At 39.4% G+C, this 72089-nt stretch overlaps 2 long non-coding RNA genes across 2 annotated transcripts in view; both read right to left on the reverse strand.

Annotated features, from left to right (window-relative positions):
• Window positions 1-34450: 34450 nt before the first annotated feature.
• LOC124178391 lies at window positions 34451-41858 on the reverse strand. Its single transcript, XR_006869800.1, has 3 exons — window positions 41847-41858; window positions 34703-34705; window positions 34451-34571 (listed from the first exon to the last, which is right to left on the reverse strand). It is a non-coding gene; the product is annotated as an uncharacterized LOC124178391 (long non-coding RNA).
• Window positions 41859-63681: 21823 nt separating this feature from the next.
• The window catches only part of LOC124178392, a 13834-nt gene continuing 5426 nt past the window's right edge, over window positions 63682-72089 (reverse strand). The window contains exons 2-3 of the long non-coding RNA XR_006869801.1: window positions 68357-68360; window positions 63682-63748 (exon numbers count right to left, since the gene is read on the reverse strand). This is a non-coding gene — a long non-coding RNA (uncharacterized LOC124178392). The remainder of the gene's footprint in view (window positions 63749-68356; window positions 68361-72089) is intronic.

Genomic DNA, 72089 nt, shown 5'->3' on the forward strand with positions numbered 1-72089 from the left:
CCGCGTAGTGCGATCAGCTCCCAGAGTTCGTTATTAGTGTAACGTGGGTAATATAATTACTGGAAAATTATGAAATAATGAGTTTTTACGTAGTTCGAATGTTGACGCGCTACTGTTTCTATTCGGTTCGAGCTCACTCTAACCTAACCGCAAACAATAATAGTAAGACGTGCCGGAACATGCAACGAAGTAGAAGAGTAGTAATCAACGCTTTGGCAAACTGGTGGATTTTTATTTCACATTGGCAGAATTTTATGTTATTTCGTTAACCTCTATTCAAACAATGATTGCTGAACTTTGAGCTAAGCTGTGATTGCTTAACATATCAACCACTTGTAAACGTAGTTGTTCGTATGGTGGGTTCGTATTATTGATGTATAGATCTTGGTGCTGTTACACCAGAATAATTTCCATAAACGTGAATTTGTGGTTTGCTTCAGGACGAGATCTTGCAGCGTTGCTCGCCTATCGCTCGGTTCATTGTTGACAGGGATCTAAGATAGATTCATGAATAGATTTTATTTTATTCCAAGTATATTTTATTGGGATAATTTTCCACAAACGGGAATCACCGCATTGTTCTAGGGTGAGGATTTCCATCTTCGCACATGATTGACGTTTTTCATTTTTTTTCCTATTTATATGAATCATCTGGGAGAATTTGTTTTCTGGACCACGACGCTCAAGAGCGAAGGACGAAAGTTACTCAATTGTGTGGAAAATCCATACCACTTTTCAATCTCTGTATTGATTCATTGATTTGATGCCTTGTCGTAGATAACAGATAAGAGGGTGAAGTAAGTTACTTTACACCAGTAAGCACCGCTCTGCCCAAGAGCGAGAGACGAAAGTTATTCGTCCGTTGTGTGGGAGATCCATACCACTTTTCAATCTCTGTATTGATTCATAGATTTTATGCTTTGTTATACATATGAGCAGAGTGAAATAAGTTATTTTTCACTTTAAAATTTACTGTGTTTGCTTTTTGTACTTATTTACACCCAAGAGAGTGTACAGAAATCATTTATTTATTGATGTCAGTGAGCATCTGGATTTTCCACATATGTAACCTGACAGATGTAGCTTTAATTAATTAGGTTTGCACGAAAACGTCACTCAGCGATGAGGTATGTCCAAGTACGGCTCCTACCTCAGCATTCATTGCAGAATGAAAATCAGTCGGAAGCACAAAGTTATAAGCAAATCGTAGGTTGGACATCGATGACTGACAAAGGCGGAGCGTCAATAAAGACTGTAGAATGTCACAAGTGTGCGGTGGCAGCAGCTATGTTCAAAGTAATACGTTTTGGCATAAAATACGTGTGAAGTACCATCAATCCAGCGTCTTTTTTAACAGATGCATACAAGCATGATCTTGCTTCTCTTATGTGGGTGCAACGAAGAAGCGTAGATCTGCCACCTACAAAAGTAAGCTGATATTGCAAAAAATCGAAGAACTACGGTTGAAATATGCAAAAAGTTTTCTCTAGGCTCTCATTAAACAACGCAAGTCGTAAATATTTCGTCTGCTCCGTGACATATAATACAAATGAACGGATGGAAAGAATATTAGAGCTAGCGTTGAAAAGTTTCTATCTGTCAAAAATAATCAATAGGTATCATTTGCATCGATTGATCTCATCTATAATGATATTGCGGCATGAAAACCACATCAAGTACGGTTTTTCTTTTGTAACCAACGACGCCTTCGCTTTTAAGGTCATTAGACCCAAGTTGTCGTAATAATCGAAATATGAATAAGAAAGCATTTGAACGTGCTCCGAAATGTATGGGCGAAAAACGTATGACCTAGATTTTACATGAAAGTAGAGTTGCATGTGAGATAATAATCACAAAAATTATTCTACTATTGAGTACGACTGCCTAGCGATTCTTTTCAGCTTGATATTAGAAAATTTATATAACATAGAACAGCGTACTTTGTGGGACACATCTTTATTCAAAATGTAAATTATTATTAGTTCGCTTATGAATGACTCGAATTAAGACTACACTACACACGTAATAGAATATAAGCTACAGATCCATTTGCGGTAGCACGGTTATTTTCCATGTAGTTCAAAAAGTAGTATCATTACGGCAACCTAACTTCGATGCCTAATGGTGAATGTATTCAGAGCGCGGTCATAAAAATATTCTAATACTGAAACATGAGTGTGGAAAATTTGACAGCTTACTCGGATTGTAATTTTTATAAAGTCTTTAACCTCATTGACGTTGACTGAAGAAAAACATGTTAAATATATAGAATCTGCTCACTCTGGTATGATATTGCTGAGCACGTAATCACATATGTATATCATGTGGCGAATGTATTAGACTGTCTGACTGTGGTTTGGCATGGTTGTGAAATCTAACTCGGCAATGAGTGTGCTGCTTGAAAAAAGTATATGATATAGACAAGAGATCGTACAATCATATTTAATGTTCCCATCAGTTTTCAGACAGATATGTACATCGCCCTTGCTCACTAATTGGCAAGCAAGTGTTGCATCTGGCCCTGTTATTGCTTCAATTTCTATTTATTCTATTATGATCTTATGGTTGCTATTTTTTTTTTTCATCTAAACAATGCAAGCTATAAGGTTGGCAAATAATTACTTGAACAGTATTCATGGTTTCATATATTCTTCCAATTAGAGTCTTAACTTTAAGTATGAGCATGTAGAAAATGTACAGTGCTCTGTTTTGCGTAATCTGTTTTACTGTCTATCCTGAACATTAATATATTTATTCTATATTTCAGACACCGAACTGATTCAGAATTGGTGTGACGTATACACGGACAGCTAGTTCTTCAAATATGAACGACCAAACGTAGGATCAAACACCAGCATCACCAGAATCGAGGGGCCATTTACTTGGGGAATTAGTTGAAAATCACTGAACTTCGAGCTGTACTTTCGTGTTGAAAATCACTTGGAAGTCAACAATATGCTGAACATCTTCAGATGTTTAGGAATCACTTGGAAATTAGTTGAATTCACGCTACATGTTTCCTAATGTTGGAAATCATGAGGAAACGAAACGATTGCGAAACGTTGATGATGTCAAAGCGAGTGGCGCCTCCCACTATCATCCTCGAATATGCCCACAGATTTTTTCTTACAACTTTATGTTGCATCAAAAGTAGTTTTATAATATCGCTTCAGGAAAATTTCAAATTTTTACACATTCAGAATATAAAGTAGAGCCTCAGCAAAATTATAATAATATTAATTTAAAGTCAATGGTTCTCGCGTCTTAATTTTCATGTAATTAAATGTTGGTCACTTCGAAGTAAAAGTTCGCAAGATGAAAAATAATTCTTACATGTTTACTCTTGATGTTGTGAAGCTTTCAACGATCAAGTCTTGTGCTATGTGACGTTTCATGACCAAGTTTCTTATTTCATAGTGTCAGATTCAGAAACGAGATTTACTTGGAATTCATTTGAAGAATTACAGAAACTTGGGTAGCCTGAAACTTTATAAATAAACTCGATCGATCGAAATTTCGGGTATATGAAGCGACTAAACGAGATACGTTGAACTGAGTGCTTAGTGTATCGAACATAGTTAGGTGGATAAAATCGAACTAACAGAGCATATATTGGCAACTGTAATCGATCTTCCAGGACACAAGGCACATAAAGCTTCAAACAAGCCAAGTTAGCAATATGAATCACAGCACAAATTTATGAAATCTATAAAAAAAGAACCGTTCTGATACAGTATAAGCAATATAACTGGCCACAGTGCTAATGTCTTTTTTAGACACTGAATCAATTCGTATAATATAATTAAAGAATGTTCATGTGTTTTATGGTTGTAGGTTTAGAAGTAAGTAAAAATATGCAAACGAGTCATAATTATTAGACCACTTGAAATTGGTTTGATGAACAACGGATCTCTCGATACGGCTAGATGAAGAGCTAGTAATCTTGCAAAGCCAAAGTTCATGCTCATGTAATCACGTTAATTTGGTTTGACAGTTTATAGCACCAAAATAATTCATCTGTTGATTCACAGTAGACGCATGATTGAAACTTGAAATGATAATTCAGTATGAGTATGAAACAAAATTTCTCATACATTGCTGAAAATCCAGAAAAAAATGACATCAGTAAGTGGTACTTGGTGAGCCTCTCTTGAAAAATATCTTCAGAAGTTAAATATTAATATAATAATAACATTATAAATCAAACTCTATCATCGTTTCATGTAAGTATCATGCCTTGAAAGAGGTCCGCCAAGTATCACGTACTGATTTAATTTTTTTCTGGATTTTCATCGATGTATGAGTTATTTTATTTTTTATTCATACTTCTTCTCATTTCAAAATTCAGTCATGCGTGTATTGTGAACATCGTCCATAATTTTGTCATTTGAATCTTTTTTAGTATGAGGTTATTATATGAATCTTTTTTAGTATGAGGTTATTATATGAATCTTTTTTAGTATGAGGTTATTATATGCATACATGTTTGATCAGAGCAGGTATTTTTGGGGGCAATTACCATATTGTTAATGATAGATAGAATAGGTTAGAGAGTGAAGTAAGTTACTTTTCACCAATAAGCACCGCTCTGCCCGAGACTGAGAGACGAAAGTTACTCGTCACTTGTATGGAAAATCCATACCACTTTTCAACCTCTGTATTGGTGTATAGATTCTAGGCTTGTCATAAGTAATCAAGTATGAAATAAATTTTTCACCAGTAATCCCCGGTTTGTCCAAGAGCGAGAGACGAAAATTTCGTCAATTGTGCAGGAAACGTTCTCCTACAATAAAGTTGATATTTTACTAATGGAATTGAAGTTTGGTTTCTCGTCAACTTGACATTCGTCGAATACAGAATTAACGTACATTTATGTACGTAAATAATTTCCGAAGTAATCGGATCATGATTTTATGCAATCGATTGCATATATTGCGATGCTGATGAACATTGTTGTGAAAGATTCACGAATTTTCATAATGCAGCGGGCGTCTTCTACGCAGGTTTCTACTAGTTAACCTGGTTAGAAGATGCGCGCTGCGCCATCAAGCGATGTGCGGAGGTACGTTGGTACTCTGCTATGTATGACCGCGTAGGAAGGGGGCCGCATCGGAGTTTTGAAGCATCTTTAAAAGGACCTTAAGTAGAGTAATAAAAATTGTTTCACCCATATCTTTTGAAAACTAGAAAACCCTGTTTGACTGATTGAATTTTGGTGAGATCATCATCATTCATTTCATTTTCTACGGGTTGCGTTTTCTACACATTGCTTTTCAAAATATATTTTCATGCCTTATTATGACACTCACTATATGGTAATTATATATTTTGCTGGTTATATCGCAAAAGCTCATTTAGAGGTGATATATATTGGACTATTAGAATGCAGCTTTAAATACCACTTTGGCTTAATTAGACGCACCTGGGTGTCCATGAAGTAATATAAAGACGATATATCAATTATCAGCGAAGAAATGCATACAGAGATGAAATTTGAATGTCTCTGGGGATGTGAAAAATTAACGACTGAACCAGGAGCCGAACCTGGCATCTAGAGATGCTTTGCCCGAAGAGTTACACCACTAGACCACCTAGCAGACTCTATTATCAGGGTGGATACAATTTATTTCCTCGTGAATAGGGCTCAGATAAACAGGTATTCAAAATTAAAAAATATGTACACGTAATAAAGACTTGAACAATCATAATGTTGGAAGAATATGGAATAAAAAATAACAACTATTTTTGAGAAGAACACATTTTTAAATAAATAAATCAAGTCAAAATAAAGTCTGTTTTAATCTAAAATAGTTGTTACTGTTAATTCCATATTTTTTTCAAAAATCTATATGTATGTACTGACTTTGTAATTTTCAATACACATCCGGACTCTACTCATAACCCTCGAATAATTCTCAGGAAATAAGAATTCGAATAATGTGGTTCACGACTAAGTCGCTCCACGAGGAAATGACACGTATACACGTGAAAAAATACAACCGTTTTAGGTTGGAAATGGATTTGAAATCATATACTTCATAGGGATACTATACCTCACGAGAAATATCAGCGCAAAGTTCACGGAGACCTTCAGGCAATTGATAAATCTGTCGAGCCCCATGTTTCTGGAGTGTAGCGTCCATCATCTCGTTGTTTACTGATTATAAATGATTATGTTACTTTGCTTGACTTTATGAAGATTTGTGAAAACGGAGTAAATAAAATTCCTAAAACCCGGAGTATCACTGGAATTGTATTATATTTTAATATATTTATTAGGAAGATTGATAATATTTTACGCCACTACACTCATATTTTACACAAATCAATTGATAATCGAAACAAAGACAATACTTGGCCTTGTCACTCAATGTTTCTTATAGTTTACCCTCACGAACGACATGACGTACGCCATGTGTTGGGTTCTATATCCACAAAGAAAGGTCCCGCAACCCCCCCCCCCCCCCCCCCCCCGCTCCGCCCCCGCCGATTTCATTCATTTTTGAATACTTTATTTACCATCTAAGTACAAGCGATGCGTATTTCTTTTATAGGCGGAAAAACGGTTCTGTCTAATTACGACAGGGTTAAATAGTAAAAAATTATCGCGTGTAATGTGGGCGGTATTCTCCAAGTCCAATACTCGTGAGAAAACCACGTTATTGTGGATATCTTTACCTTCAGGCTAAATAAGCAAAGATCTTGTTAAATTTATAGGACTTCCTCGCGAATAAAAACTAGTACATAAATAACTAACTGCATCGAGAACCTATGAGTAGGTAGGTATTTCACAAACTCGGGCAAAGCCAGAGCTACATTGACGATGACAAGGATTATTACACCGCTGCACCCTTTTTCACAGACGATGATTTTGCTCAGTGCTTCATTCTAGTCCACGGATTCGGTTTGTTTTAATACCTGAACTGCATTCCTTTTCAAACTAGGATCATGAAGCATGTCGCTGATGTGCTGATCTTAATTTGTGTTTGACAGATAAACCTACAGACTATGGCGGAAAACCGTGGCTGTCTATCGGGATAAGTTCACCAAGTATTGTTCCTGATTCTGGAGAGTATACTGCCGTACACCGTTACGAGGTTTACTGTATACCATCTTTTATCCCTTTACGATGTCAAAGTTTGACGATGACAACTAAGCAAAAAGATGCAGTTTGAACAAAGGTTTGATCACTGCATAACTCAAATGTATTTGATCAAGGTTTACAAAAATTAACTTAGAAGGTAAAATTATATGACAGCAAAAAAACTGTTGAATTTATAGTTTTTGTGCCTAGTCGTTTCGTAAATAAGTTTAAACTGTTTTATTATTCGACTCTATTTCACTCTTTTAATTTCCAACATTTCACTATATCCCTGCTGTAGTGAATATGTCGTGAAATTCTTGTTTTTAATTCACAGCGCTGTGCTTATTGAATTTCTCTTCGTCGTCATTCCAAGTTCTGAGTCAGACTTCAGATGACCTCCGCTCAGTGACAATGTAAGTGACTCGGTCTCTGTGCCACGGTTCTCGGAAAATCTGTCCGAGGACCCTATATTTATATCTGGAACATCTGTAACAGCGAGTGCTGCTACTCATTAAGGCCGTTGCCTAGCTAGAAAGCGCGGGCTACTCCGCTTCCCGCGTTGACCGTGGCGAGAGAGAAGGTAAAGAAACAAGTGAGACGGAGCAGCCGAGCTGTCGCTGGAGTGGGGCGGGTGACGCGGCTAGCCTCTTCCACCCCTCACGGGCATTCGGTTTCAAATACTTTTAAACAGCCCAGTGTATCGCGCACCTGATGAATAATAGAAAAAAAATGTAGACTCCTTTCAGATTCCACTTGAAAAATTTACTAGTAATACAGAATTTAATAAGGAACCCGAAACTATTTTTTTTATAATTCGAAACCTTGTCATCGATGAGGTGAAAATCGTCAAACATTTGAATTGTTTATAAAAATTGGGATTTTCAATAATGTTCAACATTGCATTTTTTTTTATGAAAGCTTATTCGTTCACCTTCCGAATGCACTGTAAATGATATCTTTACGTCGAATAGAACCGGATACATGCTAACTCCTTTTACATCAAAATTGAATGATTGTCCTGTAACTTTCGAAAACAAACATAATTCGGACGAACACCAAAATGCGTATCGATTCTTTTTACCTTTATTTCATGTGAAAAAAAGGATGAATAGATTGAAAAAATTCGAGGTCATTTTTTGATTGACGTGACGTAGAATTCTTTATACGTATGTTGATATAGATATACATTCTTAATATTTCAACGAAAATTATATTCACCGGCGTCCGTATTTCTACGCAATGCGATCACGTGACTGGTAATAGTCTAATAGCCGGTATTCATAGTCAGGTATCGATTTGCAGGACTGTCTTGAGTCAGCTCAAAGCACAGCGTGATCGGCTGAGAGCTGTTCCTAATACAGTCTCGAAAATAATACGTAACTATTTACGACTACCGGCCAGACGTCGTCACAGGTCATTTTAAATTGAAAATGCAACGAATAGCTGTGAGCAAATTCATGATATAACCACGAATATATCATCAATCTCCCAGGTCTCACCATGTGGAGGTCGCTATCAAATAGAGACCCGTCTAACCCGTCCCTACCTCCAAACCATGATCGGGTTTGCACCAAACAAATACAAAATGATAAAAAATAATATAAAATGGTAGAAGTAAAATTAAACTCGTTTAAACTTAATAAACATAATCACGAAATCTGTATGAGAAGGATCTCAGAGAAATTAAATTGAAACAGTATAAGTGAAACATGACAGTAATCTTGATAGAGAAAATTGATATAACAAGGCATCGAGCATTGTATACATTATATGGCTAAATAAATTCTATAGAAAGCGCAAACTGTGGAAAGTAGTACGTCGCAAGTGCAGGTCACAGATAGTAATGAAAAAATAGGCTATAGAATATTTACATAATATATAGGTATACACGCAGTCTGGTCCGACTGCAGAAAGTATTCCTGGAATGAATAATCAGATATATAATTATAACGATATGACTAGCAAATTTTTAGCACAGTAATACATATAATTAACTAAACATAAATCACAGAAATATTGCACGTAAGCTATATACAAAGCTATTATATTTGTGTACATATGTACATATATTTATATTACAGTTTTTTGTCGTCTGTCGGTCGTGAATTTACTGTTTTTTACGCGCGGCCTTATCTGGGCTTCGATGATTTGAGGGGGTTCGCGGATTTAGAGTTGCCGGGCGCGTCTAGAATCTACGATCTCGGGTAACAAACAAAAGTAAAAGAAATCTGCCATTTTATTCTCCATTTTTTCGGTCCAGAATTTATCGTCACGTTTTATTTTATCAAAAATCAATCCCCTTGGCGTCCAAACTATAAAATAGCACCACGTCCTATTCGTAATGTGTAGAAGACCTTGGACTTGATACATGTAATGGTGAGAAATCTCTAACTTGGCTTTTCCACCGATTATTTTCGTCTCAAATATTAATTCTGTATCCCAAAAATCTATCGAGCGAGCGCAACGAGCGAGCAAAATTTTTAAATGTTCAAGCGAAATCCCACAAAAAGTACTGATATCCCTAAAAAGCACCTCTGGTGCAAAAACCTTTCGCCAAGTATATTAATGTGACAGCCACCCACAAAACAGCCACCTACAAAACTGTCATCAAATCAGATACTACTGCCAAGTATAATTTATTTAGAAACTAATGATGATTTTGATATACTATAACTAATGACGACAGAAGAAAAAAAATTGAAATCAAAATTGAAATTAAAAAAAAAAAAATTATTTTTATTGAAAAGAAAAAGTTGCAGATAGTGGTACATGGCGGGCTTTTTTAAAACAAGCACAAGAAAATACAAGTCGAGCTATATCAATGTTGTAATGGCAATATAAACATGGGTCCGCCAAGTACCACGTACTCCAATTTTTTTTTTTTTTTTATCAAAATTTTTGTTTTTTTTCGTTCAATTTCAATTTTGATTTCAATTTTTTTTTTTTCACCATTAGTTATAGTATATCAAAATCATCATTAGTTTCTCAATAAATTATACTTGGCAGTAGTATCTGATTTGATGACAGTTTTGTAGGTAGCTGTTTTGTAGGTAATGTAAAATGACCTCAAAAACATTCTCTCCAAGTATGAGCTCTTAATTTTAATAGGAAAGTCCTCCGCCTAGCAGTTTTTAATTTTTTTCTTATGGTGAGGAAGAAAAATACACATCTCGGTATCTACTATTCATAAAAAAAAAATATCATATTTTCGTAGGAAATTGAATTCTCTACATAAAAGGTTTCCTACAATTTTTTTGTATACCTCACTGTTCAAAAGTTATTGAAGGTTAAAGATTTATCATTTTAAGGTAGATGTCTTTTTATTTATGAATTTTATAACTCTTCAACAAAAAGTCATTATAATACGCACAACTCATATTTACATAGGAAATTAAATTCTTTACAAAAAAGGTCTCTTACAATTTTTTTGTATACCTCACTGTTCAGAAGATATTCACTGTCAAACTTCAATGCACACTATTTTTAACAGTTTTTTGTTAATAATTCAAACAATTTCAATTTAATTCGTGAGTTTCGGGAAAATTTGTACAAATTTCAGTTTCTATCGTCAAAGTAACTACTATAGAAGTTCTTTGTTCCAAAAACTTTTCGTAATTTATATTTTTTTTTACTATCTTTACAAATTTTTTTTTAAATATTTTGAAATCCCAATCATGCTCTTAATTATTTTTATGGCGTTTGTTCAGAGAACATTTTAGAACTTTTTTTCACAAATTACACATAAAATGTATTGCTCGAGAGGATTTTTGTGTTAAATCCTATCGCTTCGTCTGTTTGTCTTGTGCAACTAACGCCACTGTTAAAAATAGTGTGCATTGAAGTTTGACGGTGAATATGTTCTGAACAGTGAGGTATACAAAAAAATTGTAAGAGACCTTTTCTATGGAGAATTCAATTTCCTACGAAAATGTGGTACACATTTTTTTTTTATAAATAGTAGATACTGAGATGTGTATTTTTCTTCCTCACCATAAGAAAAAAATAGAAAACTGCGAGGCGGAGGACCTTCCTATTAAAATTGAGAGCTCATACTTGGAGAGAATATTTTTGAGGTCTCTACCAACCAAGTTTTCGAAGTACCAAGTAAAAAAAAAAATAGTCGATTTTTTTGGCCCACCCTAGTATGCATGTATGATTACCCCAGAATTAGGTCAAGTTTATTTCTAAAAACAAAACGCGCGTATTTTAGTAGCCTAATACGTACGCGCCGTATTCACTTCGTATGGAACATTCTGCCAGATACCTTGTAATTTTACCTTGGACACTTAGGTAGTCACAATAAGTGATGAGAATATTCTTTATGATCGACAAAGTGTAAACACTAATCCAAATTGCCGAATAGTGATTTCGATCATTTAACCTGAACACGTAACAAATTTATGACATATTTTAGCGACTAATGCAAACCGGGCTAGTACCATACGTCACAATGCATTCTAGTTTATATTTTCGTATGTATAAAAAACTTGACAATGAATTCATATCGCTTTTATGAACAGCAATATCGGCTCTTGAAAGTACCTTCTTGGATTAAAGCCCTGCAATTGTTCGTACTCAAGTGATTGAATCTCGAAGTCGGAGAGGATGCGACATCAATCATATAAATAATTCGATTTACCTAATTTTTTCTTGAAATTTGCCAAAATCTTTATGCTGGGTCGTTTCTCCTTCTTCAAAGACAGGTTCCTTCTCTTCTTAGCCATCGCGGGAATAAATACTGACTCGAAATAATAAAAAACACGGTAGAAAAACACAAGCAAAAATGAAAGCGCGGAACACTATCCACGTGCCAAGCGACGAGGGTTCGAACGAGGGGAATTGTAGTGGGGGGGTTTGAGTCTACTCTCCTCGCCTGTAATTCGCATGGTCGCCGGCCAACGCGATCGTGGCGCTAGCAGCCGCCCGCCTTTGACGCGAAAAATTTACTGTTTTATGCTTCGTGATTTTCCTTCTCATTTCCTCATTTTTGAAGATAATTTGGTTCTTAGAGAGTCATTTTAAAGATAAAGAATAGATCTGTGTCGCCTCTTTCGCCGAATTCCGAAATAAAATTCACTGTCCGCTGTGTCTCACTTCAAAGATAACGTACTTTCAAGTACGTTTTTCGCAAATCTGAAAGCGAAATCGAAAATTCGGCAAAAGAGGCGACACAGATCTATTTTTTATCTTCAAAATGACCCCCTCAGAATCTAATTATCTTCAAAAATGAGGAAATAAGAAGGAAAATCGTGAGTCTCTGTTCGCGCGCGCTCGTCGAGGCATAGGCAACGCCCTTAAAGCGTGAAACGCGGTTGGTGGGTAATGCACATATGTGCGCGGCTGCTGTGATGTCCATATCTGTCGATCATTGGTCGATTCTGTCATCGGCAAATGTCTAACGTTGGTCGTGGTCTTTCGTCTTCGTCCTCGGCGATGTTAGTCGTCGTCGCATTTGTTCATGTATGGCGTAAGCTGTCCATCGCTATGGCATCGATAAGCCGACCATTACAGCTGATTGAAAGAAACAAATTATATGTAACCAAAAAACTTTTGTCCATATTTGAATGCAATTAATTGCAGATGGAAAGGCAGAAAAAAGGAGGGGGTATATGTTCTTGCGTTTCTCGAAATAAAATCACATAGAGGATGAACTCACCCCTATACACGTACAGCTGAGTTCCCGATGAATTGGTTCTATTTTTTCTTCAGTTAGTCTTATGTAATATAACAAAGCTCTTTCTGAGCAACAATGGAGGAGCTAATTCGTTGAGATGACATTTGGTTAGATAAATAACATAAACTACACGCTCGAATTCCCGACCACCCTCTTGCAGAGTTAATTTCGCGAAATCTTGCAGAACCGAGTATTTCAGGGTTTGTGAGATCACTTTAATCGGTTCTGACCGTGAAATTTTGGAATTCAACATGGCTAATGCTGTAAGTGTCGAAGGAGAAAAGAGGGTGAGATGTCTAGTGTAGTCGATTCCTTCTACTACACACAGTTCCATAATTCAGTTAACTGTATCAGCTAAAAATAAACTTCCCCACTTCTTTTGGCTTTCAAAAAATCAAGTGGTATATTTGATCCAATTGTGCAACAGACAATATTTCGAACATATTATGTGTACATAGGACTACTAAAGTCAGGTGAACTTGCTTTAGATAAAAACGGTTCATGAATTCCGTAATTATTCGCTAATAGGAATGAGAGAGTCGAACCTATGCTGTAACATTTACCGCAGTTTTGAGAACGCTTGCTCGTAAAAGCCGTACTAGTCACTGATAAGAAAACTGCCTGAGGTATCCACGCCCGATTTCGCCAATTTAAGGATATGTTATTCTTCATCGAAATCTAAGCGACACGTATTTTTTTTATCGGCGGATAAACGATTTAAAGTGGTGAAATCAACCCCCAAAGTTGGGCATCCCCAGTAGTAGTTTCATAGTTTCGCATACTTCCAGTTGAGATATTTGAATGAAACCAATTGAAGAATAATTCTTATAGCGAATGATGAAAACTGCGTTCTGCCCGGTTACGACTGGGTTAAAAAGTCAGAAATTATACACGTTAAAAGTTAAAAAAAATTTACAACTAAAAAACTGTTCGGATTTCAATGAAATTAATTGCTGAATAATATTTTTTTGGCCTCGATAATGTTGACATAAATCGTTTTTCTTGGATATGAAGGTCAGTAACGGAACATCCATAAAAATTGTTGACGTTTCGGCTCGAGTGAGGGCCCTCCGTAGAACGATTATTTATTTAAAACAAACATCTTTGACGAGAAAAGAATAATTGGTAAAAGGAATGGAAAAACTTAAATTTCAATTTCTAAAGTAGCAATATGAGAGTAAAGGCGATGTGCAAGCATAACATTTTTCAATGAGGATTACCTGATAATGACGTAGAATATTACACATTTCATGAATGAAAAAACGAACAACAAATTACAAATAAAACAAAACAGGGTAAAAGCCATTATAGTGGTAAAAAGCACGATATATATCTCCCAAGCGTTCATCCTAGTTTATTAAAAATTATTTTAACAAACAGCAGAAAATTTTGAAACTAAAAAGCATTTTCCACAAATATATCCTCCAGCGTGAAAGCGGAAAGAGCGCGAAATCAGCAAAGTAGTAAGAAACAAAGGCAATCACACAACGAATTAAATAGATACGTAAATATGATATAAGATAAGGTAGAAAGCAAGCTCAATCGATAATTAGTGGTTTTGGTATATGTATCACCAGAGTGTAATTTCCACTGAGATGTTCAATATCCTGTCTTAGAGTGACAGCATTGGGATCTGCAACGACGTAACATATTTCTAACAACCGTTTGTAATAAAAAGGCTCAACAGGCATGATCAAATTTAATAGAATGTCTCGTTAGAGCTTGTGACGTGTATTTTTCCGTACCTCGACCACTTGGAGAAAATGACCGAGAACTTACCACGTACACAATAATTTGGCGGCCCACGATGTGACCTAGATCTAAAAACAATATCGCGAAATTCTGTTGGGCGCCTGGCGTGATTGACACACCTCGAAATCATTAAATCGCTATACCTCGACAATTAACTCGGTAGCTCAGTACCGCAGAGAGGGGAGGGGTAATTCTTGAGGAGAAAGTGCGAGACACTCGACAACCACGTTATTTAACAAAATAAAAGAAAATAAAATAATATGTTTCACGCCCACGATGATGCAAAACAAAAGAAAGAATAATTCGAAATAAAATACTTAGATCTCAAAAAAAAGGACGGGTTGCACTCCGGGAGTGCCGGCAGAAGTGAAAAATCAAACATCAACGGTGTGCATTTTTAAATATGTTGGAATGGTTAGGGAATAATTTCGCACGAATTGTTTTATTTATCAGTATAAAAGTACTATCATTTATGTGGTAAAATACAATATTTATTTATTGCGCAATCGTAGACAAACATGACAATTGATATTACATAAATAATATGCCCTTTGATTTTCACGATGTGTTTTTCTTTTTTCTTCTTCTTTTTCTTCCTCCGAATCTTTTTTTTGTCGAATTTTTTCGACGCTGACGCCATGCACATTGATATTTCCGATTTTTATTCCTTTTTTCTTTTGTTTTTCTGAACAATGAAGATTATTTATTATTATTTTATTTCATTTATTTTCATTTGAAATTATTTGTTTGGTATCGTATTTTTTATGATTTTATACGTAATACACGTTTTCACACTCGATTAGCAAAGCACTGCGTAAGCCAATGTGGTCAGTATCACAATTGATACTCCTAATATCAAGAACCAATGAGTCACGCGCGCATTGCTTTAATTTATTATTAAAAAAGAAACGATTTCCCTCAAATATGTCGCTAAAATTTGTCGCGCGTACATATAGGTTAACGCTATAACCTATCAACATATTACAAATATTACATCTATAATGTGTAGGTACATATGTATATTTTTATAAAGTACTCACTTATTTTCTTTCGATATTTCTTCGTCCCTTTTTTCGTTAATTAATGCACTTTCTTCCATTTCTATCTTATAAGCACTTTATATACACGAATTTCACAAGTATACAAACGATTGACCCATCAGCAGTCACCATCTGTAGATGTGCGTAGCAGGCTGTAGTACAAATACACACGTGCAGGCGCCCAGCGCCACTTAAACGAGACAGACGGAGCAGGCATACATTTTCCCCGTACGGTAGAAAGAGAGGGGGATATTACCCCCTCGCCTTCCGTCTTACGCTTTTTCGATCAGGCTACGGATCTGACGCGCTACGAATTTGACGCGTTACGAATCTGACGCGAATTTAACATTTTGTACCCATCTCCAAAGTGCCAAGCGCCGCTAAAGAAGTTTTCACTTCAAAAACCTAATTTAAAAGAAACTTAAGGCTACGTGCGCTAGTCGTTGCCTTTAATAATAAACAATAAAACCAAAAACAAAATCTGACCCGACGCGCTAACCACGATCGTCCTCTACTAAGTGCAGCATTAATCGCCAACTACAATGATAGCCCACAAGGGCAACAACTAAAACTAAGCCTTATTCGACGCGCTAATCGCACCTCTAATTATTATTCGCAATTACGCGTTTCTCAACGATAATCGTATCACGCTTATCGCAACGTATCCGACTCAATCTCTAATCGCAATTTCCTCCACGTTTATCTATTATAGAATCTTGGTGAACGGTCAATTAAGAAAACGTATTTTTAGTTAACGTTTCGACCCGGATATGGGCCCTCCTCAGAACGATTTATTTTTAACGGTCAAGAATAACAAAAAGATTTTTTATAAAATAAATAATAGTACTAGAAGTAATCAGACTTAAATATTGTAGATGTAATACTCTTAGAGCTATTATATATTGTTGATTAGTAAGAACCTTATGATTAATTGAAATAAGGATGTCTTTAAGTGTTATTTACCTTTTGAATTAAGTAAGTGGACTAAGATGTAGTCGAATTCACAATTACAATTGGTGGAGACAGTGATCTTTTAAGTGAAGGTAGACAATGTCAATCTTCAAGTTATTTTATATGTGGAAGTTAATGGTTGGAAGTCATTAATTAAAAAGATTAAAGAACTATGTTTCTTCACAGTCAGTATGTCATTGTGTTAAAAGGTTATTAAAGAAGGTCTTTTGAGCAATAAAATTAATTCACAGGGGTCAAAGAAGTGGAGGTAAGCTCTTTATAATTAAGTTCCACATGTCTAACGAAATATTGTTGGTTGAAACAATTGAGTCAGCAGGTGAATAACGACTGATGGGAGAAAATAATGTAATCCAGAGTGAAGGTGAACCTATTATAAACAATTATACAGAAAAAAAATAAATATTTTGTAAGAAAAGTTATGTATAAAGGACTGTATAATGGGGAAAAAAAATTTTCTTTTATATGTAGTTAAGGTTAAACAATATTTGTTGTGTGGGCGGAGATTAGAGGTTTGTAAATATTACTTAAATGTTCAACATCTTGTCTAAGATTAACAGAATTGGTGTGACCTACAATGTTGCACATTTCTAATAACAGTCTTCTATAATAATTGTGTTCTTCACAAAGGATGTTTGTGTTGTCGTAATTAAAAGTGTGTTGTTTATCGATACTATGTTTCGTTAGAGCTGTGTGACGTTCTTCAATCTCATGTACGTTGCCTTGGTGTTCCTTAATTCTAGTGTTGAGATGTTGACCAGTTTGACCTACGTAGACTTGATTGCAATGATTGCATGGTATTTTATACACGACATTAGATCGTTTTCCCAAAGTACCCCAAAAACAACATCAATAATTATGTCACTGATCAAAAAATCCGGGACACCGTGAATTTAAAAAAAAATAACCCTGAAATTATGTTTTTAAAAGCTGACAAAGGCAATACGTCGGTTGCTATGTATAGAGACTCGTATAACAAAAAAATGAGACAGCAGCTTTCTGACACCAGTACTTATAGAATTGCTAGATATGATTTGTGTAACTCCCTACAAACTAGGGTGAATAAGCTCACTTTTAATTGGTTCACCTCCAAACTAATAACCAAAAACCTACATAGAAGCATTTCTACGTACAACAGTGTCCCTCCACGCGCATATGGGCTTCCAAAAATTCACAAAGAGGATGTCCCTTTAAGAATAATCATCTCATTTGTCAATAGCCCGACCTATACCTTAGCCAAGATAATCAATTCATGGCTCACCACCAACATCACACCTCCCATCTCGAGAGTTAAAGATAGCTTTTTCTTAGTTGATACAATTAAAACATTGATTATCCCGAACAACTATACGTTAATATCGCTAGATGTAATTTCACTCTTTACCAACGTTCCTACAGATCTCGCATTGCGTGCAGTAAAAAACCGGTGGGCTTCTCTGGAAAATAAGATCCCAGTTCCCCTTATTGAACTTGATAAAGCCTTAAAAATATGTTTTGACTCCGCAATATTTAAATTTAATAACGATACTTATGCACGACAGTTTGGTTTGCCTATGGGATCTCCTCTCTCCCCAATCCTGTCAGACCTGGTCATGGAAGACTTGGAAACGTCTTGCAATAATGATCTTGGTTTTGATTTACCGTTCTATTTTCGATACGTGGATGATATTCTTACTGCCGTTCCAAACGAGAAAATAGATCACACCCTTAATATTTTTAACCGGTACCGTCCAAGATTACAATTTACTATCGAAACAGAAGAAAATAACGCCATCAGTTTCTTAGACGTATTGTTGATACACAACAATAATAATATCAAGACAGATTGGTTTCACAAAAAAACTTGGTAACAAAGATACCTGAATTTTAATTCTCACCATCCTTTGTCCTTCAAAATAGACACCATCTTTAACCTAGTTGACCGAGCTATCAAACTAGCTAGTACAGAGTTCCAGGAAAAAAACCTGTCGCTCATATACAACATACTTAGATGGAATGATTACCCTCATGGACTATTACACCAACAAATTAATAAGAGACGCACCTACATCAACAACATACCTGACAATAATATTGACTCTGCTCCCGCTGAAGATAACAATAGACCCGCTACTACATATATCCCCATCACATATGTATCTGGTCTCTTTGAGTCACTTAACCGCTTATTCGCCAAATATAATGTCAAGTTTGTTGGAAAAAATTCAAAAGATTTACAACTAGTTTTTGATACAGGAAAAGACAAGATCCCCATGGGCAAACGATCTAATGTCGTGTATAAAATACCATGCAATCATTGCAATCAAGTCTACGTAGGTCAAACTGGTCGACATCTCAACACTAGAATTAGGGAACACCAAGGCAACGTACATGAGATTGAAGAACGTCACACAGCTCTAACGAAACATAGTATCGATAAACAACACACTTTTAATTACGACAACACAAACATCCTTTGTGAAGAACACAATTATTATAGAAGACTGTTATTAGAAATGTGCAACATTGTAGGTCACACCAATTCTGTTAATCTTAGACAAGATGTTGAACATTTAAGTAATATTTACAAACCTCTAATCTCCGCCCACACAACAAATATTGTTTAACCTTAACTACATATAAAAAAAAATTTTTTTTCCCCATTATACAGTCCTTTATACATAACTTTTCTTACAAAATATTTATTTTTTTTCTGTATAATTGTTTATAATAGGTTCACCTTCACTCTGGATTACATTATTTTCTCCCATCAGTCGTTATTCACCTGCTGACTCAATTGTTTCAACCAACAATATTTCGTTAGACATGTGGAACTTAATTATAAAGAGCTTACCTCCACTTCTTTGACCCCTGTGAATTAATTTTATTGCTCAAAAGACCTTCTTTAATAACCTTTTAACACAATGACATACTGACTGTGAAGAAACATAGTTCTTTAATCTTTTTAATTAATGACTTCCAACCATTAACTTCCACATATAAAATAACTTGAAGATTGACATTGTCTACCTTTACTTAAAAGATCACTGTCTCCACCAATTGTAATTGTGAATTCGACTACATCTTAGTCGACTTACTTAATTCAAAAGGTAAATAACACTTAAAGACATCCTTATTTCAATTAATCATAAGGTTCTTACTAATCAACAATATATAATAGCTCTAAGAGTATTACATCTACAATATTTAAGTCTGATTACTTCTAGTACTATTATTTATTTTATAAAAAATCTTTTTGTTATTCTTGACCGTTAAAAATAAATCGTTCTGAGGAGGGCCCATATCCGGGTCGAAACGTTAACTAAAAATACGTTTTCTTAATTGACCGATCATCAAGATTCTATGATAGATTATATACGAGGTCGAGAATTCTTATTCATCAGTTCCTCCACGTTTACAAATTGCTCCGCTTACCCGAGCGTTCACGCATGACGATCCGCGACCTGCACGAGAGGTGACACTTTTACCTAGGCTGACTCGACAAGACCCCGTGCAGCGGAATTGGGCTGCACTCAATTTGAAACAATCGTGACTCGACTCAAAACCGTGACTCTACTCTCAGCCATACGCAAACCAAGCGTTACTCCCCACGTTATCGCGAGAACTCAGGCTACGGACATCAAAGCAGGAGATCGGCAAACAAATTTCGAGTGCTCTACTACGGCAACTACTACTTGGCCAACCGTTTGATCGGTGTGCCGATCTTAATAGTACTCGATATATGTTCGCGAAGAATTAATAGCTCTCACCGCCTCGCAGTCATACCAAGAAATCGTCAACTGCGTTTCCGGCCATGATACACTTTAACTTGACTTTAATGTTTTCTTTCCTCAACTACGCGGACGGTCGCCAGGACTCAAGTGTCCAGCTTCGCTGATCGGAACCGAAATTCGAACATGCCTCGAACATAGGCGCTATTCGTCGTGAAAAATTCTTCCGCTCTAACTGGGGTTCGCTTTACGAAATTCTTATAGCCTAACTTATCGCTATAGTCGACTCACACTGTTGCGGAACGCTGATTGGCTGTCCAATTCTCCGGTGGCCCATTATTCGACAGTGGCATGGTGACGGCTTCCTGAGGTTGCCTGACGTCACCGTGGTGAGGGGAGGCTACGGCTCGCCGGCCACCAACGGGAATCTCGTCCGCCTTGGTTTCCCTCGCGGCAGAGCTCTACGTTGGTGCTCTCTCCGTAGCCTCGTGCGAGGCCCTCTTCTCGTCGCGATTCTCCGCGACTATAGTCCTGTAACTCTGTTGAATTTTGTAGATAGATATATTTGAAAAATTGGTGATTTCGAAAAATTAACGACGGAGCCAGGAATTGAACCTGACGTCTAGAGATGCTTAGCTGGAGCCTTACTCCACTAAACCATAATCTGTTGAATTTTGCTGCCGATCCCGTGTATGGTGTCGCATTTACTCGAAAAAAAAGAAATAAACAAAAATCCGGAAAAGTCGTATTCACTAGACCGTAAACTGTCCCCCCTCAGAGTATCGGATGCGTGAACTTCGGCCTGGCGCTCTTTTATTAAATGTTTAGCGGTCTGATCGCGGGATCCCTAATGTCAAATTTCGTCTAGGGTTCGGGGAGCCGTTTGGAACGCGCACCAAAAATACCACGTTACAAGCTACATAATCATCCTCATGCTCAAGAATATGTCGTATGTGTTCCTTGATTCTGGTATGCAACTGCCTACTATTTCGTCCTATGTATAACATATTACATTCTTTGTGTAATTTCATAAACGACGCAAGAATGCTTATCCAAGGGTAGCAAATCTTTACCTGAATCAAACAAGGACGATAAATTATGTACATTTTTACCCAAAAATTGGAGACAAAGTTTTTGAGATTGTTGGTTGTAACGGCTACTCAGATATTATTATCAGAATCACAAACAGACACAATAGAATTGTGTTTTTCATGTATATGTTTATTAAGAAGGAGGAAAGAATTTTTTTTTGTTTGGTTCTCCGTTACGACGTTCATATCCAAGGAAAACAATTTATGTTAACATTATCGAGGTACAGAAAATATTCTTTCTTGATCTCGTTCTTCCATGATCTTGCACTCGCATATGGGAAGGTTGTGGTGCAGAAGCTTCAGCGTTAGACTATCACATCTGAGGCCTTGTCAAAGTTGATAAATCATCGCATCTTTCTCCTCAAGTGTAAGAAACTGGAGGTTCTACCAACCCATTTAAGATTCCCTAAGTTGACCTCTAATAGATTTAATTTTAATACATCCAAGTCGATAACCAAATTTCACCTTTATGTATACCAATTTCAAAGGTCGTTGCGTAATTTAGAGTTCAGTGATTTTCATGCTGCCATTATCAAATCGCAAGACACTGTACTTGCGCTCGAGAATGATATTTCAACACAATTACCTTTCGCTGTGGAAAAAAATTCTTCGACGCTCAATTTTCAAAATTAGAATTCTCCTTCGCTGCTCATAAAGCTTCTAATATCAACAAACTAGCCAATCTCAGGAATATCAAGAAATTTCGTTCATCTAAACTGTCTGTCTTGACCAACGACAAATGGATAGTCAACCTTAGTAATATAGAATTACCTGACAATGTAGCTGACGTTTTAAAAATGGGACCAAAATATGGTATCCCCTTTGAGCATACAGATATTCCAACAAATAAACTCATATCTGACTTTGAATCCAACATCTCTTTTGTTTCTCAAGATATTCGAAATCAGGCTAGACTTCAATTTACTAATGCAATAATAAAGTTTAAAAACACTCCTTCTCTTAAAAAATTCGACAATGATATTCTTGATAAAATCAAAGAAACCAAAACCTTCCAGAAAGATAACGAAAATTTATTGTTCTTAATGTCAGATAAAGGCAACATTATAGTTGTTCTCAATAATTAATTGATTGTGAGTCAGGGATTGCAGTTTATTAATATTATTTCTCAAATGAAAATTTAGATCAGAATTCATCAACGAAACACTGTCAGAGAAATGTTTGATGAGATTTTTCCACACCCTGAAACCGTAAACGTCAAGGGGTTGAATCTTTCCGGTTGTTCCTTTAGGAATAGTTTTCAATGTAACGTCTACATTCGGAGGTATTGCCTAACGTACAGATACAGAACAGTGGCCGCTCCATGAATCAATCAATAGTACACTTTTTGAACAACGTTGGGAAAAAAAACATATTGCAACCAAGTTTCAAAATGTTCTGAGAATACAGTAATATGATATTTACTACTGTACGCACTACTTTTTCATTTCCAAAAGCGAACAATCATGGAATTTATCACCCGTTCATGCTTGAAGTCAGTTTACTAGACTTTGATACTTCTATGTACACATTATCTGTTCGAAACAATATCAGTTGCACAATTGGACCGAACGTACCACTTGGTTCTTTTAGGACTGAAAAAAGTGGGGAAAAAAGTATTCCTTCAGCTTATTTAGTTGGCTGAATTGTGTAACCCTGTGTGTATAAATTCAATATAGCTGGGCGACGGTCAAGGATGAAATGATGCACTATTCACACTCGATTATGCTTTTACACGACGTTTCGGCAGCCCCCGCCTACCATCATTAGGTTTCTTTAATGTAAAATGAATAACAGATTTTACATAAGAACTATATGGTATTTACAATTTTACTAATTTACAAAAATTCCACTGTTTAATCTTATTATTGAACTGCTGTGCAAAATTAAATTATTCCGAACTTACGTATGTCGACATTCCTTAGCACTTATGATGTTTGTTTCATAGTTTTCAAGAAGGAAGTGACTACCCACATGACTATACTGACAAGCTTATTCTCTTAATCATAATTATAACAACTATGAATTGAAATGGTAATCTTGGTTATGGAGGTCATTAAAACAGAACAATCGAAAAATTGTTGTCGTTTCGGCCCGAGTGGGTGTCCCCCTCAAAACGAATATTGATTTATTGACCACATCTACGAACAAGTGAAAACACAAGGTAACAGAGGGAGAATAAGATAAAAAATATAAGATAAAAATAACAATAAAAATAAAAACAGGAGGAAGCATGAAGATAGTAAACTTAGATTTAAAATTATTTTATAAGAAGAAATATATCGGTATCGAGGCAATATATGCCAAAAAACAAAAAATTAAAAACCAAGAAGAGGAAAACAGGAAAAATACCAGCGGTAAATATCTGATCGTAACGATGTATGCTGGGTAAATATACAATGGGATGACCAACCAAACTTTAAAGTGTAAAAAACAGCGACGCGTTTTTTCCAAGCGTACATTTTAGTCAAACAAATATTTATAACAACTATCTTTGAGAGTCATACATTTATTTATGTATTTGTTGGTATGTTGGTGAATTGTTTACATAACAGTGGATACATTTCCTCTTGACAATTTATATGATGTCAGAATAGAGAGAACTTAAATTTTCAATGTCAGTTCTTTTTTTGACGGTGTTGTTTTTAAAGATGTGGATAATTTCTTTTATGATCCTCTTATGCCAGTTAGTTTGTTTGTCTATAATCTTTACATTATTGAAATCAAAGCTGTGCCCTTCAACCAATAAGTGATGAGCCAACGCCGATCTATCTGGATCCCGCGTGTTTACATTATACTGATGATTGGCAATCCGTTTTTATTACCCTGACGGAATGAAACCTTCAATTTTTGGGGGTAAGCCTCAAAATTTAGGGGTTTACTCCGAAAGTTGAGGATAAACCCTTAAATTTGGGGGTTTACCCCCAAAAACTGAAGGTTAACCATCATTAATGGAGGGCTTATCTCCAACAGTTAAAGATTAACCCTCAACAATTGAAGATTCATTCTCAAGAGTTGAAGGTGAATCCTCGACGTTGAGGGTGAAGCATCAACGTTGAAGGTAAGCCCACAACGATGAAGGTTAATTCCTAACAATTGAGGGTTCAATCCCCAAGATATGAAGGTGAACCCTCGACGTTGAGGGTGATTCATATCCGTAAAATTTCATTGATGGTAAATGTGAGGGTGAACTATCAACATTGCGGGGATTGTCTTCTGCGACCCCAAGGGATACACCTAACTCTTCTTGAGGGTAAACTTGTGACGGGTTTTGAGTCCGCACGAATAATATGGGGGGGGGGGGGGGGGGGAGACAATTAGAGACGGGGCGGATATAATCGGTAAGACTTGGTGTGTGTATTTTTGCACCAGGGGGTCGACTTAAACTAAGAGATACAAAAGGGTTGTAGACTTGAGCTGTGGCTGACCACGCCTCAGCCCTTAGCGTTACTTAATACTAACTTACAGATACGCGCGCGGGGGGGGGGAGGAGTGTGGGAGGTGACGGGGAATATGAGGTCGGAAGGGTTGATATGGCGAGGGGAGGGTGGTGTAGTGTGACGGGGAGTGTGTGGTAGACAGAGTTGGTATTGCGAGGGGAGGAGCAGATCGGCGGTAGAATGCAGGCTAACCTGGTGTCGTCGGCGTGTGGGTTGGTGTCTCGAGGTGTGGTGGAGTGTAGCTGGGGGTATCGGTGTGTGTGGGTGTGACTCTCTCTCTTTCTTTCTCTCGGTGTGGTTGAGTGTAGCTGGGTGTATCGGTGTGTGGCTGTGACTCTCTCTCTTTCTTTCTCGTTCGCTCTTAGGCTGGGCCGCTCAGGTGTTGCTGCTGTTACTTCCGTGCTCGTACTGAATCTGGCGCTCGGCTCTGCCGAGCGTCGGGGGGCTTCGGTTATTTTCGGGTCTTTCCCGACGGGACAGGACTCACCCGTTCGGCTCTTCCCCGCGGGTTTGGGGTTTGTTATGACTTGCACTCTAGGTGCAACGTCACAACTCCCCCCTCCCCACGCGGGGCGAGGCCTATAGGGTGAGCCGGTTTCGGTGACGGATTTTGTGGTCCTTTCGTCTGTGTATTCTCCTTTTGTTATTTTTGTTGTTTCTGTGTTGTCTGCTCCGATCTGTCGGGGATAAGGGATGTAGGTTGGGTTGTATTTGCGGGGTGTGTGTTTGGTGTGGGTTGTGGGTTGTCTTATATCTACTTATTCTACTTAGTCTCTTGTGTCTTAATCAAAATCATGTTTTTCCTCTTATACCAACTTATTCTATTCTTATATTATTTTGTACTTGAATTTTTGGTTTTGGTACGGTGGCTCTCGTCGGTGTGGGTCTTGGTGAGTTGTTGCGTTGTTCTTTGTACCTCCTGGCTCGTGGTTGCTTCTCCCTTCTCTTCTGTCTTTTTGGGTTGTGTTCTGTTTCTTTGGCCTCCGTCTGTCGTTGTTCGTCCGTCGGTTTGGTGTTGTTAGTGTATTTGGTGTTTTCTGTTTTGTCCCCATTTTTTTTTTTTTTTTTTTGTATCGTATTGCGTCCCGTGTTGTGTGTGCGTCGTTGTTCGTCCGTCCGTTTGGTGTTGTCAGTTTGTCTAGTGTTTTCTGTTTTGTTCTTTTTTCTGTTTGCGTATTGATTTTCGTTTTTTGTATCGTTTTGAGTCCCGTGTGGTGTATGTGGTTGGTTGGGGTGTTTGTGTATGTTTGACTGTGTCCGTGAGTGAGGTGGTGTCGGTGTCATTGTTTGTGTCGTTGTCCGTCGATTGTGTCTGTAGCGTGCTTGTGTGTGTGGTTTCGATGTGTATGACTGTTTCTGCGCTGGAGGTGGTGGAATCTGTGTCGCTGTCGGTGTCTGGTGTGTTTGAGGGTTGTGTTTTGTGTGGTGCTGTTAGATGTGTGGTGTGTGGTTGGCGTGTTGAGGTGCTGGCTTCTGTTTCGTCAGTGTTTGTGAGTTCGTGTGCCCGTCTGGTCATGTATCTTTCTCTTTGTGCTCGTAATTCGTCGTCCAGGGTGCTTGCTGATTGTAAATTTGCAATTATGGCTATTATTTCGGGGGGTGGTCCTGTGTGTTTTTTGTACGTTTGTTTTGTCTGTGTCGGTTCTGTGTGTCTGTCCATGTTGGCGAATGTCTGTAAGATCCTGTCTTCTGTTGTTTGTGGTCTCGCGAATCTGGTCTGTGCCAATTGAGGGGGTGATGCGGGGGGTAGTGTGTGCCGTGGTGTTGGTGTGGATGTGGGGCGTGTGGTTGTGTGGGGTGTTTGTTTCTTGGTGGGTGGGTGTGTAGTCGTGTGTGTGGCTGTAGTTCGTGTGGTTTGGGTAACTGTTGGAGGGTGTGTGACAATTTGTGGTGGGTGTGGTGTGTCTGTGTTAGCTTGTGTACAGGTTTGTATGTGTTCTGTGTATTTTGTGCCCCGGACCAGCCCGTTGCATGTTGGGCATTGCCTTGGTCCGGAGAGTGTACTTGGGTGTGTGGTTTGGCGTTTGCTTTGCGTGTCGGTATGATTTCCACCCATTTGGTGTATAGGTCTTCGAACACTATGATGTATTGGTTTCCTTTTTTTGATCGTGTGAGTGGGCCCATGATGTCGGAGGCTACTACTGTCCACGGTTCTTCGATAATTCTAATGCCCATTAGTCCTGCCGGTCGCGCTTGTGTTGTTTTTGTTCTTTGGCATGTGTCACATTTTTTTATGTAGTTTACTGTGTCTCTGTACATCCCTGGCCAATAATATTTTTTTGCTACTCGTTGGTATGTTTTTTCGATCCCTAAGTGTCCTGCTTGTGTTACGTCGTGGTTTTCGTGTAGTATGTGTGTTATTTTGTCTTTGGGTATGACTAGTTTCCATGGGTTTGTGTCTGGTAGGAGGTTTGAGTGTAGGGGGTTAGGGCGGTGGAAGTATAGTTGATTGTTTCTGATTCGCCACGACTCGTTTTTCTCTGGGCGTGTTTGTACTTGTGTTTTTTTGTATGTGTACCACTTGTCTGTCGTGTCTTCTATTGTGTCTATGTGTTCTTCGTCTTCGTGTCGTCTTGAAAGTGCGTCTGGTACGTCGTGAATTGTACCTTTTCTGTGTGTAATGTCAAAGTCGTATTCTAATGGTTCTAGTGCCCATCGTGCAAGTCGGCCTGTGGGGTTTTTCAATTCTCTAAGCCACTTCAGTGCGTGGTGATCTGTAATGACTTTAAAATGGTATCCTTCCACGTATGGTCTGAATTTTTTTATGGACCAGAGTACCGCCAAACATTCTCTCTCAGTTGTCGAGTATTTACGTTCTGCCTCATTTAGCGCACGGCTAGCGTAGGCTATGACATGCTCTTCGTCATCGAGAGATTGTGTTAGTACGGCACCTATCCCTGTTCCGCTAGCGTCTGTTTGTAGTGTGAATGTTTGTGTGTAATCTGGGCATGCGAGTGTGGGTGGTGATGTGAGTGCGTGTTTGATTGTGTTCATTGCGTTTTCTTGTTCTTCCCCCCAGTGCCATTTCTGGTCTTTTTTCAGTAGTCGTGTTAGTGGTTCTGTAATGTGTGCGAAGTTAGGTATGAAGCGTCTGTACCATGATGCCATGCCAATTAGTCTCCGTAGTTGTTTTATTGTTTTTGGGTTTGGGTAGTTTTTTATGGGTTGTGTTTTGTCGGGGTCTATGTGTAGTCCGTGTCTGTCTACTATGTATCCGAGATATTTGGCTTGTGCGCATCCGAATTCGCACTTCTCTGGGTTTATTGTTAGTCCCGCGTCTGTAATTCTTTTGAGTATTTGTTCTAGTCTTTGTAAGTGTTCGTCGAATGTTTGTGTTACTATTATTATGTCGTCTAAGTATGCGAATGCATATGGTTCGCATTCTGGGCCTATGAGTCTGTCTAGTAGTCTTTGGAATGTCGCCGGTGCGCCTGTCAGTCCGTATGGCATTCTTTTAAATTGAAATAAGCCCATTCCCGGGACTGTAAAGGCTGTTATGTGTTTACTGTCTTCGTCGAGTGGTATTTGGAAGTATGCTTGGCTTAAGTCGATTTTTGATATGTACTGTGCTGTCCGTAGTTTGTCTAATATTGCTGTCATGTATGGTAGTGGGTATGCGTCTTTTTTTGATACTGAGTTTACTTTTCTAAAGTCTAAACAAAAGCGATATGTGTTATTTGGTTTTTTTATCATAACAATTGGGCTCGACCATTCGCTTTCTGATGGTTCTATCACGTCTTCTCTTAGCATTTTGCCTATTTCTGTGTGGATGGCTTCTCTAATTTTTGGTGATACCATATAGTATCTTTGTTTTATGGGTGCGTGTCCTTGTGTGTCTATTTTGTGTTTAATTAGGTGTGTTAGCCCGAGTTGGCCTGGTAGTGTTGAGATTTTCTGCTGTATTGTCGTCTGTAGTTGTGTGTGTTGTGATTGTGTGAGTTCTTGTATTCCTGCGCATATCTGTGGTTCGGTTTCTTTGTCGGTTTGTGTGTCGTCTGTTGTTTGTGCGTTTGTGGGTATGATTTTTTGATTTGTGATTTGTGTGTTCTGTGGGTTGTCTTTTTGGGGGGTGTTTTCCGGTGGTGTCTCTGTGCTGGGTAGTGTTGGTGTTAGTGGTTTTCGTTTCATGGTTGTTTTTTTTGTGTTTTCGTGTCTTTCTGTTGTTTTCGGGTTCGTTTGTTGTTTCGTTGCTTCCAATTTTTCTGCTGCTTTTGCTTGTTTTGTGTGTGTTTGTGTTGATTGGTGTCGTGTTTCTCGTGTTTGATGTGTTTGTATGTATTCTTTGAGCGGTGTTGGTAGTTTTTGTGGTCTAGCTTGCATGTGGTAGTGTGTCTGTGGGTTGTCTATCAGTGACCATGTGTTTTTTCCATAATTTATTAGTATTCCAAATCTTATTAAGTCGCTGTTCCCAATGATACCTTGTGAGCCTAAGTTTGGTATTAATCCGAAATTAATTTTTTTTGTTATGTTGCCGAGGCGTATTGGGAGTGTTACTGCTCCTTCTATCGTCACCTGTGTTCCGTTTCCCATTGTAGCTGTTCTGTCGGGTGTGTTGTTTATTTGTGTGTCTGTGTTGTGTAATATTTGTATTACTTCTGCGCCTAGGTATGAGTGTGTTGCGCCTGTGTCTATTAGTGCGTTAAATTCGTGACCGTGTATTTCGATTCTGATGTGAAACCTACTTTCCGTTCTGTTGTTATCTGTTGTAGGTGCTACTGTCTCGGGTGTGTTTGTGTTGTTTTTGGGGTTGCCCTCCACCCTTGCTGGGTCAACCCTTACTCGTGTTCCTGGTTCTGTGTTTGTGTGCATTGTCATCTGAAGTGTCCGGGTTGGTTGCAGTTAAAGCATCTGCGTGGTGTTGTGCCTGTGTTTGGGTTCGTTTGTGGTTGTTGCTGAGTGTAGTGTGGTGAGTTATACGTGATTGCTGGGTATCGAGTCTGTTGCGTGTTTTGGTTTGTTTGGTTTCGTCGTATGTTGTCTGTGAGTGCCGGTGGTATATTTGGTGTTGGGAGTATTGCTGGGCGGGGTTGTGTTTGTGTGTACTTGTATGGGATGTATTGTGTGTGGTGTGTTTGGTGTGTGTAGGTTTCTCGCGGGTGTGTGTAGTTGTTTAATATTGTTTGTCTCGTGTTTTCCCATTCGATATTTGCTTCCCATTCTTTTGCGGCCATTTCCAGTTGGTCGAAGTTCGCGAAATCGTATGGTTTTATGTATGCCTTGTATTCTAGTTTCATGTTTCTGTATGCCAGGTCTAATTATGTTCGTGGGTGGTATGGTGGTTTTAGTTGTGATAGTAGTGTTCTAAATTGTATTAGGAATTGTGTGATTTTATGTGTTGGTCCTTGTACGTAGTTTTTGATTTTTTGTTCCAGTCTGTCCCTATGTTGTATGTCTTGAAATGCGTGTGTAATGTCTCTTTCGAATTCTTCCAGTGTTCGCCATTTGCCTCTATTTAATCTGTACCAGTTTTTTGCGTCACCTTCGAGTATCGGGCTGAGGTTGTTGATTAATTGTGTATCGTGTATTTCATAACCCGTTTGATAGTCGCGGAGATTTTGTAAAAATTCGTCTATGTCTTCGTCTGTGTTTCCTGAGTATTTTATGTTCCATGTTTGTATTGTTTTCATTGCCATTGCTGGCTGATTCCAGTATGTACTGTTCGGGTTTGGTGTGTGGTTTAGGTGTGTCGTGTTTTGGTTGTTTGTGGGGTGTATTGACTGTGTGCTGTATATGTGTGGGTCTTCGTATTCGTTTCTGTCGCTTGGTAGTGCTCCGAGGTCTATCAGATTTTGTATAAATCGTGTGTTACGAGTGTTGGTGGCTAAAAATGTGTCTGTTCCCGTGAAGTGTCGGTTCGTTTGACTGGTTGTTACCGTGTTAGTTTGCGTGTGTGTAGGTGTTGGGATTGTATTGTATGTTTGTGTGGGATTTGTTGGTTCTGGGCTTTCTTGATGTTGAATTTGTGTACTATGTAAATTGTGTGTATTCTCTATGATAGCTGCATCGATTATATTTATTGCGTTTGGTGAATTTATCGAGCGTCTTCTATTTATTTCCTGCGGTTGAGTCGGCGTTTGTTGATCTCGTGTCGCGCGCGGCTCGCTCTGTGTCGAGTTGTTTTGGTTGCGTTCGGGTGTGTGTATGTCCATGTGTTCGCGCGCTAGGCCTTGTGGTTCTCTGTGTCCTTGGTCTGCCATTGTGTGTCTCGTGTTTGGTAGTGTGTGTGTTCAACTGTCTTTATTCGAATTTTCGTGATTGTGTAGCTTTGTTTCGTGAGTCTGTGTGTACTTTGTTAGCGTTTATTCCTGTGTTTTGTCTCTCAATTGTTCGTATTTGGGGTAAAAATGTGGGTAATTTACGTTGGGCGCCAATTTGTGACGGGTTTTGAGTCCGCACGAATAATATGGGGGGGGGGGGGGAGACAATTAGAGACGGGGCGGATATAATCGGTAAGACTTGGTGTGTGTATTTTTGCACCAGGGGGTCGACTTAAACTAAGAGATACAAAAGGGTTGTAGACTTGAGCTGTGGCTGACCACGCCTCAGCCCTTAGCGTTACTTAATACTAACTTACAGATACGCGCGCGGGGGGGGGGGGGGGGGGGAGGAGTGTGGGAGGTGACGGGGAATATGAGGTCGGAAGGGTTGATATGGCGAGGGGAGGGTGGTGTAGTGTGACGGGGAGTGTGTGGTAGACAGAGTTGGTATTGCGAGGGGAGGAGCAGATCGGCGGTAGAATGCAGGCTAACCTGGTGTCGTCGGCGTGTGGGTTGGTGTCTCGAGGTGTGGTGGAGTGTAGCTGGGGGTATCGGTGTGTGTGGGTGTGACTCTCTCTCTTTCTTTCTCTCGGTGTGGTTGAGTGTAGCTGGGTGTATCGGTGTGTGGCTGTGACTCTCTCTCTTTCTTTCTCGTTCGCTCTTAGGCTGGGCCGCTCAGGTGTTGCTGCTGTTACTTCCGTGCTCGTACTGAATCTGGCGCTCGGCTCTGCCGAGCGTCGGGGGGCTTCGGTTATTTTCGGGTCTTTCCCGACGGGACAGGACTCACCCGTTCGGCTCTTCACCGCGGGTTTGGGGTTTGTTATGACTTGCACTCTAGGTGCAACGTCACAAACTCTTAAATTTGGATCTCAACGCGAAAATGTAATATGTGAAAGGTTGGCGGTGAACCCTTGATTCTATTACAGGGTAACATAACCAGTGAAATTTCCAAGGTAATTCTTATGATATTCGTTGGAGTTCTATTATTCTCAATAACATCTGAAATGATCTATCTATATATTATTTATAGCAAAACGAATGATTCAATTCGAATTCAACTTTCGAGCAGCTCGCAGGAATTAAGCCATCGCCTCATATAGTACAAGGATCACTATTGATATTGCATTTTACTTACTCTGCATGCCATTATGCAACGCTCCAAAAGAATACTACTTAGTGTTTTCAGGGTTAAAATTAGAAATCATAAACTACACTATATATGGGAATTCCCACGTGAACTCGGTGAATCAAAACCGTTGACCCTCTTCGATTTTCTCAGTGATTTTTTATATGATAGTTCTTGGAAATTACCTGAAAATTATCGTATCTGAATATTTTGTATATTTTCATATAATGTATGTACATTGTACATGTACGCATACATCTTCATTATAATATAATAATGAATAGAATGCATTGGGTATGGATAATTCTTCATGGCTATATGTATTACACATACGTATATTAAATTTTATTTACGAATATTTTTCTGCGTGGGAATACATTATATATCTATTATTGAATCTTGGTGATCGGTCAATTATGTAAACGTATCTTTTGTTAACGTTTCGGCCCGGATATGGACCCTCCTCAGAACGATTTATTCATTTAACTGTCAAGAACAACATAAATTTTTTATGAGAAAAGTACAATCAGACATTAAATTCAGTAGGTGTAATACTCTTAGGGCTATTATATATTTTAGGTTAATGAGTACAATTTTGATTAATTGAAAAAAAGATAGACTTAGAGAGTTATTTACCTTTCTATAGTAAGCGGACTAAGATACAGTCGAATTCATAATTTACAATTTGTGGAGACAACGTTCTTTGAGTAACGGTAGTCATTGTCGGCTCCTCTGGTTGTTTAACGTGTAGGAGTTACAAGTTGGAGGTCATTAATTAAAAAGATTAAAAAACCATGTATCTTCACAGTCTATATGTCATTGTATTAAAAGGTTTTAAAGAGGTTTTTTTAGCAGTAAAATTAGTTTGCACAATGTGCGAGAAAGTGGAGCTGGGATCTTTATGACTATGTTCTCCATGTCTAACAAATATTTTTTTTGGTTGAACCGATTGGGTCAACTGGTGAATAACGACTGATGGGAGAAACAATTATGATCCAGAGTGAAGGTGAACCAAATATAAACATATATACAAAAAAAACAAAAAAATTATTATGTAAAAAAACTGTGCCATGAGGACACTAATTTTATGTGTCTAGTTAAGGTTAAACAATATGTGGTGTGTGGGCGGAGATTAGCGGTTTGTAAATATTACTTAAATGTTCAACATCTTGTCTAAGATTAACGGAATTAGTGTGTCCTACAATATTGCACATTTCTAGTAATAGCCTTTTATAATAATTGGGTTCTTCACAGAAGATGTTTGTATTGTCGTAGCTAAAAGTATGTTCGTTATTGGTCATATGTTTTGTTAGAGCAGTGTAACGTTCTTCAATCTCAATCTTTTCAATTTTTTCTGTTTTTTTTGTATATATGTTTATATTTGGTTCACCTTTACTCTGGATCATAATTGTTTCTCCCATCAGTCGTTATTCACCAGTTGACCCAATCGGTTCAACCAAAAAAAATATTTGTTAAACATGGAGAACATAGTCATAAAGATCCCAGCTCCACTTTCTCGGACATTGTGCAAACTAATTTTACTGCTAAAAAAACCTCTTTAAAACCTTTTAATACAATGACATATAGACTGTGAAGATACATAGTTTTTTAATCTTTTTAATTAATGACCTCCAACTTGTAACTCCTACACGTTAAACAACCAGAGGAGCCGACAATGACTACCGTTACTCAAAGAACATTGTCTCCACAAATTGTAAATTATGAATTCGACTGTATCTTAGTCCGCTTACTATAAAAATGTAAATAACTCTCTAAGTCTATCTTTTTTTCAATTAATCAAAATTGTACTCATTAACCCATAATATATAATAGCCCTAAGAGTATTACATCTACTGTATTTAATGTCTGATTGTACTTTTCTTATAAAAAATTTATGTTGTTCTTGACAGTTAAATAAATAAATCGTTCTGAGGAGGGCCCATATCCGGGCCGAAACGTTAACAAAAAATACGTTTACATAATTGACCGATCACCAAGATTCAATAATAGATTTTATACGAGGTCGAGAATTCCTACTCTTCGGAATACATTATACCTTCCCCCTATGATAAACGCGAATTCGTATAGATATACAAGAATTTGATAATTTTAATATATAATTTTCGTGGCATTCAATGATGAAAATAAATATCCAAATGCATATATAACATATTGTAACGTTCTTAGACGTTGCGAAAATAAATATGCATTCGTGAGTTTGATTATCAAGCCAAAATCAAAGGCGTTTAATTGCAAGGTACGTGTTTCTAGTTTAAAGCGTGAAACAAGACTGTTTTTACAATAATGTTAGTTGACACAGCAACCTTATTCTTGTGAAAGACTTTGGAGGTTTATAAACGTCTTTTATCTATGATGACTACTAGATGACTAAAAAGGGGCAAAACAGGTGATTTTACCCCTTGTAACACTACTCCCCCCTGAGGAATAGAGTCGACCCGACTCGGTAAAGATAAAACAATTGAAAAAGTGATCTAGCGGTCAGTGCTCAAAGGTGAGTTGGAGCTGCGGCTCTAAAAATTTTAAAGAATCCCTTTTTTTTACTATCTGGCATTTGCCCATAGTCTCAAGGTAATCCACAGAAAACCTTGAGCAGATAAATGAGCATTAAACTGAATTTCAAAATTTTATGGGCCTTGTTTTATAAAAGTAAGTGTTGTTCAGTGTTATGTATCTACATGAATTGGAAGAAATCAAAATTATTCGGATCGAAGTTGAAAAGGAAATCTAATCCTCTTCAGGGAAAATAGACCGGCGAATCAAACACAGACGAGTTCGACGAGGCGGGAAACCGTAATCAGGAAAACTCTGGGATTAGGCAAGGTAAATCAGACGGGAAAGGCTGATTCCTTTTGAGAATTAGCATCAGTAGACAGGAAAAAGGAATAGGTGATTGAATCCAAGACTTCTTCCAGAAACAGCACACCCTAGAGTTTGGGAGGACAAATGTGAGTTGTGTCTGATCAAACCAAGTTCGCTAAGCGAATTTGGGAGAAGCATGAGTAAGATGGATTAATTATTCATTTAAGAGAGAAAATAAACGATCTTATCACAATCATTTCCGTGTGGTTCTTCAAACGAAGGCCTCCAGTCATCCTACGGATTCAGAAAAGGTCGGAAGGAAAAGGCTGTTTGTCAAATAACCTGAAAAAGTGCTCACAAAAACTGACACTTGAGGTTAATAAAATGTGAAAAACAAGCAATCGCTCATCGACCTCGACAAATAATCGTGGCCCTATTCATATCATTAAAGAAACCAAAGCCTAACCGACACAAAACTCGATTCAAGAAAAGAAAACTTCTAGAAGGAAGGAATTCATGGAAAAACATTTTTCCTCCAAAAACCTTCAAAGAAAATTCCTTCAGTATTGAATTCAAAGGCACAAAAATTAACCTTGTCCGAGTGACATTGCGACACAGAAATTAGAATAAACTTGGTCAGCTGTGAATTCTGCATTGATAACCAAGACGGGAGCTAATAAAGAAGAAACGGTTTGTTTTATCAACCAATCCTCATGAACCTCATGAATAGTTCTGAGTAGCTCTACAGAAATGTTCGATTCTTCCTCACGAGAACGGGAACTGACTCGAGCGAAAGAAGTTTCTGGGTAAACTCGCTAATTAATAATCAAATCTACTCTGAGCTCAGACGAGCGAATCAGAAAATTGAAATTTTTCATCAATAAATGAGATTCGAAGTCGCGAAAATTTCTCAATCTTCGGCGAGCTTCTATAAAACAATTGCTACTAAATATCGATCTCTCCATTACCTTTACGGGTCACAAAGTTGTTTGAAGATGCCTACCTAACATAACCATCTGAGCGAAATGCTGAAAATGATAGCAATATCGATCTGGGTCCTGATACATCGATTCTAAAAGATTAATTCCAGTGACGTCTCGATATTCCTCAAGAGGTTCTAAAAGTGTACAGACCTGGCGATCTGCTAAAAACCTCTCGGTGAAAGTCAATTTTCCGCAACCGATATTCACTTTAATAATAGTAGTAAGCGGTCGAGTTTTATTCAAATGAATTCCGAAAGAAAGATTCTTCTTCCAATCGATGACTGACTGTAAAGAAAGTTAAGTCGACCATAGATGACAAGGGTGTACGTCTGAAGATCCAACCTAGAAGGATGTTCCAGGTTTTGGAGAGTCTGTTTCGGGTTGATCTTCTTCAAATGGAGCAAGACGGTCCAGGTGTACCACTTTCGCCTTGGAGTAAAAGTTTTTTCGGATCCTGTAAACGACATCATTGATCCGGTTAACCACTAAGTAAGGGCCTTCCCGATTTCTTTGTCGTTTTACACATCGTCCTTTCTGTCTTCAAGGTTGAAAGAGCCAGACAGAATCGCCGGGATTGAATTTTGAATCTCTGGCTCGAATATCATAACGAGTTTTTAATTTGTCTGAAGCCATAGAAATTCTACTTCTAGCAAGGCTATGAATTTCTTTTAATCTTTGTTGTAAAAGAGAGGCATAATCTTTTTAGTGCTGTCTTTGCACAGGAACAGGGCATTTTTCTAAATCTGACCGAAGCCGAAGATTTCTTCAAGTAAGCATGAGGGCTGGCGTCTATTATGTCGTCTCATGAATCGCAAATCTGTAAGATAAAAGGAAGAAAGGGATCCAGGAGTCCCAGTCTCTTTGATTCTACTCTACGAAGGACGACAAATATTGAAGTGAAGTTTAATTCAGACGCTCAATCAGACCTTGATCAGTATGAAGTTCTAAAGGAAGTCCGTGTCTACAGATAAACTCTCTAACGATCGCTTGAGCTACAGTAGAAGCTTCTTCATTCGCAAGTGGAACCACTTCGGGCCACTTGGTAAAATAGTCTGCAATAACCAGAACATATTTATTTCCTGTATAGGTTGTAGCGAGAGGTCCGAAAATGTCCATTGCTGTTCTCTCGAAAGGAGCTCCCACGTTGTAAACTTGAAGAGAGCTATGTCCTTTAGCTCGAGGGCATTTCTTTGCCGTGCAGATTCAACATCTTCGGCACCAATCTTCGACGTCCGACCGGCAACGAGGTCAAAAGTAGAAGTTGCGTATTCTGCCCAGAGTTTTATTCGAGGCGAAGTGTCCGCCTGTAGGAGAATCATGGTGAAGAGCAAGAATCTCTAGAACTCGTTTCCTTGGAACCAGAAGTTTCCACCTGATTTCTTTCAAGTCTGCAGATTCCCATTTTCGGTATAAAATTCCGTCAATTGAAAGGATAGAATCCCATTGAGCCCAATAAATTTTGAAGTCTGGCTCGGCTGAAGATATATCCTGCCAGTCTGGGCGGGTCTCTGCTTCCTTCCAGGACTTAATCTGAGTTAAGGTGTTGTCCTCTGGTTAAGATTCTCTCCATCCCTCCAGGTCTTGTTCGAGAGAAATCTTCCGTAATGGAAGAGGGGGGATTCGGTTTTTCTCAAATCGTGCACATTGTTTACAATCTGGCATTTCTTCGCAGGGTCTTCGTGAGAGAGCATCGGCGTTTCCGTGATGAATTCCTGATCGATGACGAATATCAGAATCGTACTGTCCGAGCCTTTCTAACCATCTAGCTACCTGACCTTCAGGGGATTTGAACGAAAGTAACCACCTAGGGGAAGCATGATCTGTTGGTATCAAAAATCTCCTACCGTACAAATAATGATGAAAATGTACCATGGTCTTTACAACAGCTACAAGTTCTCTACGAGTGACACAATAATTCCTTTCGGTTTTACTCAGAACTCTACTTAAATAACTTATCACTTTCTCCTGACCTCCCTGAATCTGTGACAGAACCCCACCTAATCCTGAAAGAGAGGCATCTGTATCCAAAATAAAAGGAAGTTCGACCTCTGGATAGGCTAAAATCGGCGAAGAAATAAGATTTTCTTCTAATTTCTTGAAACCTTCTGCGCATTCCGGGCTCCAGTCAAAAGGAATCTTGATTCCGGTTAAGTGATGGAGAGGTTTACCTATGCTAACGAAACCTTTTACAAATCTTCTGTAATAAGTACAAGGTCCTAAAAAGCTTTGAACTTGCTCTTCATTTTTAGGTGTCAGCCAAGAAGAAACCTTCTCGATTTTGGATGGGTCGGTCTTCACACCTTGAGCTGAGACGATGTGTCCGAGGAAGCCTACTTCTCTTTGGAATAAATGGCATTTTTTCGGGCTCATTTTTAGGCCTGCTTGCTTTAGCCTGACTAAAACTTGTTTGAGATTTTGAACTTCTTTTTCAAAGTTCTTACCAAAGACAATTATATCGTCTAAATAAACGAGGCATATTTTGCCAGTGAGCCCATGGAGAACAGCCTCCATCATTCGTTCAAAGGTAGCCGGGGCATTACTTAAGCCGAAAGGTATGACCTTGAACTGCCATAATCCTCCTAAACCCGTGACAAAAGCTGTTTTTTCTTTGTCTAGAGGATCCATTTCGACCTGTCAGTATCCACTCTGAAGATCTATGGTGCTGAACCAAGTTGTACCAGCTATCAGGTCGAGTGTCTCGTCGATTCTGGGTAGAGGATAAGAATCTCTTTTCGTTATGTCATTCAGCTTCCTGTAATCGATACAAAATCGTTTGGATCCGTCTTTCTTGTTAACGAGGACGATTGGTGAGGTCCAGGGGCTAGACGATGGTTCGATCACATCATTCGCTAGCATGTCTTCCACGAGCTTTTTCACGTCTTCTCGGGCGTTCAGAGCGAGTCTTCGAGGAGCCTGTTTTATTGGTGAATTCTCTTCAACGTCGATCTTGTGCTTGACGGAAGTACATCGACCCTTATCACCACCATCTTTGGCGAAAGAATCTACAAATTCTAGCAAAAAAGATTTAAACGATTCTAACTGAGCTGGATTTATCGAAATCGAAGATTTCTCAACAAGACTCTGTAAATGTGAAGGAAAGTGTTATTGAAAATCATCCTCAGACAGTTCTATTTCCTGAATTCTAGGAGGAGTCCAATAAATTCCATTCCTATTCGTACAAAGAGCTAGTTCGCGATTGTTTGACGCTAGTGAATTTCTCTTGGTCGAGATAACACAGTTATGTGCTGTAAGAAAGTCTATTTCCAAAATACCTTCATCCTCTATATCTGCGATAAAAACCTTATGCGGAGAGTCGATACATCCAAAAAGGTTGATTTGGACAGTAACCTGTCTTAAAACCGGGGTCGTCTCTCCAGTGGCTGTTCGCAGGGATAAAGAGGGAACAATCTGGCCATCGGATTTAAAGAGATCCGATCGAACCACTGTCACTTCCGCACCGGTGTCTATTACCCAAAGACAATCGATGCCATTCACAGTACCGCTCGCGTAAAGACCAGACTGTCTTAGACTTCTAATTAAAAACTGTTCTTTAAGAGGGCTTTCACTTTTACCAATTCGTGATGATTTTCGCCCTGACAAATCATTTGAGATTAGTTATTTGTACGAGTTTTGGCTGAAGAGCTAGATTGAGAATTTCATTCCTTTATTTCTATATCTTTTTTCCCCCAATTATAGGAATTCGGATTCGAATCTTGCATCGCTTACCCAGTAATTTTCTTAAGCAAAAAGCAGTGGTTGGCATCATGTCCAACCTTTTTACAAAATAAGCAAGACTATACAGTTTGTTCAGATGCCACTACGTTTTTAATTTCGCGTCTGTTATTCTGATTTTGAAAAGAATCACGATTTCCTTGTTTAAAATTATTATTACTTCTTTTATTTCTATAATTCTGAGGCTTGGTCTTTTCCGAGCGCTCATAATCCCATCTTTCTGAAGTGACTTTTGGCACCTCGATTTGGCGAAGTTTCCAAAATGTTGTTTACGCATGGCCTCCACCCCGAGAGCCTTGGCCGTTGCCTCTTGTAGGGAAGTGAGACCCGATGTCCCAACGGCCATTTTAATTTCCGGATCAATAATTGCATTAAGAAAAGCCTGTGTTGCTAATAAATTCCTAGTCGGTTCATGGTCTGGTAATGCTACTCGAGATAATCGTTCTATATCCTGACTAAGAGACGCGAGGTCCTCGTCACGTCCTTGTCTCCTCGTTTGTAATTGTGCTGTATAAAGTTTTGTTAAATGGTCACTGCCATATCTCAATTTTAATGCGGAGCTAAGTTTGTCATAGTCTGAAATTTCTTCCTCTGATAATGCTGTCAACACGTTTAACGCCGGAGTTCGCATACAAGAGGCAAGGCTGTGGGCCTTCATGGCGGAGTCCCACGGATTATGCTTTGCAATTGTATTAAACTGTCTCTCATACTCGGCCCATTGAATTTTTCCATCGAACATAGGCGGTTTCAAAGAGCAAATGGGTTTCTCGTAAATTTAAGAAGTAACCCCTAGTAATCTTGAATTATTCAATTGACTAAGATGAGAAAATCGAGGCTGAACATGAGACAGAGTCTCGGAAAAGTCAACCTCGTTATCTACTCTTGTTCTACGGATTGGGGATTCGTTTATTTCTCTAATAAAAGGCACAGACCTTGAATTGTGAGCTTCTTGGGATTGTCCTGGGGATTGGACCTCCCGAACAGCAGGAGAGGAAATAGCAGAAGGCAGTGGAATAGCAACCACTGAAACTCGAGGAAAAACAGCCGGTTCTCCAGTGCCGCTCATCTGATGTACAGATTGAAGAGCCACGACAGTTGTCCGGAACAACTCATGCAGACTGGCCTCCGAACGTTCCGAACGTTCTTGTTGGTCTTTGAGTAGTTGAACTAGTTGTTGTTGGTGGCGCTCGGCGGCTTCGTGTTGTTGGTTCATAAATCTCAGGAGATCAATTTGAGAGAACGAGGCCACCAAAGGTGCGAGAAGAGGGTCCACCAAAGGTGTTGATCCTGCTTCAGGGACTTGCGGATTTTCTGTAATTTCTTCTCCGCAACTTTCCCGTCGCCGAGAGCGTGTCATACGACTGTTGCTCATAGTTTATTTCACGCACTGAATTGACTCAATAAAAACTCTGTATCCCACTTCTGACACCAGTGTAACGTTCTTAGACGTTACGAAAATAAATATGGATTCGTGAGTTTGATTACCAACCCAAAATCAAAGGCGTTAACAAAATGCTGAGAAAAATCTTTAATTGCAGGGTACGTGTTTCTAGTTTAAAGTCTTGTTCACGACCAACTCGTAAAAAACCACTAAATGCGCAAACTAATACGCCCGAGCATCATCCACGTTCCAGTCGCGCGCCGCAGCGAGCATCAACCACTTTCCAGTCGCGCACCACGAGACCTAAGAGAGTTGTGACAGAGGTGAGTTGTGACAAGGACGATTTCTCCCAACCTATTATAGATAGCGAGCTGGCAACGCCGCATGCATGACGCTTTTGATACGCGCTACTCGACTCAGTATATGCCGGTGACGCACGAGGCGCTGTTGCGTAAATACGACGGTTGTGTACAAAAAAATGCGGAAAGTAAGTTTTTCTTCAAAATTTTATTTGATTTTATATCATTCCTTATTATATGTGCTTTGCTTTCTTATTTTTTCTTAAGTTGTATGGTTATTCAACTCTCAAAACGTTGCAATAATCTGTTGTGTGCGCATCGGGTTTATAAAATATGAATTATTATTCAGATCAAGTCGTCATTTGAAACACCTAGGCGAGTTGTGACAGCCTGTCACAACTCTCCTATATTGCTCCATTTTTAACCGTGGCTAATTCCTTAATGTTTTTTATTATTTTTAGATGTTTGTTTATGTCTTAGTAGGTAGGTACATAATGTATATAATGGCATACTGCATGCTGAATGGCTCTTTTCTTGTTTCGGAATGTCTAATAACTATACACGAAAGACTGATAGAGGAACCGCTAGTGTCGAAATTTACGACCTGGCTTTTGAAGAAGTTAAGTTAAGAGGTAAAAGTTTAAGAGATGCTGCGGCCTCTTACAGTCTAAGCTACATGTCTTTATCAAGATATATTAAGAAGAAAGAGGCTTTTCAAGCAAACCCAGAAGGCGAAGCTCCGTCTATGGGTTATACCATTCCGACTATTTTTAAAAAAGAGGAGGAGAATATATTAAGCGACTATTTGCTAACATGTGCAGCATCTAATTATGGGCTGACAACGAAAGAAACAAGAGTCATTGCATATAAGTTAGCCAAAAAATATAACAAAAAAGTTCCAGAGTCATGGGACAAAAATGAAAAAGCAGGAGATGTGTGGCTCAAGCTATTTATGCAACGACATCCTAATTTATCTTTACGACTGCCTCAAGCCACTAGCATCGCTCGTGCTACGAGTTTTAATGAAACGAACGTGGCCATTCTTTTTTGATAACTATACAGGCATCCTAAACAAATATAAACTTGAGGCAAAAGATATTTGGAATGTCGATGAAACAGGAATCACTACCGTGCCAAAGCCAGACAGGATAATTGTACGACGCGGTGAAAAACAGGTCAGTCCGATGATATCGGTAGAAAGAGGAACCTTAGTTACACTGGCTTTAGCTGGAAACGCAATAGGTAATTATATACCACCTATGTTTATATTTCCGCGTAAACGATTCCAAGACCATTTCATTCGGGACGACCCAACAGGTTCAATCGGAACAGCTAACGGATCAGGCTGGATGCAAGAAGATGATTTTCATGTTTTTCTTGAGCATTTTGAAAATCATGTCAGACCATCAAAAGAACACGGAGCTCTGTTGCTCCTTGATAACCATGCCTCGCATACAGCTCTAAAAAACATTGAATTCAGCAGAGAAAGTGGCATAATTTTGCTCACATTTCCCCCGCATTGTACGCACAAGCTACAACCACGAGATCGCACTATTTTTGGGCGTATAAAAAAGGTATTAATACAGCTTGCGACAATTGGATGCGAAGCAATGCCGGGACAGTCATGACAATTTATGATATCCCATCTATATCTAAGTCTGCATTTAATGTAGCAATCAATGCAAGAAATATCAGTGCTGGTTTTGCTGCAACTGGAACATGGCCAATTACCACAGACATATTTCAAGATTCTGATTTCCTGCCAAGTCAAGTCACTGATCGTCCCAATCCAGAAGTAGAACGATCCGTTCCAGAAATTGTTGACAACCCAGCAACAAGTACCATAACTCCATATCTCAACCCTGATGCAGTTGATAATGATGAAGCAAGAGCCATTACTCCAGGTACATCTGCAGATCAAATCATGCCATCTAGCAATTCATCAGTTGTGAATAATAATGCCAATGAACCTGATGCCTCCACGTCCACAGCCCATACCCCAGGTCTGAATAATATTGCCATTGAACCAATTGCATCCACATCTACAGCCCCTAGTCCACTTGCCACTGTTTCTAATGTGTTCTCGCTGGAATCAGTTAGGCCATTGCCAAAAGCTCCGCCAAGGAAAAACAGTCAACCAAACCGACGTAAAATCAAATCTGCTGTCCTTACTGACACTCCCACGAAGGATGAAATAGCTGCAATAGAGGCTAATAGGAAATCTAAGAATGTTGAGAAGCGTATCTTCAGCGAAGGAAAGAAGAAATCTGAAACTGCCACGAAGACTGTAGCCAATTTTTGTTAGTTGAGGGTAAAACGATAGAAACGAGATAATTAGTTATCCTACGGCGCAGTCACTAACCTGAATAATTAGATAGAGAGAGAGGTAATAAGAGAGAAAGATACGATTGTTGGGCGCCAGACGCACATGCGTCGAAAATAGATAATTAGAGAAAAAGATAAAGGTAAAGGTAAAGGTAATAGATAAAGGTAAGGTCAGGTTCTACGACGGTTTTGCACAGTTTGCTCAGATAGACAAGATAATGGTAGAGGGGCGGGGTCGAATGCAATAGATAAAATAAGAAACAGGTGAAGCAGGAATAGTATCAAATATATTAAGCAAGAAGCGATAAGTTTAATGACAAGCAAGTAGCTGAAGAGATTGAGATACAATTACGATAAATGCAATAATTAACAATACTTACAGCCAGAGAAAAGCTAAGCGAGAGATTTAACAAGTAACGGAACGTTTTCCGAATAAGCGGGAAATATGCGCAAGCTCGCGATACTATGATTCGAGGTAATAACTAATACGGTTCTATAATGAGTATGCAGAACGGAAAAGATATATAGTACTTAAATTAAGCATTAGGCAAATAAACCATAAAATATGAGAAGCGATTATAAACACATGCGAAATACAACAATTGTAATAGTTATCACATTGCCAGAATGATCAGAAATAGGCAGACAGGGAATTATGAATTACAAGGTAAATTCAAGCAACAGGTCAAGTAGAAAATTATCATAAAATATAGGTACATACTAACAGATAATACGTAGTCTCTAGTTTGCGGTAAGTGCGAGAGAAAGAGAGATAATATTCGGTACGATAAAAGGTAATTCAAGATAAGGCAAACAATATTGAAGATAATTAATATGCAACGTACGGCAAACCAAAGAGAGTACGGACAGCTACGATCAGCGATATTAGCGAAGAAAATAATGAAAAAGATGTTATGCGATACGGCACAATACTCCAATGTCAAATGAACGACGAGCGGGACCGCGCAGCGACGTAAGATCGCTCCCGCGGTACACTCACTAAGATACGATAATCAACGGTAATAGGTAACGAGACAAATACGAACTAATCAGAGAAAATATAACGAAATAGCAATGCTCAATAGCTAAGATAAAAATTGATCCTTTAACGGAACGCGCTGCTAGACAGCGATATTAGACATTCAAATATTCCAGAAGAGAAAGAAAGACAATGAAATAAAGCAATAGTCACTGCAATGCGTAAGTAATAGTCAACCAGTCGCGAAGTTACTTGCAATAAGACAGAGAAAGGGACAAGATAAGAGATAAGAGAGAACAAGGTACGAGCCCAGGTGGCACAAGCAGACCAACTGCAAGATAAAGAGAGAAAGAGTACGAGCCCAATTGGCTCAAGCAGACCAACTGCAAGATAAAGAGAGAAAGAGATAAAGGCAAAGGTACGATATATTGCAAGTAATCTCGTGGCTTCACAAAATAGTAAAAAACCTCACTTACGTAAAAGAAGATATAGCAGGTACTAGCGAATGCGGTACAATAGCGAGAACTAATTCGATAGATAGCGATAATGGCACTGAAGATTACAATAGCACGTCTTGGTTAGTCAAAAACTGAACGTAGAGTGACGAGATGAGCGATGATCCTGATTTTCGTCGAGCTGCTGTCACGTGATTCTTCCTCAAATTTGCGGTATTCTAATTGGACCAGCAGATCGCGTAGGTCTGGTCGACGGGTAGGCGGCGATAATCCCTCGCCGCTTGTTTTTCTTCTCCCTCGAGGACAGGTATCGAGGTATCGGGACGTCGGAAGGTGGTTAGAGATGTTTTCCTTCAGCTGTGCGGTATCGTTGGTGAGAGGGGGGGGGGGGGGGGGGGGGGGTCGTACTGCTCATGTGTTGCGATATTGAGGTGTGCGGCAATATTACGTCACCGGTCCTTTGGACTTGCGACCGACTGTAACTCACTCCTTGCTTTACTGGTACTCCCCGTTGTAGCTATTTCGTCGGCGCTGCATCCCGGCCCTCGCTCATCGAAGCCCTCATGCCGGAACGATCTGGTGGTGATGGCCCTCAACCCGGATCCCCACACTAGATCCACCAGATCTACGTGGTCAGCATATCATTAGCCTATTCCACGCCGCAGTCCTTCGATAGGACGGTTCGTGAAGAGAAAACCGTCCTCTATTTGATACTCAACGACTTAGTAGATGTTAGGGTCGGTTCAGCTCCAGGCTGATAAGTATCGTCGACGGGAGGCTTTGTTGTGTTTTTGACGCACAGCCCTGTACGCCGCCTAACGATGCATCCGAGCGGTAGAAGCATTCATTCGTGGTTCGGCTCCTGGCCGATAAGTCTTAAATAGTCGGAGGTACTGTTTGTGCATCACGCACGACCCTGTTCGACAACTAGATAGGCATCCATCGGGAGTGGTTTCAGCGGTATTCGTTCGTCTGTAGTCGGTGGTGGTCGGTGTTGAGCTGGTACGTGACCCCTGTCAGGCAGTGCCCTGATATCTTGACGCGAAGGTCTCGTAGATGGGTCTCGTAGAGCGTTACAGAATTAGAAAATAGCATACAATTAGCTTAGTAAAGAGAATTCAACTTAAAGATAATTAGTCGTTCATTTTTGGAGTATTGGCCTCAGACGTGCTTTCGTTATTTTTAGCGATATCTGCACCTAGGGGAAAGCGATAATCAAACAAAGTGACCACGTCACAAGACTTATAAGAAGAGGTTAACAAGTGGTGACGAAGAAGAAGAAGCAGAAAACAATTGTTTTTGCTTGGTTTGCCTTGAAGCCTATGCAAACAGCAGATCGAATGAGCAGTGGGTCCAATGCCTAGAATGCAAAAGCTGAGCACACGTAGATTGTACTGGAGACGAACGGCATTACGTTTGCCGTAATTGTGATTCTCAGTAAATTAAGGTTTTGAACTGATTATAATAATTATAATGATTGATCTCGAAGCGATGCCATATTGAGAATTAAAACTATGATTACTTTTTATGAGAATGTCAATATGTTAATTTCACTGATCCTTAAGCATAATGACAGTACTTTTTCCTAAAAAAAAAATGTTTGATTTATTAATATTAAGTGTAATAATATTTTTCATACCTAATATAATGCTGTCACAACTTATCTCGGTACCGGTCACAACTTACGTCGGTAGTAAGAGAGTTGTGACATAGGGAGTGGTATATATTTTGTCGATTTTCTCAGAAACCGTAATACTTAAATTAATTTTGGTGATTGTTTTGAAAACAGGAGGAATACCGCTAAATTAATCACATGGGTCATAACTGTGGAATGTTTCTTGAGCGAAATATGGCCCCTAAAGTAAAAACCGTCACAACCCTCCTAGGTCTCCCCTACGTCACGCGCGCCGCTAACGCCACCCACGCGCCACACGCGCGTCCCGTTGTCATGCAAATATTGCGCAACGATTATATATGTATTCATATGTTTATTCAAACAGAGAAATTGAATGGTAATTGATAACAACAAATGGTAAAAGGAAGCGTTAACGTTATAGTATATTAAATTAGACGTGCGTTACGCCTGGAAGCAGTATTGAGACTGCTCACACAGCCTCTCGCCGGGCTCGGCGACAGTGCATATGAAGTGCATAATCGCGTAATTTGAGCACTGCTGCCGATAAGAAAGCCAAGCGCATAAGGCGGGCCACGCTGCATGATAAATTTTGCACTCCTTTAAATGATCCCCGGCATGTTCCTACGAGAGGATATAAACTGTTACATTTCATTAGAAATGTTCCAGCTCCATCACATCCCCCGACGAAGACAAAGGCGCGTCTCTGCGGCTTCTGATTTCTCGTAGGATTCTTTCGTTACGTTGAGCTTGTGTCTCAATCCTGCGTTTTAATTTCCTTCGTTCTACTACTTCCAAAGCAGCGGGATTCCTTTGGCAACAATATCCGGCGAACGCCGAAATATAGGTGGGTATATTAAATTTCCACAGCAAGAGTAGAATAGATAAGACGGATATCGTTCCAGAAACGGCAGCTATTGATGGGATCCCTACACCTTTGAAGTTAGCCCATGTATTATTTACCCGAAGGGTCGCTTCGTTATTCGCGAGGACACTCTCAAGGTCTAAAATGGCTTGCCCTTGATCCTTGAGGGTATCCAAGTTAATCACGTGATGCAATACAATTTCCCGGCCTGTTACAAATTTGTTTAGCGGGGAAATGGTATCTGCATGTATTTCTGTTAATTGAGAAGTCATATGTTCTAGGATTAATTTGACTCGCATTTTCAAAGTTTGGAGTTCGCAGCTCTGATTCGTGGTTATCAGGAATGGCTTGGTGATTTGAATAATAAAAGTCTGCATTGAAGCGCATGTTATGGTTACCTCAATTGGCTTCGAAGGTAAGATTATTTGCGATCCCTGCGTTCTTATGTAAGCAATATCTGTGACGAGAAAACGACTCAGAGTGCATCCTCGTGGTATGGGATCAGTTATTTTCTCACAAAGTTCAATAGTATCGTTGCGATGTCCCACATCGCGGTAATCACCAATGAAATAATCGGTTATCTGTTTCAGTTGAGAAAACGTGACTTCTCTTATAAAATTCTTACGTACTAATTTCAAAGCTTATGTTGGGTTAAGCGTTACATAAGTGTAATTTATTCTTACGGGTACCGGGGTATTCTGAATTATTACCCAAGGTTCCTTTTCTAAGTAAGGCACTGTGAGTATATAGATAAGTTTGCCTTTATGTGTGGTTATAGTTGAATCACTTATTTTAATAAACTTCTCGTAATTTTCCTCCTTGATAGGTATTAGTGTCTTTTTGTTATTGGCGTCGAAAGCTTGAAGAGCTGTCATAAGCTCCTTTGGAGTAAAAAGGGTGTTATCGATGATACCATGCCTTCCTAATTGCACGGCAGTCATTACCAGGTCGATTAGTCGTTGCAGTTCCTTAATTTCAAATAAACTTAGAGTTATAGCTTCCATGTATTCCTGATAAGCAAGCGTTTCGTTACCTTTTATTTTTAATGATTCTAATTGTCCCCATACAGTTTCCAAAGAGTGTTTAAGTTTGAGCCGATTTGTATTCAAGATATTAATTTGGACTTGATTTATGTGCAAGGACTTGGTTACAACAAGATTTAGAGTGTCCGTTACATTTTTTAGTGAGGCTAGATTCCCATTAATTATTTCCAAATCATCCGCGTCAGCAATTCCGTAGATTGATTTTTGGATTGTTCCTAAAAAGTTAAACATTCCTCTTTTCGGTCTGATGTTTGGCGTGAGATAAGATTTCCTTAGGGGATACATTTCATTTGCCAGGCCCGTCAGAAGGACATGTTTTCCAAATACCGCCTCAGCTTCGCGCGAGGCTTCGTAAGTAACGTCGCTCGACGCGAGCGCTTTCGGAGTACTTGTTTTGGTTCCGTGGGATTGAGATTCCCTTAATTTAGAGGGGCGGCGCGTCATTTGAAGAATAGGCGCACCCAAGTCTAAAATGACTTCCAAAATATTCTTGTGTGACGAGGCACGGGCAAATTCTAAATCTCAAGCGTCCAGGGCGGACTGGGCGAGGGATCGCTGACCAGGGTTCCAATGGTCCAGATAGGTATCCCGTATCGTCCGGAAGCCTCCGAGTTTGTCGTGAATGTCGAGTAATGGTTTGGTGAACCCACTTGCGTCAATGGATTGGAATATCTTCCATCTTTCCTGGTACATGTATACTTTGCCCACTTCCTCCTGGAGTAGAGTCCCATTGATAACTGAGACATCGAAGTAGGCTAGGGACAGACTGCTACACCTATAACAAAAGAAACTAAGACTCTATTCCGTGGAGATCCAATCGTTACCCTGAACCCGTTTTAGTTTAATTCTAGGGATTGGATCGTTTTCCCTTGGTCCGGTGTCGTATTCGTAGTACGGTTTGGTATTATTCAGATGGGTCTTCCAATAAGACGCTGTGGAATCATCCGCGGTTTTCTTGTAAGTGATATTTCCTTTTTGTTCGTTGATCTCGACGACGACGAATGGTCCATTCCAAATCCTTTCCAAGGCGTTCTGTCGCGTATGGTTCTTGATCATTACTTTATCTCCCGCTTGATATAAAAGAGTTTGTCGTCGTGTTCCTTGGCCCACTTGTTTTTGGTTTTTCTCTCTGGATTTGGTAAGCCAGACCAGAGCTTTCTCGAACCGTTCCTCCCATTTTCGTATCCACAACATTTTCTTACTAATCACGGTTTCCAATCGGTTTTCGCGGAAACCGTCAGGATTGTTGGCTTCGTGACAGAACATGAGGTTGTGAGGCGTTTCACCTGTTGACTGATGAACGGAAGTGTTATAGGCACGTGCCATTTCTATTAAAACCTTGTCCCAAGTGTGTATTCTCTCTTTGCAGGCAGTTCGAATATAGTCTTTCAAGACACTATGCATTCGTTCTATAGAGCCGTTCGACTGCGGGTGATATGCAGTTGTGGTGATATGTTTGATATTATAGTGTTCGAGATAGGAATCGGTCAGCTCGTTACAAAACTCCTTTCCCATGTCCGTCAGGATTACTTTGGGGCACCCGAAGTTACCTATCCAGTACTCTGATAGAGCCTTGATAACTTCTGTCGCGGTTTTGTTCGTAAGTGGGGCACATTTAATGAATTTAGTTATTGAATCCTGCATCGTCAGGATATATCGGTGTTTATTCCAAGATTCGACCAGAGGTCCGACGATATCTATTGAAATTTGATCGTTAGGTTTTTCAGCAAAGGTTTCGAAAAGAATGGCGGGTGATTTCATTTGTATCCTTTCCTTTTTATACATCTGACACGTGGGGCATGCCTGGATAAAGGAATTGATATCATTCTCTATATGTGACCATACGGCTATTTCTTTTACTCGGTCAATTGTTTTTGCTAGGCCGAAGTGTCCATTGATGTCGTTGTGAGCGCTGGCAATGATTTCTTTCTGTTGCTGTTTGTTAGGCACATCCTTTCCTGTCAAGCAAAATGATATGTCTGCACCTGAGTCCTGACGTATCCTCTTGAGATCTTCAATGATTGAATTGGTTTCTTCTTTGGTGGTTTTCTTAGGGTCAATCCAGAAGCATATCTCTTTGTACCTTTTCGGATGAATGTAGTTTCTGAGTTTCTCACGTCTATCAGTCTGATTCTTTGGTATAATCAGGGTGTTGTCAGAGGCATCCTTTTCTTCTAGGGTAATCTTCACCCATTTACCGTTCTCCCCTTTTCGATTTCGGTTGGGAACGAGTTTCATGTGAGATTTTGTTCTGCCTGTTGTGAGTGACAATCTCTCGATGTCAATGTGGCGTGCGGCAATATGGTGGACCCACTTGGGATTCCTATCAATGGGTGTGATTTCGTATAGTCCCTTTTCCAATTCGGTGAGTTTTCCGAAGATCTCTTCCTTTGTGCGAAAGACTCTACATAACTCATCCGCTACTACGTTACTTTTTCCCGAAACATGTTCTATCAGGAGTGAGTATTCCTCCAATCTTAGTCTCCACCGCAGCAGGCGTTGACTGGGGTCTACGCAATTTTTCAACCATACTAGTGCACGATGATCGGTGCGGATGATGAAGGGTTTATCTGGTGTATTGAGCAAATATACTCTTAGTCTCTTGACGGCCCATACAACAGCAAGCATCTCCTTCTCCGTCGTGCTGTAATTCCTCTCCGCATCATTCAGGGTTCGAGATAAGAAATATATGGGGTGGCCGTCTTGAGATAGTACCGCTCCAATTCCATCGTTTGACGCGTCGGTGGTTACGACGTATTGTTTAGCTGGGTCTGATCTCACAAGTATCGGTGGTGTGACCAACTTTTCTTTCAGGGTTTCGAAGGCTTCTTGGCAGGCTGCTGACCAATCCCATGGGGTGTCCTTTCTTGTTAACCTTGTTAATGGTTTCGCTAACATTGAATAGTTTTGTATGAACTTTCAGTAATACCCCGTCAAACCAAGGAAGGATCGAATCGTCTTAACGTTGACTGGAACGGGTAATTGTTGTATCGCTCTGGTCTTTTCCGGGTCTGGTTTGCTTCCTTCGTCAGTGATGACATATCCGAGGTATCTCACTTCAGTTTTCATGAAGGCGCACTTCTTTGGCTGGAGTTTCAAGTTACATTGTCTTAAACGCTGAAATACGGTTCTTACATTTCGATGGTGTTCTTCCTCCGTTTCACCAAAAATTATTACGTGATCAATGTAGACGTGACAGATCTTCTGATTCAATCCTCTCAGCGCATCGTTCATCATGCATTGGAAGATCGCAGGAGCGTTCTGTAATCCGAAAGGCATTCGTTGGTATTCGAAATGCCCGTCGGGGGTTGAGAAGGCAGTATATTTCTTGGAGTCAGTAGCCATGTTGATCTGGTGGAAACCTGCGGCCATGTCGACAGTAATAAAGAACTTGGCCCTTCCCATGTGATCGAGTAAATCCTCGATTATTGGTATCGGATAAGAATCCTGAACGGTAAGTTTATTAATCTTCCTGAAATCGATCACAATTCTATACTTGGGCTTTCCGTCGGGGCCCGTTTTTTGGGTACAACCCAAACTGGCGAGTTGTATGGCGACTCGGATTCCGTTATTATTCCTTGTTTCAACATTTTCTCCACTCCCTCTTTTACAACCTGCTGATGCAGCTGTGGAGCACGGAAACTTTTCACATTTACAATGCGTTGGGGGTTTGACAACTCGATGCGATGTTCAGTCATTGAAGTTCCATTGACCATGTCTTCCTCCTGTAAGGCAAAGATATCGCTGAAATCCTAAAGAATACTCCAAATTTCTTTCTGGTACTCCTCCGGTAGGTGTTTCAAGTCGACAGTATGTTGGAGCGCCTGCTCTCTTTCATCAGGTGGTTGTTGCCATACACCCGGGGTTGACATACTCTTTACTCGGTGGACTTGGACGTTCTCCAGTCCGAGCTCGATATCTTCGTCTTCAGCGGTGGTGATGATTCCATAAGCCGTACCATGATCGTTCGTGTGTACAATCTGCACCGGGATATTTTCCATAGGCATTCCGTCTTTATAGACCATGCGTAACATGAGATCGAGATTCTTTTCGTCGGTATCGATGGCAATTTTGTTCACCGAATTTGGTTCGAATCGAATTTTTCGGTCGCTACTAAGGTGGTGTATCTTATTCTTCAGGGTGAGCGTCGAGGCATTCAACTGGAAATCTCGCCTCCTCATAAACGGGTTTCCCATGATTCCATCTTCTTCGTCAGGCAGATAATCGTCTGGTATAATGACGAATTCGTCCTTTAGCCCCATGTGAGTTAGTACAGCAATTTCATTCGCGGAATTTAGCGCTTTGCCAGTCTTGAAGGAAATTTTGCGTTTGATAATTGGACAAATTTGTTTATCCGATGGATAAATAACCTTCCGTTTCATGAGGTTTATTGATGCACCTGTATCGACCATAAGGGCTACTCCTTGCTTTGTTTCTCCAAATTTTATTACAGCACACTGTAGTAACCCCTGTGAAACTGAACATACACGGGCTCCTGTTGGCACTCGTCCTCTAGTTCGTCCTCCTGTCCCTTTATTTCCCCTTCCTCTGACTGGAGTTCCTCTGACGTGCAATTGACTTGGTCGTTGGGCGGTTTGTCTTTGAGGCTGGCGTTTTGAAAATTTGCGTCTCGCTTATTGCCGTTAGTATTACGGCGTTGGTCGTTCTGTGGTCGGCGCGGAGCGTAGCAGTTCCGGCTGTAGTGTCCTCTGGTTCCGCAATTATGACATACTGCTTGTTGTTCATGGGCGGTCCGATGTGTGTTACAGGTGTGGCATTCACATCTCTGGAGTTCTTTATCTTCGTCTTGTTCCGCTTCATCGTGGTGGTGGACAGACGCTGGTGGTCGAGGAGTTGACCTTGGCGAGTTCGTCGAGGTTCTTTGTTGTACCTGGAATCTTCGCGTATCTGATGCGCTGCCTGGCCCGTAAATTTGGGACTTGTTCCAAAACGTGGGTTTCGAGGCTGTGTCGTTACTGTTCATCAGCTGTTGTTGATGCATTCGGAAATTCAATTCCTCGCCTTCGGCTTCTTTCGCGGCCTTCTGGGCTTCTAGTAACTTGAAGTACTGACGGTTTTTGACTTGATGGAATATCCTCGGATTAAGTCCGTACAGATAGTACTGGCACACTCTATTTTCGAGGTCTTGAAGATTAGGATCGATGTTCGCTCGTAGTTGTTGATTCGAGAAGGCAGCTACGAAGTCTTGGTAGATCTGATTGAATTTGAGATTGTAGGTGTCCACAGTGTCGCCCTTTTGGCCTGTTCTGCCAAGCTCCATTTCCAATGTGGTGGCACTTTTCTCGACAATAACGGCTGATCTTATGACTTCGAGTAAAGTTGGGATTGTACGAGGTCTTCTCTGGTTGATGGTCTTCTGAAGAGCTCCTCCTGTCTTCAAGCTGATTACCATGCTCAAAAACGGGAAACGTTGGGTTGGCATAACTACCATATCGGTGGCTTTTACTTGCATGATCCAAGCGTGTACGTCTCCGCCTGCTTTTTCTTCCAGTCTGCAATCAATCATCTTGATGGCTTGAAACGCGGGTAGGAAATCTTGGATCGCATAGGGCTCGTCCGCTGGGCGATTTGGTTCTCCGGGGTATCTTCCGGCAGCATCGGGGCGTAGGCTGACATCATTCAAGTAAGCTTCTGTTCGTGCATACGGGCCTGGGTCTCTTGGATTCCGAGGGGGAAGCATGTCTCGGGGTGGCGTAGTTGCCGGTAGTTGAATTCTTGTTTGGTTTCTTCGCGCGAGTTCCTCAATGTTCCTCATTATCTCTTGCTGTTGGCGTAAAGCTTCGGGATCACACAGCAACTGGGACATACTGAACGTCACAGTGTCCGGACGACGATGTGGTAAAGTAGCAGACATTTCCAAGGCTCTTCGAAGTTCATCCTCTTCTTGCTGTTCTAGACGACGACGCGGGACGTTGTTACGGGTATTGCTACCAGTACCTCGTGGGATTTCGGGATCCGTCGGACCATTAGGCCACTGTGGACTAGGCCTTGGCGTAAGGCGTACGTTCGGCATCCGTGATAAACGTCGGCTTTCCTCGAGAACGCGTTGCAGTGTCGAATCCGTATCCGACAAGATATCATGGTTTACATTGGCTCGCGCGGTGGAGAATCGGTCGTTTTCTAATGAGCGATTTTGGTGAAGGATCGGTATTGGCATCGCATTTATACCTTGATGGTCCGAGTCTGAATTGGCTGGGGAGCCCACCTCATTGATGCGTGGTGTCGGTGGCAGCAATCGGTTTTGAGCGAGCCCGTATAATGCCGAGTAACGTGGTGGATTTGTTATGGTTGAGGGAGCTATCTGAGTAGGACCTTCCACCTCTGATTCAACGAGACGCGCGGTATCTAGTTGAATTCGCGGTATCGCTCCGGTATGGTTTCCGGGCGGTCTCAAAATATTAGAAACATTCGGATCATCGCTAGTTGTTAAGCGATAATAGTTATTGATTGCTTCTCGATTGGTAATACCATTTGTAAGAGCTTCCTCTTGACGGTTTTCTTCGGTTAATTGGTTATTCGGTTGTTGCATTTCCTGAAACATTGGGTTGGTGACGCTTTCAAGCGTGTCTTCGGGACGCGGAACTGTTTCAGAGTTTCGATTTATTTCTACATTATTGCGACGAAGGAAGTCGTGTTCACGGCGTTCTTGATTCCTCAATTGAATAAAACGGGTAACCTCTTCTATAGGCAAATCTTCGCGGCGAGCAAGTTGACGCGCAGTTAACCTCTCTCCGTTTAATTGCTCTAGACCAAGACGGTATCTGCCCATTGCCGTTAAATCATTACGTTCGGTGGCTTCTTGTAGCCTATTCACAAGCTGAGTCATTTGGTTCGTTAAATCCCAAAATCTCTCCTCAAACCGGGATTCAGAAGTGACGGATTGTCCATCTTCTGCAGTCTCAACCATAGTGGGAGGTACTGCCGATCTCCGGTCATTGTTTTCGTTCACGTCCATTGTGAATTAATTTTTTTTTTTTTTTTTTTTTTTTTTTTTCATACCTTGAGTCAAGCTTTGACTTTATTTATTTGAATGATTCAAGTTTGACCATCAAATTCTTAGTTTCGATCACGATTTGTCCTTCGATAAGTTTATGGTGACTCGAGTAAGTAACAAAATGCTTGTACTTACGCTAGGAGTAGCCAAATTGAGGTGTGAAGCATCACACTCGAAGAGCGTGGTAGCTGTCGGTACGAGGCTTCGATGTCCTGGAGTCTCTGACAGGCACCGGGGGCAAGAATATAAGAGCGGTTCGAGTCTGAGTGTCCTTATTCTCACTTCACTTCACTTAGACGGTTTAAACGCGAAGTTTATTGTATCTAAGGAGTGCAGAATTTTATACTTGCTTCCTTTCCAATAAATACACAAGTTTACTATGGGAATTGTCCAGTGTAGAATCAGGCGGTCTACACTCAGTCCCTGGTTATCAAGCGGTCTACACCCAGTCCTTGATTGTCTACGCAAGGCGGCCTTTCACTCTATCCCTTGCTAGGTACAATTCGTAATAATTACTTATAAACGCGTAGCCGAAGGTTCGCGCGTGAATTTATTGGGCTTGTGCACTAACTTCCAAAGTTCGTCACTATGATCCGGCCGTTTGATACGCGCGCCGCGTTCGTTGGTTTAAACCGGATCCTGGCAGGATCGCCAAATTTGTCATGCAAATATTGCGCAACGATTATATATGTATTCATATGTTTATTCAAACAGAGAAATTGAATGGTAATTGATAACAACAAATGGTAAAAGGAAGCGTTAACGTTATAGTATATTAAATTAGACGTGCGTTACGCCTGGAAGCAGTATTGAGACTGCTCACACAGCCTCTCGCCGGGCTCGGCGACAGTGCATATGAAGTGCATAATCGCGTAATTTGAGCACTGCTGCCGATAAGAAAGCCAAGCGCATAAGGCGGGCCACGCTGCATGATAAATTTTGCACTCATCTAAATGATCCCCGGCATGTTCCTACGAGAGGATATAAACTGTTACATTTCATTAGAAATGTTCCAGCTCCATCACACCGTGTCACGTGCGGAGCGGTCTCGCACGCGACGGCTTCAACCCTCTAAGTTCTCACAGAGGTTTATATTTATTTCCTAGGTGGGTTGGGAGGTGAACGTCCTCTACAGGGCGTTCCCTGGGAATAGGTTTGGAAGATTTCAATTTATGGTACCAATGTTTTGATGGAAAGCCAAGTTAAAATGTTTAATAGTTCAAAACTAAAAGCAGAGAAGGTTCGAAACAAGGAAGCTTACAATTATTTTGGTCTTATACTACTCACGTTCTCTCCCTCTCTCGCTTCGCCGCTTCGGCTTCGAACTCGCCGAAGTATACACGCCTTTACACACACTTACTTACAGGCTACACAGCTCAATAGAGTTCGTGGCTTAACGCTTGCACTTATTTTAGCTTCGTAAGACTTACACCGCGACGCGAGTAACCTTTTACGGCCGTGGGTAGATTAGAGAATTTTGCTCTAACCGTCGGTTTCAGAAAAAGGATTTATAGCTCTATACGTGGTCGCTTCGAAGGAGCCGGGTTCCGCTGATGTCGTTATTCAGACGGTCTCAAGACGGGACTGCCTTCGCTCGCTCGTCTGACACCCCTTGGAACGTCGGCCGGCGAGCGAGTTTTCGCTGAATTTACAATTCGGGGTTTTCGCTAAATACACAATTCCGGAACAAAGGCTCGCCTCGCGACAGTCATCCTCGAAGCGCGTGATTTCACGGTAACCACTATAATGGTTTTTAAAAAATTATGAATTTGGGAATTCTGACCTTGGATTTGTTATCGGTGACCCAAAAAACCTCCGACTACTAATTTCTACCAAAATCCGAATATTTTTAGATTTTATTCCACCATATTGGATTCGCCATTTTAGATTTTGCAAATCTGATCCCATATTCGTGATCAACGACCCCAGAAATCTCATGGTACCAATTTTCATTCAAATCCGTTGATCCATTCTCAGGATATTTTTATTTTATTTTTCGGAGATTTGTTGTTCGAATAATTCAAAAAGTACTGAACCGATCAAAGCAAAAATCTAATCAGTTCTAAGTTTTGAAAAGCCGCGTCGATTGGGACCAAAATCATTGAAATGCGGTGCCTCGTTTTTGAGATATCGTCGGACAAAAAAATTGATCCGATACGTATATACATACACACATACACACACACAGTCGTCCATCCGAAAGCGGTCGGAGATGATTCTCTAGATCTTGAAACGTCAAGATTTAGTGAACACCTAACTTTTCATTTTCGGGGTGATGACAATAATTTCCTTTTTTCTCCGAAAATGGAGAAACGGGAAGTTAAAAAGCACCAAATAGTGTTGCTTCCAAACCGAAATGCAGTCTATAGAAGTTTTATAGAAGTTCACACCGTCGATTGTTTACAATGTGTTGGTTTGACGGCGATGGTGTCAACCTCAAAATCCAAGTCTGTCACAGAATTGCGTGTACACCGACACAGTGTTGCATTGACACCAATGTAATGTTGAATTGACACCGATGGTGTCAATCTGATGTCGAAAGCTCTTACGCGTACAAGTTTTAACATGCCGCAAGTCCTTAGCCCGCAGTCAGAGAAGCTCAGTTTCCTCCACGCGCGCTTACAAGCAGTCGCTTCGCATTTCAGGTAAAACGTGTTGTCTGCCTCGTATATGGTTCTAATTATGTCAGAATCAGATTTTGTTAATTTTTTTACCGTGACTTTGCTTAATATGGATGGCCCTGAAATGGAAAATGTGTTGATTGATAGTGTGCAGCAAGCAGCAAATGTGCAGGATGCACCGGATAGTGGTGACATTGTTACCGGGACATATTTCCAGTTGCGAAAGGGACGATACAACGGGGAGACTAAATGGATAAAAGTGCTCACTCCCAATGGCAAGCCCTTGGAATAGAATGATTTTATTATTGCAGGTAAGTGTTAATAAATAATATTTTCCAATAAATCGTTAAATGCTATTTTCTGTTCATCTAACACTATTTGGTGTTCTTTGAATAGTATCTAGGGTTCTTTCAACGCTATATAGTGTTATTTTAAACCATTTGGTGCTGACTTGTATAATTGAGTACCAACCAAGCATTATCATTTCATTCCGCGTACTGAATTACCAAAACGCTCGGTGTACACTAACCTATCTCCATTTGGTGAATTTATTGGAAATAAATTATTAAATTGGAATAAAATACTGCCACATTCTAGTCAGCATTGGCTTTGAAAAAAATTTTGAATTAACATATTTTATCTATATATAAGTGAAACTTTAGCCCGATATTTTTTACAGGATCATATACAGTAGCGAACTGTTTATGTGTTAATAAAACTATCTAGCATTTACTGATTTAAATTTCAGGAAATATTCTATGACCTTGAAGGCCGGTCAGGTTACATCTCCTGGAGACTGCGCACCCTCAATAGACGTCGTCAGGTGCCAAGTAAAGAAGTTAAAATTGAGCAGAAAGAAAACGTTCGACCCCCAAAAATGTGTACCCTCACAATGAGGAAAGTGCGCAAGGACAGTTGATCTTCCTCCGCAATGCCTGTCCTAAGACACAAAAGAAAGAAATTTTATTGGCACAGGCGGAGGCAAATTTGATAGGTATGACAATTTTATATCTGAATTTTTATTAGCGAGAAGCGATTTTCAATTTAATCCATCCGATAGAATATTCGTGGTGAAAAAAGTAGTTTCTGGATTTCTTTATAAAGTCGGATTTTCAATTGCAACCCATATTGATGAACAAACGGATCTACCCGTATTTCAGGTCATCACTCATATCTTTGTACATCGCAATGTACCATTCGTTATTTGTACCAAATGTAAAACAAAATATTTTAGTGACGAGTACCATGCTTTTGTAGTCTAACCCAAAATTATAAAGACCTATAGTTTAATCGATCTCAATCTGTTGGATCATAAGTATGCCTATGAATTTCATCAAAGTTATCACAAAACTACTACGTTCGTAGTGCCGAAATGTCATATTTTTTAAACGTACCTATATGCTACTATTTTCATCATTATCATAATAATAATCTATATGTATATTGTACTATTAGTTTTTACGCCGTTTCGTGTCACTCAATTCATATGTTCATATAAATGCATACGGTATTGAAAAGTTCCTATCCCGCAGAACGGAAAGTACAAACAATAATGATTAATTATTATTTAGCCAATTTGTTGTTAAAGAGAAAATAAGTTTTGTACTTTTGATATCAAATATATAATATGTAAGATTATTCTAAGGTTCATGTGGTTATATATGTCGGAGAAGAATAAAGAGGATGCATCATCAAGTGAATTGGAAACTTGAACTTTGAATGAGTCCGCCGTATCAAGCGTCAAGCGTTATTCAACATGCTTTGAATATAGAACAAACAAATGAATTGTTTATAACAACGCTTGGATGAAATCGACAGTCACGGAAAAGCAAGCGAATTGACCGGACGTGTTGAGATCATCGCGCTTTCTATAATGAACAATCCACAAATTGGAAATCCTACATCCTCTCCGCCTTTTCGAGGCTTCACCCCGACATATATATATATATATATATATATATATATATATGTATAAGCAAAAATAAGTTTATATATGTATGTATTTGAAAGCACATGTACGGTGTTTACCTATGTAACAGAAATTATATATTGACTTGGATTATCTTATGAATCACTGTATTTTATTTTTAAACCCTACCTCATGTGTCATATATGCATATACCTATATTCATATAAGAAAAAATAGTCGGTTTGCCAATTCTCTGGTGTTATTACCATGGTGTCAATTTTTTGGAGTTGTTCTCAGGGTGTAAGTTCTATAGTGCTATATTGCGGATGTCAATTTTCTGGTGTTATCAACTGGGTGTCAGTTTTTTGGTGTTATTGCCAGGGTGTTAATCCACTGGTGTTCATTCGCAAGGTGCTTATTCAGTGGTGTGGATTCTTATGGTGTCCATTTCAATGTTGTTATTTCGCAAGGTTCAAATTCCTTGGTGCTGATTTTTATGGTGTCATAATTGTCTGGGCGTCAATACTCTGGTGTTATTCTGAAGGTGTCAGGTTTCGGGTGTTACTGCAATCGATGTTACTTCGGAACACCAAACTTTTAACACCGTCTGTTAACACCAAGCATGCACACCAACGGAGTGGACTTTTCGGGACTACGCGTGGTGTTAAAATGGTGTTGATTTTGACACCAAATTTTTTACAGTGTACTTCATTCGGTGAAGTTATCAACACGGCCCCTCACAAGGCCACCGAGCGTGCTGTTATCAATCTGGGACATCAGAAGAGCCAGACTCACATCTCCGAGATACAGCCGCACCATCCCAGCATTGCTGTCACCATTCAAGACGTCACCAACTGCATTCAACACGGTGACTACTCAGACTACACAATCAGACAGCGAGTGGGAGACTTCGCAGCCCAACAACTCAGCAGAGAACCGTCGTCCTCTTACGCCGCCGAGCTCACCAGAGAGCCGCTACACGCCACCACCTGTCACCGCTCCTCCTAACAGCTACACTTCTTCACTGCAACCTCCATCACACCACAGACTAACAACTACTGCTCCTATCATAACTTGGAAACCCAAATCTTGAATATTCTTGTACATATGTAAATATACACAAATAAATAGTGTATATTGTAAACTACTTCAAATCTCGTCTTTGACTCAACAGCGACCAACACCTTCCAAGCGGCTCGGGCGAAAAAGCTAGCGACAACTAGCGAACAAGTCTGAAACAAGACTGTTTTTACAATAATGTTGGTTGACGCAGTAACCTTATTCTTTTGAAATACATAAGAGGTTTATAAACGTCTTTTATCTATGATGACTACTAGATCATCAAAAAGAGGCAAAACGGGTGATTTCACTCTTTGTAACAATATATATATGATTGCCTCAAGATATCAAATGACAAATAACCAGACAACTTCGTGATTAGTCAGTTTCTATTGTATTTACTAATGGTGTGGAATGCACTTTTGTAATACCGTTACATCTATATTCCAAATAAAATGACATAATAAGCCCTTGACTCGAGAATTCTTTCAAAGTGAATCCTCGATTGGGAGGTTCACCCTCAACTTGGAGGTAAACCCTTGACTTGGGGATTAACCCTCACTTAAGAGGTAAGCGCCCGCAACTTAGAAGTAAACCCTCGACTTGGGAGTAAACCTTCGACTTCGAGGTTAACCCTGAATTATGGGGTACGAATATTAGAGGTTGAGGGTTATTGTGGGGGTTATTTTGGGGGTAAAATTGGGTTTTTTTTCGTAAGGGCATTGTATAACTATTTTGTTTTGTTTCAATTGTTATCAAATCACTCGTATCCGATACAAGTTTTTGATTGTTCATGTTTACTGAAGTGTACTGTGTATTCTACTTCTGTAATCAAATCCAAAGCAGATGAATGATAACGATTTTCCTCATTAAGGTATAATCATTGTATGATTATTTTGTTTCATGTTTCATGTTTCATTTGACATCAAACCTCTTGTATCGGATATAAGTTTTTGTTTGTCTAAGCTAATTTTTCTTAATTTTACTATTTGCTATACTTCTATACTCTGGTGAGTACAACTGTACAATTTAGGTATGCGTATATATAAAAGACTAGAAGTATAGCAAATAGTAAAGTTAAGAAAAATTAGTTGAGACGAACAAAAACCTATATCCGATACAAGACGTTTGATGTCAAATGAAACATGAAACAAAAGAATCATACTATGATTATACCTTAATGAGGAAAATCGTTATCTTTCATTTGCTTTGGATTTTATTACAGAAGTAGAATACACAGTACACTTCAGTAAACATGAACAATCAAAAACTTGTATCGGATACGAGTGATTTGATAACAATTGAAACAAAACAAAATAGTTATACAATGCCCTTACGAAAAAAAACCCAATTTTACCCCCAAAATAACCCCCACAACAACCCTCAACCTCTAATATTCGTACCCCATAATTCAGGGTCAACCTCGAAGTCGAAGGTTTACTCTCAAGTCGAGGGTTTACTCCCAAGTTAAGAGTTTGCTTTCAAGTCGAGGGTCTAGCCCCAAGTCGAGGGTTTACTCCCAAATTGATGGTTTACTTTCAAGTCGAGGGTCTACTCCCAAGTCGAGGGTTTACTTCCAAGTTGCGGGAGCTTACCTCTTAAGTGAGGGTTAATCCCCAAGTCAGGGGTTCACCTCCAAGTTGAGGGTGAACCTCCCAATCGAGAATTCACTTTGAAAGAATTCTCGAGTCGAGAGATTATTGTGTCATTTTATTAGGAATATAGATGTAACAGTATTACAAAAGTGCATTAGACACCATTAGTAAATACGATAGAAACTGACCAATCAAGAAATTGTCTGGTTATTTCTCATTTGATATCTTGAGGCAATCATATATATATATGTTATATATGCATTTGGATATTTATTTCTATCATTCAATGCCACGAAAATTATATATTAAGATTATTAAATTCTTGTATATCTATACGAATTCGCGTTTATCATAGAAGGAGAGTATAATGTATTCCCACGCAGAAAAATAATCGTAAATAAAATTTAATGTACGTATGTATAATACATATAGCCATGAAGAATTATCCATACCCGATGCATTCTATTCATGATTATATTATAATGAAGATGTATGCCTACATGTACAATGTACATACACTATATGAAAATATACAAAATATTCAGATACGATAATTTTCAGGTAATTTCCAAGAACTATCATATAAAAAATCACTGAGAAAATCAAAGAGGGTCAACGGTTTTGATTCACCGAGTTCACGTGGGAATTCCCATATATAGTGTAGTTTATGATTTCTAATTTCAACCCTGAAAACTCTAAGTAGTATTCTTTTGGAGCGTTGCATAATGGCATGCAGAGTAAGTAAAATGCAATATCAATAGTGATCCTTATACTATATGAGGCGATGGCTTAATTCCTGCGAGCTGCTCGAAAATTGAATTCAAATTGAATCATTCGTTTTGCTATAAATAATATATAGATAGATCATTTCAGATGTTATTGAGAATAATAGAACTTCAACGAATATCATAAGAATTACCTTGGAAATTTCACGGGTTATGTTACCCTGTAATAGAATCAAGGGTTCACCGCCAACCTTTCACATATTACATTTTCGCGTTGAGATCCAAATTTTAGAGTTTGCCCTCAAGAAGAGTTAGGTGTATCCCTTGGGGTCGCAGAAGACAATCCCCGCAATGTTGATAGTTCACCCTCACATTTACCATCAATGAAATTTTACGGATATGAATCACCCTCATCGTCGAAGGTGTACCCTCAACGTCGAGGGTTCACCTTCATATCTTGGGGATTGAACCCTCAATTGTTAGGAATTAACCTTCATCGTTGTGGGTTTACCTTCAACGTTGATGCTTCACCCTCAACATCGAGGATTCACCTTCAACTCTTGAGAATGAATCTTCAATTGTTGAGGGTTAATCTTCAACTGTTGGAGATAAGCCCTCCATTAATGATGGTTAACCTTCAGTTTTTGGGGGTAAACCCCCAAATTTAAGGGTTTATCCTCAACTTTCGAAGTAAGCCCCTAAATTTTGAGGCTTACCCCCAAAAATTGAAGGTTTTGTTCCGTGAGGTTTGTGCTTGTTAAATTACTTTCTCACCCATAGGTAGTTTGTTTTTTCGCTATAATTAAGGGAATGAGAGACAGAGAGGCACGAGATTGTTGTCCGCGCGATCGGTGCGAGATAGAAACTGTGCAATGATCAGCGATGCAGCACGCACGTAATATTCATGCATACATTGTATGCATGCGCCTTGCGTCTCTCCGTCGCTAGCTATGGGCGGGAGTCGGAGCGAGGGGCACGGGATTGTTGTCCGCGCGACGAGTGCGGGAAAAACATTTGCATAAATGCATACCTACTTATCTATTATTCCTCTCATTCGATAGCTACGGATGGGAGATGGAGGGAGGGGCACGGGATTCTCAATATAAGTAAACTGTAGAGGTATAACTGTAACTGTAGAGTATAATTTTTGGAGTAAAAGACGTGCTGTATTATATTCATAGCTCATATTATGTTTCGAAATTGCTCCGCGTAATACATTAATATAGAGTGTATCAGATTGAGTTTTTTATTTCATTTCCGTAGTGCTACTCTTGAAGGCACTCGGTCTGATCAAGAAAAAGACATACCGCATAGTAAAAAATTTTTCCCTCTAGTTTACATGGTGCCGAAACTTGGTTTTCCGTTTTCCATTTTTGGAACACACGGAAAAATGTATTTTTGCGTCAATTCACATAGTTTTGTAGTTATTCAATATTTTTCAAGGCGTTCAAGACCAATAACGTCTTCGACCTCAATCAAGAAACTCAGACATGAGGAACAGTTTCAGTTCAAGAACTTTTATTTTGATCGTATCAGAAGAAAAAAAAAGAAAAGAAGATATTGAGCTGTAAACAACTCTTGAAATTCTGTATTTAAAAAAAATTTATGAAAATAATAAAATTTGGTAAGTACTCTCACATATTTAACAGGTTTTTCTTTCGACTTTCAGAAACTTTTCACACATTGAAAATCATTAAAAAACTACGAAGTTATCAAAATCTGTCTAAATTCTTGACATAAAAATTTTTGGAGTGGGGAATCACTGTGTTGACTACAACCATCCGTTCGAAGCGTAGCAAAAAATTTTTTGATGACGCACGTTATAATAACACATGTCGCGGAACACGTTTTTCTTGAATTTGAAAATTTTGTACACTGTATATTTTTGAGAAACAAAATGCTTATTGCGACGGAAGGAAAGACTGAATTTGGCCTGTACAATATCAAGATTCGCCACCGCAAATTGTCGCCAGTTATACAACTTGGTGTTACGTCCGGCGTATTGCTCGGGTGTACCTTTTTCGGAATTACAATATAACTAGGACTCACGTGAAGTGTTTTCCAAATTCCCTTTCAACGCTCTAACGAAAGCTTTAGCCATGGATAACATTAAAATATCGTGTTGCCTAAACCGGCGAGTTCCACCCCTCCTGGCAAAAGTCACGTAGAGACCAGCAACGATCCCTAGTATAATGTTCAACTTTGTTTCTTGTAACTGGTACCAAGAACTGAGACAAGAGACTGCTGAATTAGGATCAGTAGCGCTCAGCCTGGAAATATATCTCTTTTTAGGTCAAAATTATCATCAATAATTAGAATGAACTACTTCCTTTGGATCCACCAAATTAAAATACGTTATCTGTCAAGATGCGTGAATGAATGCGTAAGAATTATCTTAAGATACTTTTTGGAGTTTACTTCTTAAGAAACGATTTGAGTTATGAGGCCCAGTACGGAAATTTTAGGAGGAGTAAAATCAAGTGTAACACTCGGAAACTTGAGGCGTTAAGTAGAAAGAGACAAACGTATATATCTGTAAGATTGAACGTGCAAAAAATGAGATGGAATACATTACACAGCGTATCCTATACTCGGGGCCTCCTCTTTGTGCGATGCTTCGTCGTCTCACTGTATAGTTCACTATCTCTGGTCTGAAAGCTGAATGTGTGCGTATGTTTGTACGTTCATTGTCATTTTCACTGTCACTATCACTGTCACTGTCACTGTCACTGTCACTGTCACAGCCACAACCACAGCCACAGCCACAGCCACAACCACAGCCACAGTCACAGCCACAGCCTCAGCCACAGCCACAGCGACAGTCGCTGTCGCTGTCGCTGTCACTGTCACTGTCACTGTCACTGTCACAGTCACAGTCACAGTCACTGTCACTGTCACTATTATTATTATTATTATTATCATTATCATTATCGTCGTCGTCGTCGTCGTCGTCGTCGTCGTCGTCGTCATCGTCATCATCATCATCATCATCATAATCATCATCATTATTATTATTATTATTATTATTATTATTATTTTGTACCATACTTTATGTAAGACGATTTTATTGAAGCAATATAAATAATCCAAATAATTACAGATATATGTTTGTTTCTCTTATCATTTTGGAAGATGCGTGCATTTACCCTCTTTTTCTATTTAATATAAATCATAATTATCGTTTGTAACGAGTAAACTCCAGTCGTGCGTCGAAGCTGATACACAGACCCTTGTTTAGTCGACATCTCACACGTGTAAGCGACAAGATTGAGAATCGTCGGAAGACCGTCGAAGAGCGCGAAGTAACGCTGACCGAGTGGATTTGGACACCAGGGGGTCGCCCTTGCACTTCATTGGCTAATTACCGTTGTAACTTATTGCAACTGCAGCTCCTTGGACCCTCAGGCCCAAGAAGCTTTGTCTTTCGTCTGTCAAGTCGCGAGTGCGTGGACGTCTACCCGGATAAGCCCTCTGGAGCAAAAGTAGCGTTGGAAAATCTTAGTTGTGACCGACCTAAAGTCTCGCGCTAATTCGTCAAAACCGAGCATTCAGTTATTATGTTAGCTGCAAAAGACTCGCTATCTTTTAAGTTCCCATCTTTACTGTTCTCTACTCAACCTCATTATTTCGCGAATAGACCTATTTATGCCATTCTATTTTCCTCAATTACATCAAGTTCGGCCCTGATTCAAACTGAATCAGATAATATTAAATGCTTATAATAATAATCACCTACATTATAATCTTTGATTGATGATCGTTAGAATCATTTTCAATATATATACAGGGTGACCACGATAAGGTGGCCACCCCCCTCCAAAATCTAGCCGTGTGATAATTTGAGAAATTTTTTGCATGATTTTTAAAGGAATTGCGACGATCTCTCCGATAGCGAAGTCGGAATTTTTTTAGAAACAACCATTTTTGCGCGCGAAAAAAAAATTTTCGATTTCGGGACTGAAAATAGGGTTGAATTTTTTTTTCTGAAAATACGCAAAATCCTGAGTGCGGATATAAAAAATTTTCCGGGATTCGTCAAACCAATCACCCAGAAATAAATCTCAAAATTCGAACTTTTTGTCGAAAACTCGGTACTAACTGGCGGAACAGGTGGAATTGAAATATCTGGCGAAATCGACCAGCGCCAACTTCACCCGAGTCCAGGTAGCGGTATACGATACGTCATTGACGATTCTGCGCGATGAATTTCGTTGGACTGACTTTCTCTGTTTGTAGCTAGGCGAGCAGCAAGATTAGTAGTTTGAAAATATCTGCATTGAGAGGAGCGTGACAAAAACGTCCGCATTTAGAATTATCAATGATAATTAACACGAAAACAGCATAACGGGAGCATAACAAGCATTTTGTTATCATCGGTTGCCAGTGACAATCGTTGTAGCGCGGAGGTTAGCGAACGCTCGCGCGTGGCCGATCCAGCCGATCAAGATCCCGCTCTTACAGTTTGCCGACGCGGCGACGACGAGATGGTGTAGCGCAAAAATTGAAATTCTTTCGAAAATGATCATCGAATCAACCCGATTCTGTCAAAGTGCAGCCTTATTGACAAAGTCTTATCACTCTTGTTTTACAGAGAAATGATTTGAAGAAACGAACAGAATCCACCCGAATTTTGACAGTTGCTTGTTCACCGCAAAATTCTAGGTCAGTTTATTTATATTCTGGAGAACGATGCGCAAAAATTGGTTCATTCTGACACCGTGTATTTACTTTCGTAGGTCGAATATTTCCGCGGCGACAAAGCACATGGGTGGCCGACTTTTCTGTGATTCTAGTAGTAACAATGAGCGCAATATTGCCACGACCCAGCGATATTTTCACGCAATGATCAAACCGGGGACGGTAAACTACGGTTCGAAATTATTTCCGAGGAAAATATGCCGTTGCATTTTGGAATTTCGTTAATTGTCCGACACATTGATACGTAATGCGTAAGAATGAAATGACTCGCATTTGTTTGGAACGAAACCCTTGCATTGCTCTCTACTTCAATACGAAAATCGTACTATTCTTATCCAGATGACAGAAGTATGTGCGAAGCATGACAGGCTGAGTTTTGTTAAAGTACGGCGGAAGTATGGCCGATGTTATGACGGTAGTAGAAGCATAAAGGAATAATCGTCAGGTTATGGTTCATCTACCTCTTACCTGTGATTTTTCCATTTCGTGGGCGACAAAGACAGTATTTTTTCGTAAGTGCGATCGCCACGTTTCACTTTCCATTTCAATTCAATGACAGTTCGTCAATGACAATAATTGGCAAATTAATATTGAGTTTGTAAACCGATGCGGAGATTTGATAACTAATTCTGTACGATTCCTTACAGACATGGTAATCCAAATGTTTGATTAGTCTTTACATGTGCAATGAAACATTTTGTATTATTCAAAATATGTACAATGCGTAATTCGGGAATCCGTTATTTTTTGGGATTGCGCATAGTATTGCACAACAGAATTATGCACCTTCGATACTCCTCGTATGTTAATCCGTCCTCCTCGCTGAAAATTTTTTCAACGAATGCTGAAATTTACAGGGACCCGGGCGTAATATTTGCAATGTTGCCCGCTACATTTCACACATTCAATAATGCGTAATTACTTTTTACTGCGTAATAAATATTCTCCGGCATTGCTTCGTATTTGCCTTTCCCGGTTGGACTCATCTCTATCAAACTATCGTTGTCTAAGATAATTTTGCAGAATGCTCGGTTCGTTTCTTTCCGACTCTTGTACATAATCTCTGTGACGGTGGCCATTTGCACATTGTCAACCCACACGTCGTACCCTATGCTTAACCGTACTTGATGACAATTTAAAAATGATAATTATCTTATCAAAATTAGTGACAATTTAGTGCAAAAGTATTACCAACAGATCGTTTTCCGCTACTCGGTGCTGTTACTTTCAGGACAATTTGAAAAGTGTTACATGAACTCGTTTCATTAACGCATTTATTCGTTTCTTTGTTTTAATTGCGACTGTAGTCGCAGTTTGATAATGTAACTACACAACATTTCGTTGGAGACATTGAATTGATGCATTATTCACTGAAAATTTGAGGGCGTTGCCTAGGTAGAACGCGCGGGCTACTCCGCTCGGCACGACGCAGCACCTGATGAATAATAGAAAAAAAATAGACTCCTTTCAGATTCTATTTGAAAAATTTACCAGTAATACAGAATTTCATAAGGAACCCGAAACTGTTTTTTTTTTTTGTAATTCAAAAACTCGTCAGTAATGAGTTAAAAATCGTCAAACATTTTAATTGTTTATAAAAATTGGGATTTTCAATAATGTTCAACATTGCATTTTTTTTATGAAAGCTTATTCGTTCACCTTCCGAATGCACTGTAAATGATGTCTTCACGTCGAATGGAACCCGATATATGCGCACTCCTTTGTTATCAAAATTAAATGATTGTCTTGTAACTTTCGAAAACAAACATAAATCGGACGAACACCAAAATGCGTATTGATTCTTTTCACCTTTATTTCATGTGAAAAAAAGTATGAACAGATTTAAAAAATACGAGGTCATTTTTTGATTGACGTGACGTAGAATTCCCCATACGAATGTTGATATAGATATACATTCTCAATATTTCAACGAAAATTATATTCACCGGCGTCCGTATTTCTACGCAATGCAATCACGTGACTGGTAATAGTCTAATAACCGGTATTCATAGTCAGGTTCGATTTGCAGGACTGTCTTGAGTCAGCTCAAAGCATAGCTTGATCGATTGAGAGCTGTTCCTAATACAGTCTCGAAAATAATACGTAACTATGAATACCAGCCAGACGTCGTCACAGGTCATTTTAAATTGAAAATTGCAACGAATAGCTGTTAGCAAATTCATAATATAACAACGAAAATATCATCAATCTCCCAAGTCTCACCACGTGGAGGTCGCTATCGAACAGAGACCCACCTAACCCGTCCCTACCTCCCAACCATGATCGGGTTTGCACCAAACAAATACAAAATGATAAAAAATAACATAAAATGATAAAAGTGAAATTGAAATCGTTTAAACTTGATAAACATAATCACGAAATCTGTATGATAAGGATCTCATAGAAATTGAATTGAAACAGTATAAGTGAAACATTGCAGTAATTTCGATAGAGAAAATTGATATCATAACAAGGCTTCGGGCATTGTATACATTATCCTTTTGCGGCACAGGGGACCGTATACGGTCTCGTCAAATAATAAAAGCATTTACGACGGTAGCATCTATAAAGTGCCAGAATATTCGGTTCCACCACTTTTTGGACTTACGACCTATCTTATACGTTGATATTAATTGGTCTGATTTATCAACGAATCCTATGTAACGGTTATAATCGGAACATATTACTGGGGAGCTTACTTGCTTCAATGAGCCATCTTTTTCTCTGCAATTAACGGTTGTCGTTTCGGAAGGGTTATGATAATTTGATAGGAACTGGACTGGTTTCTTATCCATCCATTTGACCCACTGAATTCCTGTATTTGAAGTCTTCCATTCATATACCCCATGTCCCATATTTTTCTCAGGTATTTACGCTTTGGTAGTCTCACGCGATCTTTACGGACAGTACCACACGCAAAGATATTATCTTTCTTCAGTTCGATCATAAGACCAACGCTGGTGAAATAATTATCAAAATATACGTGGTGATTTTTCCCAACTAAGTCACGGGTAAGGTCTGTTACAACTCTTGGTCCTAGTTCCTTTTCAACACGTTCTTTTTTACCTATATATATTACGAATTCGCAAATATAACCCGATTCATCTGCACGCACCCAACATTTATACTCTCGTTTTATTGGCTTCGCTAGCATATATTGTTTGAGACTGCTCCGACCTTTGAATTTAATCATTGATTCATTTACAGATTGATACTTACTTGGCCCCCAGTGCATTTTACAAGTATCATTCAATTTATTCAACATGGGCCTTATTTTATATAATCTATCAAAATTGGGATCAGTTCTTGTTGGTTCCTTATCATTGTCAGCCATATGTAGATTCCGAAGGAAAAACCCAAATCGAGTGACTGTCATTTTTGAAGCTACGTAATCATCATGAAGTTCAGGGTTAGAAAACCAATAATTTCGATACGAGGGTAGTTTTTTTACTCCCATTAGAATATTTAGACCCAAGAAGATCAGCAATTAATCTTTCGTTATCGGGTCGGCTTTTCGCTTATTTTGTACTGCATAGAGATTGGTCTGAGTTACTATTATATCTAATAGCTCATCCGGAAATAAGCATGAAAATATCTGCAGTGGTGTTTTAATATCATCTAGGAGTTTAGGCCTGAAGTCTCCCGTGAATGAAAGGTCATCCTTAATTTTCGTGGCTTTCTTCCATGTTTCAATGGCTAGGTTGTTTGATTCTTCTTCATTGTCTGTATCGTCATCTGTATCATCATCATCTTCTATAAGCTTTGATGCCAAATTTTTATCCAAACCCCTTACGTTTCCAACGATACGTCTT

Source organism: Neodiprion fabricii, chromosome 3 (assembly GCF_021155785.1).
Source record: "Neodiprion fabricii isolate iyNeoFabr1 chromosome 3, iyNeoFabr1.1, whole genome shotgun sequence".
NCBI classification, from domain to species: domain Eukaryota; kingdom Metazoa; phylum Arthropoda; class Insecta; order Hymenoptera; family Diprionidae; genus Neodiprion; species Neodiprion fabricii.